This window comes from Tauraco erythrolophus, chromosome 7 (assembly GCF_009769465.1).
Source record: "Tauraco erythrolophus isolate bTauEry1 chromosome 7, bTauEry1.pri, whole genome shotgun sequence".
NCBI classification, from domain to species: Eukaryota; Metazoa; Chordata; class Aves; order Musophagiformes; family Musophagidae; genus Tauraco; species Tauraco erythrolophus.
The window spans coordinates 24,287,776-24,352,030 of record NC_141471.1 but is presented as its reverse complement, the minus strand read 5'-3'; the positions used below and the strand labels follow the sequence as shown (position 1 = coordinate 24,352,030).

The 64,255-nt window shown below is 36.7% G+C and overlaps 1 protein-coding gene across 1 annotated transcript; it reads left to right on the top strand.

The window, feature by feature from the left end:
* The first annotated feature begins 22,255 nt into the window (after positions 1–22,255).
* Positions 22,256–63,946, top strand: LOC104380355 (ATP-dependent translocase ABCB1-like). Its single transcript, XM_086614784.1, has 27 exons — positions 22,256–22,350; positions 23,132–23,186; positions 24,493–24,640; positions 25,951–26,014; positions 29,493–29,684; positions 30,369–30,540; positions 31,550–31,674; positions 32,434–32,605; positions 34,283–34,396; positions 35,393–35,503; positions 37,417–37,542; positions 37,720–37,923; positions 38,315–38,485; positions 41,593–41,754; positions 43,324–43,506; positions 44,094–44,240; positions 44,575–44,679; positions 46,639–46,716; positions 48,176–48,259; positions 49,178–49,381; positions 54,574–54,674; positions 55,076–55,216; positions 57,370–57,526; positions 57,981–58,178; positions 60,444–60,650; positions 62,211–62,357; positions 63,740–63,946. The coding sequence occupies exons 1-27, from the start codon at positions 22,256–22,258 to the stop codon at positions 63,944–63,946; spliced, it is 3,870 nt and encodes a 1,289-aa protein (XP_086470910.1).
* The last annotated feature ends 309 nt before the right edge of the window (positions 63,947–64,255 follow it).

Sequence of the window (64,255 nt, the reverse complement as noted above, 5' to 3'; positions counted from 1 at the left end):
AGAAGGAGAATAAAAACAAGAGTTCTACAAAATGACGTCATCAGAGTGGAATTGGCCAAGAAAAAGTAGACACTGAAATATGAAGCATGCTTGTGATTTAGGACAGGAAGGATGTAAATTTCAATCTGTGAGTTTTAAAACTTGTTGCAAGTCACTTTAAGGTTGCTTGCCTGACATGAGTAGGAAAGCAGTATTTGAAGGCATCATGACATAAGCACTGGAAGACAGCTTTTGAAAGCTATGCTTGCGAACGACAAATGAGATTACTGCTTTATGTCAGGGCACATAAAATAAAGTTTAGCCCGTGTTCATTTATCTTGATTATTATTTTTGCATATTCTAACGTTGTTATGTTATTAGAAGGTATTACACTTTCCTTTTGTGACTTTAAATATTTACATTGCCACTTGGTGGCCTCATTTGATCAGGTAATAAATAGATGATAAAGATCTACGTTAAGATCCTTTTTCATCATCAATGTGCAATTCAGTAAGTTTGCAGACAACACCGAGTTGACCAGGAGTGTGGATCTGCTTGAGGATAGGAAGGCTCTACAGAGGGATCTGGACAGGCTGGATCACTGGGCCAAGGCCAATTGTATGAGGTTCAACAAAGCTGAGTGTTAGGTCCTGCACTTGTGTCACAACAACCCCATGCAACACTACAGGCTTGGAGGAAAGTGGCTGGAAAGCTGCCTGGCGGAAAAGGACCTGAGGGTGTTGGTCTACAGCTGACTGAATATGAGCCAGCAGTGTGCCCAGGTGGCCAAGAAGGCCAATAGCATCCTGGCTTCTATCAGAAACAGTGTGGCCATCAGGACTAGGGAGGTGATCATCTTCCTGTCCTCAGCACTGATGAGGCTGCACCTCAACTACTGTGTTCAGTTTTGGGCCCCTCACTACAAGAAAGACATTGAAGTGCTGGAGCGTGTCACAAGAAGAACAATGAGGCTGGTGAAAGGTCACAAGTCTTATGAGGAGCGGCTTAGGGAACTGGGATTGTTTAGGCTAGAGAAAAGGAGGCTGAAGGGAGACCTTATCACTCTCTGCAACTGCCTGAAAGGAAATTGTAGTGAGGTGGGTGTTGGCGTTTTTTCCCAAGTGACAAGCGATAGGACAAGAGGAAATGGCCTCAAGTTGCACCAGGGGAGGTTTAGATTGGATATTAGGAAAACTTTCTTCACCAAAAGGGTTGTCAAGCATTGGAACAGACTGCCCGGGGAAGTGGTTGAGTTACAATCCCTGGAGATATTTAAAAGATGTGTAGATGCGGTGCTTAAGGACATGGTTTAGTGGTGGACTTGACAGTGTTAGGTTAACAGTTGGACTTGAAGATCTTAAAGGTCTTTTCCAACCTAAATGATTCTATGATTCAAACCTTGATATAAAATCTTCCTATACATCCAGGAACAGTATATCTCTTTTTGTAGATGAGTATGTGTAAGCTGTGTTGATTGCTGTTGTTCTTGAGGGCCTGAATCACTGATGTGGAGGAGGTCAAACTTGAGAGCTTTTCAGTAAGGGTAGAACTGAAGTGGATTACTTTTCTCCCCATTTTCCTTGCTAATCCTTGATATTTTAATGTTCCTTGTCCCTTCCTATTCAAAACAAGCAGAGGATCTCATTTGCTACCAATATAGTTTAACTTTGTTTAGGACTAAACTTGTTCTGAATTTTCCAGGCTTCTTTCTTGCTTAATCTGCATCCTTAGTTTTTATTTTCCAGATATTATCCATTGCAGATGGTTTTCTGTATCCCTTTTGTCATACTGTATCCTGAGTCTCTGTTCCTTCCGCATTACTTGTATAATTAGTTGTGTTACAAAATGCTCGTATGTTGTTGCTGGGTGTGCTGTTTTAGTGTGCTTATGTCTGGGTTTCAGGCAAGCAAATATTGATTAGATCGTGCTTAGCGTACTGCTACTCGTAGAAGTCTTCTTCCTTGGTATACTTCCTGTCAATGATGGGATGGAAACTCGGTTCCCTGTGCCTTAATTCTGAACCCACAGTGTCAGGCTGTGCTGGCTCAAGGCTAGTTACTGCCTCAGAGCAAGAAAGTGGAGTGTCACCCTGCTCCAGTCTTGTCTCATAGTTTTCTTGCAAAATCCATGTAGATCTTTTGCAGTTGTATAGTTCCAGATAGCTCCAGGATCTTCTGTCACACACTACAAGACATACTGCAAGCTGTAACAAAGAGACAACTAGTTAATACATAGGTAATGATTAATGGTTAAAATAACACGATTCTTGTACCAGTACTTGACTGTCCTCTAAAAATATCATAGTAAAATCAGGGTCTCTGCATCCATTTCTGATATTAGTGGCTGTTGATTCTCTGAAGTAGTATGTCCTGTCACTGCTTGATGCTGTCACTGCCATTCATTAATATTTTTAGCTACTTGCTCTATTTGCTATGATTCCTTCATGTTTTGTTTTTGGGTTTGTGTTTGTTTTTGTTTTTGTTTTTTTTTAAATAAAGATTCCAGATTAGTCCTAGGTTGGTGAGTTTCTGGGTACTATAATTCTGGTGATATGGGTGAACTTTGCAACTGTTTAAACTAGATAGATGAGAAATGTTGCACACTTGTTTGTCTACACAGAGCACAGTTTTCTGTCAATTCCTAGTGATACAGATGCAGAGAAACAATGACATGTATCCATATGTGGTGTATAGATCCTAGAATCATTAACTGCTAATTGACTCCGCATACAAGTAGTTACTGCTGTTGTAGGAGCATGTCCTGATTTTGACTGGACAGAGTTAGTTCTTCTTTTAGCAGCCAGAGAGCTCCATGTTTTGGTTTTAGTCTGGGATTCACTGTGAGAAGAATGCTGGCAGTGCACTGATGCTTGTAGTTGGCACTGAGGTCTCAAGGACTTTTCAGCTTCCTGTGTTCTTGCCAGTGTGCAGAAGCACAACAGGCTGGGAGGGGAGCATGGCTGGGACAAAGGGTCCATGACTGTCCTTATAATTTGAATTTAGATTTAGGGTTGAGGGCCAAATTGGCCAATGGAGTATTTCACAGATGAGGAGTAGCCAGTATATAGATGAGGGCTGGCCAGAAAGAAGGACCTTTGCTTTTCCAAAAGCTCTCACTCTAGGACTCTTGGAGTGCTCTCTCTGTCTCTCTCTGGGCCTCTCGCTCGTCTGAGGTTATGCTGTCAGGACTTACCTGTTTCAGAATCCTTTACTGGGATGGGACAGGCATTGGTCACCAGGTGGTAAGCAATTATACTGTGCATCGCTTGTTTGTATATATTATTATCATTGTACATATATATATAATTATTATTATCATTATTAACTTTAATTTTATATTACTGTTATTATTAAATTGTTATTATCTCAATCCTCAAGTCTCTTTCCCTTTTCCTCTCTAATTCTCTTCCCCATTCCTTGGAGGTGGGGGCAGAAGAGCAAGTGACTCTGTTGCTGGCTAGGTTAAACCACGACAGAGCAATATTGTTTTTACATTGTGGAGGCTTCTTCAGACTCCGTTCCAGTAGGACAGGCCCCAGTGGCCATAACCTCATTTCTTACAGTGCCTTTCCAAATCTGTCAATGCACCGTCAGTGATGCTACTTAGCTTCTGTGCCGTGACTGACAGATTTCTTCAGGCAATAGCAATGCAGGTTGTGCATGTGCTGTTTTGCAATCATCTCTATACCTCCTGTATTGTATCTTGACCTTCATTTCTCCAAAAATTACAGTTCTATCCCATTTCAGTGGTTGCAACTTAGGCCATCTCACACACTGACACTCCCATAACTTGTGTGTTGGTGATTCTTGCTCATAGAATGGACTATGCTATTAGTAGTTCAACAATGTTAATGCCACTTTTCAGTTCCAGTACTTTTCTTTCTATAAAACTAATATTTTTGCTACTTCTATTCACATTTTGATTCCCGTATGACATTGCTAAATCGTAGGTAAATAACATTCAAAGGCATATTTATATATATTTACTTCCTGGGTTTTGAATGTTGCATATAATATGCCTCAGTTTTGGTAAGTTACTAGTCAAAGTTTCTACACCAAGATGTCCAAAATTCCAGTTGCGACTTCCGCTTAGTCTAAAATGGTATCCCTAAACCCTCTTGGTATGTTGTACTCAATCATATGGAATCCATTTCTGGTCAATGCTACAAATGTCTCTAATAAAAGGAGTATATCTGTTCTGCCTTGGAAAGAAAAGTGGAAGTGAATGCTTTGTTCAGAGTAATATGCACTCTATTGATTTGCTGCTACTGAGCAGTACCTTGTATTCCCAAGATGTGAATTGTTTCTCAACTGGAATCTTTGGTTTAGAAAGTTAAACAACAGCAACAAAAACCTCTGTGAACTAAACATGTTTGACCTTTTTTTGTTTGTTTCAGTTTCTGTTTTGCTTCTGGCTTTTACTTGGTTTAGCTGTCTCTGGTGTTTTCCGCTCCTGTTTCAGTTGGTGTGGTTGTTCAGGTTCCATCACAATTGTTGTAGGCTATTTTGGTTTCTATCCAAGCAAGTAGAAATATAAAATATCCAAGTTAAATTTGTATGCTGCTTTAAGCCCCTGTTATACATTCCCTTAAAATGAGAGGCAAGTGTTAAAATCATAAGATTATTTCTGGCATCATGGAACATAGATGCTATTGTTTAGCCTTCACACTTGTCTCCCGTAATTTTAAAGCAGTGGATACGTATAGCCAATGTTTTTTTTGATCTTTGGTACAAAAGCGCTTTATTATCAACAAAAAGCAAGGAGCTTGCTACCTTGTAACACAAACAAATATTAACAGTTTTGAACCTAACATGATTATTAATACACAATTGTTAAGAAAATTTAAAAAAATGTGAACTTCATTTAGACAAAGCCTAACAATTAATTTATGCTGCTTCTTTTAATGCTTTCGTGGAAAATATGGAACATTACTTTCCATCCTCTTTGCCATTCTGGAAAGGAGTGGTTTTGTTCTTGTTTGTTTATCCATGCATTGAGCATTCCTTCCCAATTGAGTTGCTATAACAACATTAATCTCTTTCCAGTGTTTATATAGGGTCTGTATTCATTCTTCAGTTAAAACATTAGGCAGTCTTTTTCCTCACAGGCATAGCTCTAAGTCACGTGAACCTGTGAGAAGCTGTTGTGGCTCATAGGTCATTAAAATGGCAAGATGATGTGATATCCAAAATTTTCTGAAATTTTTCACCATGTTGGCTAGGGCTATCTCTATAGTCCCATTGGGTCATTCAATTTACCTTGAACTGGGAGTTCCCTGCAATGTGGAGCCTTTATTTTCTTCCCAGGCCTCCACATAATTCCTTGATGATTTGCCCTGGAAAATATGTTCCATGCTCCAAATCAGTTTATTGGTTTAAATCCCATCTGGAAAATACCACGTTAAATGCCTGCCTGCCCAGTAGTAGACTTGTCTATAACTTTCTTTACTGGAACTGCCTCAACCCATTTTGTCAGTGGATCTAGTATTAGCAAACAATACTTAATCTAACTTTGCATGGTAGGTGGGATTATGGTGGGACCTCATGTGGTCTACTGTAGTCTGTATCCTAACCTGTGATTCAAGAATTCTCTAGTGTTTTAACATTATTTTTCTCTTAGTGAGGGTATTCACCATAACATAAGTTAAGCAATTATGTACCCATTCATCTTTACATTCGGCCAACTAGGTGTCTTCTAACACTCCCTTTTGCTTTCAAGCAACCCTTACATGATCTTGTTCATGCACCTATTGAAATAAATCTACCTGAAGGGTATATAGTGCTCTCCATCTACAAGTGTTTATTATCTGGCCACATTCCGCTCGCTGCTTCACCTGCCTGCTAGCTTCTATAGTAATTGCCCCTCAATTTCCTCTTTTCCATGTTGTAAAGTGGCTAGGTCTTTGATACCTTGCTTGGTATGATTTTGTTTGCTTTGTTTTCAAAATGGATGTTTCTTCAAGTGTTAAGTCTATTGGGACCACCACAAACTTGGCAAGGGTGTCTGCTTGACTATTCCAATACTGCTGCTTCTGTATTTTTCATTTTATTATGCTTTTACATGACCTGCATATTTTTTCCTCTCTGCTTTTTTTAAACTGTGCTCAGGATTTCCTTTCCGTGATTGACAGGCTACTAGATTTTCATTCTGTATTTGTAGGTCATCTTTATTTCTTGTTGGTAGCCAAATAGTTAAAGCTGGTTGTATCCGGTCTGAAACTATGTACAAAGTCTGATCATTTCCTTCAGGTTCCTCTTTTAACATTGTTAGCAGAGCTTGTAGCTCTGCTGCTTGTGCAGAGCGAAGGCAGGCAGCAGCTCTTTTTTTTCACAGGTTCTGCAGCATATCTGATAGAGAATTTTCCATCCTTTCGATAAAAATTGGACCCATCTCTGAACCTCACTGAATATCCTGTGGCACGAAGTCAGCAACGGAGCTTTTATCTGGTGAGAGACACATAAACAGGTAAAAGGCACTTATGTTCTGTTCCAGTCATTAAAAGCCATATAAGGCTGGTGATAAAATCTTGTCGTCTTCTACAGAAAGCTCTTAGTTTATAAAAGCCAGTGTACATCCAGCTAACCTAGGGTTTGATACATGTCCAGTTTGTACTTTTCCACTGATTATGTTCTTTAGTGGAGTATGTGTGACATGTACTACTGCAAAACAGCCTCCAGTGATGAATTCCCAAAGCTCTTGCCTATGCCAATGCTAAACCTGGTTTTTAATATGGAATAGAGTTCTTTCCTACTGATCTTAAGACTCTCAAAGCAAAGGCTGTAACTTGCATCTTATTTCTGTATTATTGAAATAGCACAATCCCAAGGTCTGGGTTGGTATGGCCAGCTGAATGTGAAACAGCTTACAAGAATCTGGGCATCTGATGACCAGGGTTTGAACTAGTGCAGTTCTTCTTCTTTCCATTATTTCCATTCTTGTTTGTGAGATTTCTTGACTAATTTGATTAGTGGTTTACCAGTTTCTGCAAATATAAGGATATTCTTACAAGAATGAAAACAATTCCAAAAATGAATCAAATAGGACTCTCATAGTTCATTCTACCCTTTGGTGATCCCACCATCACCCTCCCTTCCTGACCTAAAACTATTTCTGAATATTTCACTTCGGATTGTACCAACTGAGTTTTGTCATGATTAACTTTAAAGCCTGTGTTTTGAGTAATGCTGATTACTTCTTGGATATATTCCTGGACTTTCAGTTCAATTTTTCCATGTACTAACACATCATCCTTATATGATATGACATAAAACATTTTGATGGTAATTTCATCCACATTTGAAACATTTGATCTGAAAGTCTTGAAGTACATGGATAAAGCATGGATATTGTTTTTACAAGCTTTGCTCTGCTAGTGGAATTGCAAAGAAAGCATTGGCTAAGTCAATAACAAAAAATTAGTGAGATATTCTGCTTTGTGCTACAAGAACTTCAGGCATCTTTCCACCACAAACAACCTGAGAGGTGGGTACTTTATTTAAGTGTTAAAAAATAACTTTTAAGCTTTTTTCTTTGCTTTTAACCCTGGACAAAATGGGATGTTAAAATTATAAATCTCTGTACTAGGACCTTGCTTTCCAGTAAACTTACTGATGGTGGGTTGGAGTCCTTCCTCTGCTTCTTGCGGGTGTTGGTGGTTTTTGAGAAGGAGGATTTGGACCTTCAATTAATACACAACTTCTATTTTTCCACATTTTAACTTAGAGACATGCAAAACTTGAGGAAATTCTGTTACCCAAATATCCACTGTTTTGACTTCCTCCGGATTCTTAATAACAAAGCATCAATGACTTGCAGGAATCACTCCACCCTCACCTCCTACTGGTCAGCCCCAATTCCACAAACATCCGTAGCAAAATCTGCAGCTAATCCATTTTGTTTCAGCAAGGCTGTGCCAATAATTTCCTGCTGTTTCTAGGAGGGATCCTCCCATTCCTACACTCAAAAGGAGCTCCTGAACTTGGCAGATATTTAACTGCAGGCAGAAATCTTAATACAGGTGCTTGAACGTCCTTTCATGCATATAACACAACTTTTATCATTTTTCCACTTTCTTGAGCTCCCGCTGGAACAAATATTCATTGAAGAATGTTTATTGACACTATGGTATCAATTAAGATCATAGCAGTAGTGATAGTGTTCTTTCCCTGACTAACCAGCACTAATATTGCTATTGGCCATTTACCTTGGTTATGTTGTAATTTTATGGCTAGACGAGGGGCATGTAGACAGTGAGTGTCCCTAGTCTTTGCTATTGAGAGGGAAAGATGGTGCCTGAGGGCTTCACTGAAAGAGAACTGTTATGTTCTGCAGTTTTTGTTCCTCCTCATCTTTTTTCTTTAGCTTGACAAAAGAAGCCAGTAGGGAATTTATGGATTCTATCCCATTTTCACATATCTTTGCCTCTTTTTCTCGAATTTTACCATGTTGTGCTCCTGCAGTCCCATTGGTGTTCCCTAAAGGAAGTTTTTATCATGTTCTCCAAGGATCTTTTGCAGTTACTGTAACCACCTGTTTTTACACAGTGAGCAAAACCCACACCGGGGACTGCTTTGCTTTTTCTGTTCCTTTTGATCTTTATTTGTAAATGGAGGCTTTATGACCATATTTCTGAAAATTACAGTATGTGCTGCCCTTCTGTCAGATCCACATGACTGAGATTTCCTTGCATTCCTTCTTGCCTTCATTACCTTGCTCATTTGTTGAAGCTGAATTTGCAGCTCCTGCCGTTATATTTCTGCTTGACTCACAGGTCCCAGAATTCCTCTTGCTGGCTTAACCCTTGTACTGCTGCTACTTTAAAGGCACTGTTTCCCTTAACTCAAACGGATACTTCCCCGGATGCCAATCTCAACAGTTTTTCCAGGATTCATGTGATTTTACATTCTCATAGCATTCTTCTGGGTGGAATAACCTGCTAGCCAAATCTCCTTTCAGTGCTCAGATAACTGTTCTGAGACATCTACCTACTAATTTTCTTACAGGAAGTTCTTCCTGCAACATAGCTGATAATCATACTCCACTCTGAGTCTGTGTTTTTAAGGCCTAGGCAATCTTTACTAGTTAAGGAAAGCTAATCCTCAAGGCAGACCTGCAAGCTCCGTTTTACAGGTTTTGGAATTCAGTGGCCTCAAGCTTTAAGCAGTTACTCTTGCTTGCTCTGCAGTCAGGTCAGTTGCTTTTGTTATAATCTCCCAAGTTTTAGGAGCAACACAACCAAGCAGGAGTAGCCAGCATTGTGATTTCTGTTTTTACCACTGTTTTCGATGTAGCTGTGTAACTGGATCATAGATGCCTATATTGCTCTCACATTAACATGAATTTTCAGGATAGTCGAGGACTGAGTTTCCTATATATCCCTGTTTTATTCCGGATAGAAAAATGTTAACAAATTCATTACGTATAGTTGACGATTGGGTCCTCGATGACTGCTATTGAAGTAAAAGAGCTCTCTGAGTGTGCAGAAATCCATCTGTACAGAATAGCATTCAGGATCTGTATTCAGGATAGTAAACTGGAAAAGCTGTAAGGTAAACCTAGCTACCAGAAACTAAGGACCTAACCTGAAACACCATTAGACTAATATTATATACCCAGATTAAAAGAGAGACAAAAGTCTGACTTTTTATCATCATCTAGATCAAAGTTGATGCACAACAGAGGGTTTTGGTAACACTTGCTATTATTTGTACTCATATTTTGCTGATATAGAAGAAATATATACATATTTATTTTTTCTGTTGTTCACTCCTTCCTTTTTCCATATATATACATATAAGTATATGTGAAGAAGAAAGGATTTTCATAGGTGAACAATGTCGTTAATGTTTTCCTCTATTTCCTATCATAGTTTAACACTAATATATGATTCATCTGATACGGCATGTCAATTGAGTCCTTATCTGTATCCATGTGGTCCGTTGGGAGGTGATCAGTTCACTCGGTTTACCATTATCAGAATAAGCCGCTATTGTTGATATTGTGCTAGCACAAAGGATGTTTCAGTGGTGGCACATAAAAAGAAACAGGATAGTAACTTCTCTCCATTCTTGGGGTTAAAATGTGTATGGGGAACATCTTACTATGAAATCTTGGAGTATGCATAGTTCTGCCTGTCTTCACCCTCTTGTGAACCAGAGGAAATAGTCAGTGTTCACTGGAACAAGATGATCTCTGTAAAAAATTAAGGTGATCGCTCAATCTAACCCCCAGTATCTGAAAAGACCATACATGCATTCATGATGCTATAGACTCATATTTATTTTTAGGCCTTACAGAAGCAAGTACATATACTTTCCTTGAGAGACCTACCACTTTTAAATAGTTCAGTCTACTGGAAATATGAATATAGATGGAAATCAATTAGGAAAGTAGGTGGTAATTCTGTCCTGTGAAGTGACCCACCACACCAGTATTCAGAAAGAGTATTTGTCACAGATATATTTGGGACAAGATGGAGAACCACACTTCAAATAACTTTTTCTCTTGTAAACATACAGTTTCATATGCACATTAGATTTGTACTATCCAATTGGTGTATGAGAAATTCTTTCTGCTCTTGTCACAAACAGTAATAGGCATCTTTCTTTGCTAATGTGTTGCCAAGATGGTTCATAAATAACCTAGGCAGATATGTTCTCCTCCCTCATGGGCACCATACCATGGAATCAATTTTAGGTATAGAGCTGGGCCTTGTTCTGGTCACACCTGCTTATAACTGCCAACTCAGTGGACCTCTTCATGAACTGATTGCCAGCTATGAGTGAGCACTGGAGAAATCTGTCTGCTTTAGGATGTGTAGTAACCTAGCAAAATATCCATCCTCAGACACCATGGAAAATGCTGCAATGTCTTCTGCAAAGGGCCCATGACTTGGAGTCACTACCAGATCATTTCCTCTAGTGGTCAGCTGGAAGGCTTTGTTTGTATGCCACTAAGTTGCAAGATACTCACTAGGAGTGATTTAAAACAGATCCATTTTCTAAATTCAGTTCTGCTTCATATGAACTCCAGAGGATGCTCCCATCAAGGAATCTCTGTAGTATTTAATAAGCATACTCTGCCCACAGGGGGAACCTGCGGATCCTTAGGATGTGGGCGTTAGGATCTCTAATTTATACTGGAACAGCATTCCTAGTGTGCCAGGTGCAGACACTGAATATAAGGAATATAGGCCTTTTCTACAGTAGCAGCTATCTCCGTTTGACTAAGTGCTCAAATGAGCTTATGAGAGTTGCTTCCTTGAACGTTGTCCCATACTGACAAAATAATTTGCTCTCAGTGAATGATGACATGGAAAACAGGGCTGCACTGAACACTTTATTGAGTCAGGATTAGCTGTTAATCATTCCTTATTTGTTGCTGGCTATAGAAAGAAATCAAGAAATTACATTTAGTGTCAGGAACCTGGCATGTGCTATTGCGTGACCAACACAGGGTCATGTGCTATTGCGTGCCAGCAGACCATAAACTGGGCAGAGGTAGTGACTAAGGGTTGAGTCAGAAAGGAGGAAATCTAGAGTGCAAAAGGTGAGGAAATTGGAATATGAGCAGAGATCACCGCATTCCTTCAGTTATCTTCAGTGCTGGAATACTGTTCTAAGCCTTGTGGTTCAATGGTCCCTGTGATTGTCACCTTTTTGTGGAGCCACCTCTCAGTCCTTCTGGCTCTGACCTACAGTCTTTATCTCCCATTCTCTCTGGGAACTAGACAAGAAATCATGTTGTGGTTTCACAGTGCACGCAGGGAAGGGGTGAAAGTGTTGGGGAAGACCCCTGAGGCTTGCTGATTAGTTAAATACATCGTATTGGTTCTTTCTGCTGTTTATTGGGCTGGAAGGTCTCTGTTTACTAATATTACTCTGTTTGTTCATGATTAGTCCTTCTTAAATTTCATTGATTGTGCTGCTGTTTAATATGGTATGTCACTTTTATACAAAGTTTATGCTTAGAGATGAATAAGAAATAAATAAGAAAAAAGATGAAATTTGGATTTGCAAGGCAGAAGTCTAATAAATTCAAGTTTCAGTGGGAAACGTATGGGAAAAGGTTGTGTTGACCTTGATAATGGATAATATCTGGGAGTAGAGCAATAAACCTTGTTGGAATCAGAATACATTTAAATGATCTTATGATATGCCAGCTTGTCAGAACTGGAGTGATTTTCAACTTAAAAGAAAGAACAGAGAAAAATGATATTTTGAATAGGTGAGAAATTAGTTTTAGTTTAGAATATTGGTGTAAAGTTAAGTAAAATAATATTATTGTAGTATATATACTAATGACATTATACCAAGCACTGTAATACTGTGCCCAACGGTGGCTGCTTAGTAAATATATGAAGAAGTTGCTGTGAAGGTAAGATAGTTAAGAAATGTTTTTTAGGAGGTTTTATAGGGTTGGCACTCATTTAGATTGTTGCATAGCTGAGTTATCAATGCGATAGAATATTTTACTGCCTTGGGAAAACAGCTTTTCCGTCCTTTAAAAAGCATGAAATGTATAGGATAAAGCAGATCAGCTATCAAAAGCTGACATCTAAATGCTGTGCAGCTGTCCCTCTCTGAGTGAAGTTTGGCCAATGCGAAGGCCACTTGAATTGTGATCATTAGTGACTTGAGAGCCTGTGGCTTGTAAAAGAGTTGATCTGTGTGGTAGTGTGAGAATAGATTTATCATCATTCCTGCAGATTAGAAACCAGAATAACTTATGAGTCTTTGGCATTTCTGGGTTTCTGTGAAGAAAACTTTTTTGTGTGTCAAATATAAGCCACACTCCATGTTTATTTTTTTTTCTAAAAGAAATCAAGCAAATTATTCTAACAGAGGGAAAATTCCGTTATTCCTAAGAAACATTAGCTAGTGTGTATTTATCAGTAGCTGATTAACACTTTGCATAAACATATCTTGTACCCAGGAAATGGAAGCAGAAAATGGAAATGATACCTGGTGAACAACCAGTCCACCGGAAGACTAACAGTTGTGATGAGTAAGCTTAGAAGTATCTTGCTTGAGATCAATGTAAATGCACTTACTTTTTCCTGATCTCTTTTTCCATCCTCCCTGCCACCACCAGCTTCAGCTGTTGACAGCCCCTGGACTAAAGATGGCTCAAAACTGCAAGCAAACCAGGAGCTTATACCTGGAAGTGTTGGGAAAGATTAGCCATTGGATAGGACTTGAGGAAATGAATTTGTGGAAATTAAGATTAATGAACCCCTATGGAATGAGGGAAATTGGGAGTTAAGAGAAGATACAGATAGATTAAAGAGGCAATAGAGCATCTAGTCTGGGTCAATAGAATGACTACAGGTAATGGCCTCTTCAGTAACTGTAGCCGTAATATAGCTGGCCACATCATAAAGAAATCTGATGAGCTAATCAAGGATGTCCTGCATGGTGAGAGAGTTAATTCTTCTAGTCTCTTTAGAACTATTTCTTGCAAAGTGATCGCATGCAGGCACACCTTGATATCATACCTGGAATATTCCTGGTGGATCTACCCGGATTGTTGTCAGGGATGCATTGGTGTTGTGACATGTAAAGCAGACAGAGCTGTGGCGTGTGGCAGTATGTTCTGGAAGCAGAAATGGTTGGTAAGAGGAAGCATTACCTCTAGTGTCTATGGGTATGTCTATTAAAAATGTTTGGAGAATGTGAACAAGTGTGTATCTGTATCTGCACTGAATACAATTGCCCATAGAACCACATTTACTTTACAGTATACAATCATTTGTTTTACAGTAAATATCAAAAGGAAACAAAGCGTTTTGACTTTAGTCAAAAGCTAATGTGCAGAACGTGGTCATAGTGATAGGGGGACAACTATCCCCCTATCAACAGTACTATAATCAATCTCTTCTGAGATGAACTGAATTAAGTGGTTATTTTTAGTCATTTCACTAGAGTAGCAAAATCCAATATACAAGATGAAGTAAAAGAAGTAATTATACTTCCATACTGCTACAGCACAAAAGAGTCAAATTAGTTATAGAAATTAAAAATATTTGCCTATTTTTGAAATAAACCGCAGTTTGGGGCTACTTTCCTCAAAAAAAGAAAGTAGTGAAACAGTTTGAGTCTAGAGAATAGCAACATCAAAGATCAACAGCACTAACTCTATTCAGAAGGGTTATAGGAACTGGAGGTTTTTTTTTTTTTTTAGAGAACAGACAACGCTTGTGAAAACAGTATTAAAATTTCAAAAGTACTGCAAACTAGAATGGAAGAAGTTGTTCTTCATATTTGCTGTGAATAGGAAAGAGGTAACAGGTCTCATCTATCTGACGGGCAATTCAGGTTAGACATCAGAAAAACTTCCTGACAGTTCAGATGATAGTCTGAAAGTCTCCATCTTTGTTTTTGGAAACTACCAATGGAGTTACAGAACTCAAACCTTCGTCAAGAATGACAGATGGAATAGCTGATCTGGTCTGGAGGACGGAGGATGGATGGCATGACATTCTGAGGTCTCTTTCACTCCCCATTTTTGTGATTTGTAAGGGATATGATGAACTGTAGCTGTAGAATAGAGAAATAAATACAACATTGGAATTCAGTATTAATAGGCAAAAGCTGAACAACAGGTTTTTATTCTCATAATTTCCTGGGTAATCTAGATATGTCACAAATTATATGGAATAGAATGCAAGTATTTATAAAATACAGTTTTAAATAGTATTGTAAAAGGGAATAAATCAATATGAATAGCTTTGATTTCTGTATAGGTTATAGTATTAATACTGTTATATATCTAATATGTAATTACTTGAGTTTATAAACTCCTTCCCTCCTCCTCAGGAGTTCAGCTGTCTGTGATCCAAGGCACAGCTGCATAACACTCTCTCAGACTTGTGAGGAAATTTGCCAAATTCTGAGCAAAGAACTCAAAAAAAAAAAAAAAAAAAAAAGATAAAGTGGACTTCCTGCAAGTTAAGAGAGGTAAAGTTGCAGACAGAGATAAGACTCTGGGATGGAGCTAGCAGCAGTTCGAGGATTCAAGAGGAAAAACAGCATCATGAAAAGGAAATAAATCCTAAGGGAGAAGCAAGGATTTGGAAGATGGCAATTCAGCCACACTGAGGATCCATTCCAGGGGCAGCAGAAACCAGCCCTACCCAACCTCACAGAAATTCCTGGCCAGCAAAGACATTTTATTTTATTTTTCTTTTAAGGGCACTGAGCATACTAACACTCCGTTTAGTATTTCATTAACTCAGGTTGTATTTATGTTGTAGTAACTGATCAGTAACTGCTGAATGCTTTTGAGTTGTGCGTGTTCAGCTCACAGAGGCTCTTTGTGCGTGGCAAAGGGTGCCCAATCAAAGGTGAGGGAAGGGTAAAAGTTCATTCAAGTTCCTTGATTACTTATTGTTCCAATGTCACCAGGCATATCAGTGGCTAGAAGAATGATCAGGAAAAATATGGAATGTGTCTGTAACAATATATGCTTTATTCAACTTCAATAGGGACAAATGTTTTCCACTTGCACAAAAAGTCACTTTTATTAGTCTTTTTGCATAATTTTTCATATATCATATTAAACACAGTAAAACTGTGAAGTAAAATCCTGACCCCCTTTTAAATCTCTAATGTTCTATACTATATTTGTTTGAATGAATGTATCTTGGTTTTCCAGATTCAAAAGGCATCTGTTTTTCTAGTTATGCTGAGGGTGATAACATCTTCTCATACTCTAGAAAGATGGAACTTTTTAATCCTGCTTTAAATAAGATAAATAAATTTATCTTATTTAAATAAGATAAATAAATTTCTTAAATAAATTAAGAAATCTTACTTAATCTAAGACAAATGTAAATACCACTCCAATTACATACATTTTTCTGTTATAACTATAGTAAGAATCCCATTTTAAATGCAACTATACTGCAAGCAATGATTATGAAAAATGTTATCTCCTCGTACATTAATGCATCATCAAGTAATATTTGGTAACTTCAGTGATAATTAAACACCAAGAGAGTTGTTTTCCTTATATAGGAAATATGTCTCAAAGTGAGCTGTAGATTTGTCTGGATTTTCTGTTGTTGGTTAAGTATAAGCCAAAAAAATTTGAAGCTTTCAGAAAGAAAACTGAGTTTGTAAAGTTGAAAATTGGCACATTGCTAATAGGCAGGCAGTCCTCCTTACTAGAATAAACAATTAATTCCAAATCAAATAACCAGACAGAAAAGTAGAGCTTTGTAATTCATTGAAACATTCTTTTCATAATATACTTTCTTTTTAAACACAAGTAAAAGACTGATGCTTACAATAACTTAATTTGGGCTCATGCTTAGTCCAGGACAAATAAAATGTCTAGCAATTCCTATAGGTGGTATCGTGTGGCTGAGCATATAAGTAGTTCAAGGAATACAAAATTGATGTTTTCTGACTGTATAGGAAAAGTACAAAATTGATGTTTTCTTCTTTTGTATAGAAACAATTCTTGTTGATAGAACAGTGGCCAAGTTGGCAAAATTCCTGTAAAAATAGTATTATTTTCCAGCACTGATTAACAGGAAAGAGGCTGCTAAAATGGAACAGGAGTTCCCCAAGTATCATAAATTCAAGCTTGTTCACAGTTGTTCTAATCGATGCTAGGGCTGAATCATTACAGGATTCCTGGGACCCTCTCCACCATTTCACCCACCTGGAGGTTATTGGATAATCCAACCTTCCATCTTTAAAGAAAAAAGAAAAAAGAGTCTGTGTCCTTTTCTGTCCTTTCTCTGGTTATAATACGTAAAGACTTAGAAGTATTTGCTTCAGTTTCTTGTCTTGTTTCCTATTTTATTGGTAAGCTTAAAAAATGGTTAGTTTTATTGATATTGTTTAAAAAAAATTGAAGGTATCTGCCATCGTTTCACAATGTTTGGCTCTGATGTCAAAGTTAGATTAAATTTGCTGTGTTAGTTGTTATTCTGATATCATGTGTCTATTGGTCAACCCTGTTGCTGGCCTGCGTCAGATAAAAAATTACATGGACCCAATGTGTAATTTGTGGGATGAGATTCTTTCAACATCAGTTGGCTAAATCAGTATCTTACCTCCAGCTTTAACCAATCTTTGATGTCATCAAGGGATATTTCTTTTTAATTCTGTAAGCTGAAGCCCTCAAGCATGAAATCTCATATAGATAGTCTGTATCAAATGGACATTGACTTAATGCAAAGTAAAGATGTTCTGAACATCTTGAAAGTGAAGTGTCTTGTTCACTCAAAAGTCCAAGAAGAAAGAATACTTTTCTTTTTCTCCTTCTACTTACTAGTCACAAAATTTCCCACAGGCAATGGATTTAAAAAGAGATGACCAATCTATGACCTTTGAGCTATTTAAGGCTTATGAACTATTCAAAATTCGTTCCCAAGCCAGTTTGTTATCCTATGATCAGAAGAAGCAGGGATCTGCTGATATGAAAACTGTTGGACAATTCAAATCCCTTGCTGTACAAGTGAGCAAAAAATGGTTGATAAGGCACATGCACCTGGATTATCCGAAACTCTACTACATGTCCATTTCAGCACTATCCCACAGTGGATCAGTGGAAGTCTATGAAGACAATGACAACTGCAGCTCAAAGAGCTATCTCTGTTGAGTTATGTGGTAAATGTTTTATGAGATTTTAGCCAGTTGAAAGTTCTGGAAAGTGACTCATAGGATCAGGAGAGTTGAGCTTGTCTAAATTAAAGCCTATACATGAGGAAAATGCCTAGTTTCACTTCAAAAATTGCGATTGCTCACAAGTTTCTTGACCCTATTGGCTAGCTGCTTCTGTACTCCATTTCTCTTCAAGGAAATCGTTTAGTTCAAGACAGAACAATACCTCTTGGATATTATTATTCCTATGAAGATCTTCATTGTCAGATATCTTTCTATGTGAAAACACTTATAAATATTCATAAGGTTTACTCAACCCTCTGTTTATTAAGGTAGTAGCCAATTTCCTTTTACCTGACAGTTTTACAGTTCCTGGACTATATTCACACATCTTTTTTAGAATTTTGAGCATAAGAACTTCTTGCATTTTAAAAGATGACCATTAGGTCCTATGAAATATTCTGGAGAGATTGTAATGCTGTGGACTAAGGCACAATTAATTCCCCTCTCTTACTTGATATAAATGCATGGTTTGAATCATCTCTCTTGGGCACTCTACTGCAACGAGATATTGTACTGTAACAATAAACTGTGGCAAACCTCAAATCCTTCTGTAGGTCTTTGCTCTTACAGACCATTCACCTGTCTTGTCAGTATCGCTCTGTTCTTCACAGAGTGTTGTATTTTGCATTATTATAACAAAATTTTTGGATTGCTGTTAAATTAGGTGTCGTGGGTTAGGCCGCTCCAGCAACCGAACCCACACAGCCAGTCACTCACCCTCCCCCACCCCCAGGAATGAGGGAGAGAATTAAAGGAGAAACGGGAAACCCGTGGGTTGAGATAAGAACAATTTAATACAGATAAGTAATACACAGTGTAGATGCTCACCACCCCCTCTTATCCGCAGCCCGTCTCGTCCCGAAGCTGCAATCCCGGACGAACGCGAGGCCCCGAAATAGAGAGGGGCAGAGAGAGAGAGAGATAGTACTCCGAGAGTGGGAGTGCTGGAAAAGAGAGGGAAAAAAAAAGCAATAGAGCAAAAGTGCAGCAAGCGCGAAAGAGCCAAAGCGCAAAAGCCCTTCTGTCCGGCTGACCCTCACTTTTATACTGGGCATGACGCTGCATGATATGGAATACTAATTGGCCAGTTTGGCCCTCAATCTTAAGTTCCACCACAAATCACACGGGGAATCGTGGCCTCCTTGTCCCGGTTATGCTTCCCCCTTATCCTGCCATGTTACTGTACTCCGACACACTGAAAAGTCCTTGGAGTCTCATGTCCAACCACAAACATCAGCTTGCTATCAACATTCTTCTCAGAGCGAGCCTCTGAGTAAAGCCAAAACACGGAGCTCTTCTAGCTGCTAAAAAGAAGATCTAACTCTGTCCCAGCTAAAACCAGGACATTAGGTAACACAGATAATTCTGTATTGTAAGTCACTGTTAATTACTGCAGACTACTTCCATGCGTTTATTTATCTAAATTTACTTATCCAACTCTCTCCTATAAGTGAAAAGGTCTCAATATTTTATGAACAAACTGATCATAAGTCAGCTTCTGGAATGGCAGAAAAAGGCATTTGAAAAATAGGACTCTCGTATTTTGTGGTGAAGTTTCAACTAGTTATGCTTCTAAAGCTGGGGGTAAGATATGATTTAACCAAATAACTGATCTGAGGGAAGACAGAAAGTATTTTTCAAACAATAGGTTTATGAATCCTGCTTATATATTTAAGGCAAAACTAGTTGCCAGACCTTGGATGAGAAAATATTTATCCTCAGATTAGATTGACTGTCACCAATAGCTGCCTTCCAATACCTGAAGGGAACCTACAGGAAGGCTGGGGAGGGACTTTTTACAAGAGTGTCCACTGATAGGACAAGGGGAAATGGGTTTAAGTTGAAGGAGAACAGATTTGGATTAGATTTTAGGAAGAAATTCTTCAGTACGAGGGTGGTAAGACTTTGGAATAAATTGCCCAGAGAAGTTGTGGATGCCCCCTCCCTGGAGGTGTTCAAGGCCAGGTTGGACGGAGCCTTGAGCAGCCTGGTCTACTTGAGAGGCGTCCCTGCCCATGACAGGGAGATTGGATTAGATGATCTCTAAGGTCCCTTCCAGCCTATGCCATTCTATGATTCTATGATTTTGTACATCAGCTACTATGTTCACCTACATGTTTTTTTTTATATTCTCAAGTGCAGGTGATGTGCAGTGGTGGTGACTCAGATTCTTCTGTTGTTGGTTTACGACACAAATTTAATCTCTTCAGATTGAAATTATATAGTCTAACTCAAATTATCTGTTTTAACATGGAAATATCTGAATGATTTATAACAAACTGTGAGATACAAGAGATTAGAAGAAAGATATAGTGATCTTTTTCCGGCCTCAAATTCTGTGCAAATGTGGAGCTATGTCACTGAAAAGTCAAAGTGCAGAAGCTATAGAGAAATAACAGAATTTCGTAGTTTACTAAGTAGATGTAAAACACTGTACTGTCCCATTTTCCCCATGTTTTTAATATCAGTTTGGTTGGTTCAGCTACTAGTATGATAAGACCAGCTGTAAAAGTCTTTTACTTTCTTTGCAAGACTGTGTGCAGGGAATAGAAGCTCTGGTACAAATTCTGGTTTATTTCTATTTTACTTTCTTATTGTGATTGTACTGCAATAGCATTGAGACATTACAATGAGATAACAGAATATTGTGACAGATCTTGTAGTTTTGTCTATTTTCCCTTTACAGTAAAACAGTTGTGAAAGACCTGCATATACTGTTTCATTTGTTTAAATTAATTGACTTTTCTCTTGTGTCTGTCATTCAACTTTATTCAGTTTCCACTGAGATAAATTGACAAACAGACTTTACCTGAAATTGGGCCAGTCCGTTAAGATCAAGTCCAGCAAAGCACTTAGGCATACAAGTTAAAACGCAGAACTGTTCCCACTAACTACTGTGGATAGAATTCTATACAAATATCTCAGCTTGACTTTTCACAAACAGATAATACTTATATTTCCTTGTCCTTTCTATTTTGCTTGACTGACAATGGTAAACTACCCTTACTAAAGTAATCCTTACTCTGATAAGACTCTGTGTTCCAAAACATTGTAAAAGTCCTCAGTTTTATCAAAATTTTGAGATTACAGGTAAGCATGACTAAAAGGAACAAAAAATATTTCTTCTGGTTAATTAACAGATTAAGTAAGTTTTGTTTGAGGAAAGTGATAGGAGACCTACGCAGAAATTCATATAGATCTAGTCGCTTTCTAGGACAGGGATTTTTATTTAACTTTTCATAAATTTTAATTCTGTAAATTTCATAAATTTTACTTCAAAGGTATTGAATGTATCTAGTTTACTATATACGTTGAAATAAAAGTTAACAAGTGCAATTTATTTCTTTTAAATGTTTTAAATATTTGTTATTATATTCATTGAAGTAATGCCTACAGATACTGATAAAAAGAATGCATTTCACAATAAAATCAATGATCAATTTCAAACAGTTTAGAATCCGAACAAATATTCAAAAATCTGAAGGATACTAATTAAGGAAATTTCTGCTGACCATATATATTTCCAAACAATTTCTAAACTGAGTCTGAAACTCATCTTGCTGTTCTGCAGTTACTCAAATGAGAAATGATATGCACTGTAGTAAAATCCTATTTTCTTTCAGGCTAGATGGGTCGTGTTTTTCTGGATTAGACTTAGAAAAAGGCAAAAGAAGCAGAAGAGTAAAACACTCCTTTTATGTTATTTGGTTTCATTCTCAATGTGTATTCAAGAATGGATTAATCCTTAAGTGTAACAGTTACTTGGAACATTCTGCACTGTATCTCCTAACAAGGTGAAGAGGAGTTTTAAGGGGCATAATTAATCCAACAGTAGGTAAGAGGAACTATTCCTGGTAGAAGAATAGACTATTCAGGCTTGGTTTCCCAGGTGACAATGAAATAAGCATTTATTTAAGGACTTTGTTTGCTAAATATTCTCTTTAGGAAAAGGGTGGCAGAGTCCAAAGTGCATGGACTTTATTCTCCAAAGTAGGCGAGGCTTTGGGAGTGAGAAAAAAAAAAAAAAAGAGAAAGTTATTAATCATCTCTGTTTTCCATAAGAGCAAAGGCCAATCATGCTGCATGTCCTTAACTACATTAACTCTGCTGATTTTTGAATAATCTTTCAGAGAACTAGACACGAACGAAGAACAACTTTGACGGTAAGTCAATAATTTTTTTTTTAAATCAGAGATACTTTATAAAATTCACTGAATGACTAGAATTGAGACAATTCCGAATAACTGCGTATTCTTTTAAAGAAACATCTACCTTCTCATTTATTTTGTATATCTGTGCTGAATTGCAGAAAAAATAATGGAATTAAATGAAGGACTGACACTTATCAAACAGGTATAAATACAAAATGTAGATGTCTAAGCAAGCTCCAAACATCTGGTCTTGTTTCAACATGTTTATACTTGCCCATTATGAGAATTCACTTGCAATGTATGACATGAATAACTTTACTGATTTTAATAAGTATCTATATTTTTCTTTCAAACAAATGGTCATTGAGGTTACTGTCATTGGCTTAATGATTCTATGTTTCTCAGTCAAATACTATTTTACAGGGAGCTATCTTAAATAAATTTAGAATGCATTCTGAAGATGATAAGAAGCAGAAGCGTGCTGCAGATGGAAATAGTCATGACACTGCATCCAGCCAGGGTCGTGAATCTGAAGACAAACAGTAAATATTCTTAAACATGTTCTGTATTGAAGTTTATATGGTTATATTATTTTATTTTATATTTTATTTTATATTTTATTTAATTTCATTTTTTACTTCATTTTACTTTATTTTATCAGGAAAGCCTAATAACAGAAAGCTTTGTATCAACTTGAAAGTGGCACTAATTGACACATTCATTTGGTGCAGAAGGGCCTTTTATCTTTTTCTTTTAAGGACTAGGTGTACATAGTATTGACTAAAGTTTACTGAAAAACAATTCTGAAATATAACAGAAATGATGTCAAAATGGACATCTTGGATACAATTATGCCATCAGCTGAAAATTATGTAAAAAAATTTTAGTATGGCAAGGAATCAATATTTTACATACCTTGAACATTTTATTTATTCCTTGTCCCCCATGTGCAAAAGTTTGATTTTATAAGTCATCTTCCTTTTTCCCGTTTTGAAAGCTATATACTGCGTCAGTCCACATCTTCCCTGATCAGATAGTGGAATCACCAGACCTTGTTGGTGTTGTTGCACCCTTGAGAGAGGTGAACTGGGAAGAGCTGGATTAAATTTATAGCAGTCAGGAGCTGATGATATTTATATACCTGAAGGTTTAAAAAAACCATCCCAAGAATGCTCAATAAATCATACTGAGTTTACACACAATTGCTTCCCATAAAATTATTTCATAGCTATATTTTAATTGAACTTCATTAATACATTGCATTAGTGTTTCTGTGAAATGTTGTTGCTTTTTAAATGCATTAAAACTATCATACCTTTTAAGCAAGGAAAAGAAGAAGAAAGCAGAAAAGGCTAAGGTGGTCAGCCCGCTTACGCTGGTAAGATTTATTCTCTCTCTCTATGTGTACATATACGTACATGCACGCACATTTCAAAGTGTACACAAAAAATGGTTAAGATTATGTTAGAATGCTGCACATATGGTCTTGTCTCTACCAAATAATTTGATACTACAGAATATCAGATATAGTATAGCAATCAAGCAGTCCTGTTTGTGGGTGTAGTATTATTGAAGAAACTGTCATATTACAGATATGGATTCTTAAGTATCTTCCCTTAGTAAGTTATTATGCTAAACGCACCCATACTAGATTTTTGTTTGTGAAAGGTAGGGATTTCCATGTTTAGTCATTTCTTCTGACACAATGAAAAGGGCATCCGTATACCTAAGATTATTTGCGGTCTTGACCTCTAAATTACCTGAGACAGGTACTAATCACACTAATTAACTCCATTAATCATTATTCAGTCAACGAGTCAGCAGTAAATGGCAGCTCCATGGCACTGATGAAATTTAAAATTAAAAATGTTGTACTAGAAAGTACTTTGAATTCCAGAAATGTTTAATTTATTGTATATTTTAAAATAAGGAAATCTGTTAATATTTAATCAAAGTAAATTCTAGGTCCTCTTTTAGTAATACTGAAATGGTTTATATTTTCTAAGTTTAGTCTGCATAATGCACAGCAATGATATGGCAAATAACAGAAATAAAACTACGGCCTATGATGCTGACCAATGCCCAATTTTTCTGCTGTGCTATACCAGCTTGCACTTGCACAATTACATCATAACACTGTAATGCACAAGAGTAAACTTATTCTACAGTACAGAATAAAGCCAATGATTTTGTAACAGATGAGCTCAAACTTTAAGTTCCATGGAAAGAGGTATTTAGGATTTCAGTAAGTTTTGATAATATCTATGGTACATTAGAAACAGTATTTCTGACTGCATAATAATGAATTTACAGTAAAAGTATAGCCTTAATTATCACTATGCTATTAACATTTCTTATAAATTGAACTTTAAATAACAAACTTTAAAAAGGCAAATTTCTAATGCCTTGTTTTCATGTGGCCTATCTTACCCAGGTGCAGTTATTGATGCATTAAAATAGTACACTTCTCTGGTTTTGAGAATTTATCGTATAGAAGTGTTTGCATTAGAATGACATTTCTGTACATTCAAATTCTTTTGTAAACTAAAGTTCTAATCAGATGAAGTTGTAGTTTTGTGACAGTAGTACAATTGATAGCTCTTGACTTTCTTGCCTTTGTAGACGTAACATTGTGTTAACATTTGAATATCACAGTTAGAAGGAATTTCTCTTCTCACTCACAGTTTCGATACTCCAGTTGGTCAGATAAATTACTAATGATACTAGGCACTCTTCTGGCAATAGTCCATGGAAGCAGTCTACCTATTGCGATGATAATTTTTGGTGATATGACTGATAGCTTTGTTACTTCTGGAAACACCAGTTTTCCAGGTAAGAATATACCTGCTACGAAGAGAACAATGGCTCATATTCGGAAGATAGTCAGGGAGATTGAAGCATCTTGATGTAAGATATTGATGTCAGAAACCCCAACTTGCTACTATACTATGATGCAAACTCTCATGTTTGCTGTAATGGTGGTGCACTATGGGGTTTTTTTTGATCCTAATTCTTAGTTTCTGCATTAGCAGATTTTGGTTTTAATTTTTCAAATTATCTACTACAATGCACATTCAACAAATCATGTTTAACTGTGACTGTGATTAGAAAGAGACTTGTTTTCTATCTCCTCAGCATGAGCTCCTGTTGATTCCCTTGCATTAAGTCTGACAATTATAGATCACAAGGTGAATCAGATCAGTAACTACATCAAACAGAAACTTTGCTACCAAAAATAAAAGTACTTATTTTCCCTTGGATCAATTTATTGAATAGCCTCATTTGCTGAAGCAGAAGTATGAAATCAAATACAAAGGAGGTCCAGCACTACTGGACACAAGAGGCAAGAGTGATACTATCACCTTGATATCAACTCACAGTTAGAACAGGTTACGTTGTTCTCTGAACTCACACATTAGATGTTAAACTTGTGAACAGGTTTGTTGCCTGAAATATTATTTAATAAAATTCTGTTAAACATTTTAATAAATATCTATGGTGATACAGAAAAAATAACGAATGTGACTATCTTCTGTCCTACATCCATTTTTTCTCTTATGCTGCTGTAAGACAGAAACATGGGAATACTGACTTTATCAGAACAAGTAATTTATGATTAAGTATAATAAATTGATCAAATTTTTATGGTTCAAATGCAAAATGCTGTAGCCGTAGTCCCCTCAAAACATTTGTCACTAAGTTCTCATGTGGGGAAGTAAAATTTTACGGCCAACACCAACATTATAGCCAATGTTTTCATAATGTATTAAGCTATCTACAGTTACTGATTTGATGTCAATGTCTAGGTCTGTATTTTTAATGGATTTTGACATTATACAAATGCCCTATGTTTTCAGAAAGAAAAAAATAACAGCGTTTAATAAATTCTCAGGAAAACCTTTTAATCTCAAGTTATGCTGATGTAGTTTTGTAGTCAGTGGAGTTATCACTAATCTAATATTAGTATGATCATGGTTTTTGAATAGGTAGAAGCCTGAGATTGTCACCCATCTCCTTTCATTAAAATCAACTAGATTCAAAAGAAGATGTAACAACTCAAAATTTGCTCATCAGCATGCAGGAAAACAAATTTGTTAAAACTTGCACTATTAAAAGAATTTACTCTTTTTTTCCTTTATAAGGAAACTTTTCTGCAGTGAATTCCTCTTTAAATGTTCTTGTCAAGCTGGAAGAAGATATGACAAGGTAATTAGAAATTGATGTTTCCTGTTTTTTTTTAATGTAGACATACATTTCTAGTAAAGCCGTTCTTCTCCCACAGATGTTTTGTCTACTTTAAGCAATATAAAAGCAATGGTTGATTGAATAATATATGTAACTAAAGATTTGCATATGAGATTATTGAAGGCAGTGGGAGGATTCTTGAACAGCCCCCGCCATCCTCAACAATTTCTCTGGAATCTCTTGCTCTCACCTATCCCGCCCCCTTTTCAGGGGTGCTCTGTGTCCCAGTGCCATCTGCATTTCCTTCCTTCTTCCTTCTCTTCCTCTGAATTTACAAACAGTAGTTGTTATGCTAAAAAATTATGTTGATTATCATCCATCAATTCCTTGAGTTATGATGATTCACTGATAAAAAACAGAATTAAAATTGCCAAATAGTACCCAATTCGCTGCCAAAGCATCAAGTTCAGCTAAATTATCTGGATTATAGAAAATACAGAGTTAGTTAATTTAAACAACCTTAAATTTAGCATTCTAGACCTGGCAGTAGCAGAACACAATAGTCAGTAAGTGCTTTTGCTGCAAAGCTTCGTAAGGAAAAGGGCAGATAAGCTGAAATATCAGCTGTCAATAGATGTGTTTTGTTAAGGGGCTTCATTAACCACTGTCCATGGATTTGCTTCATGTGGATGTCTAAAGTTCATGTGCATGGCTTCAGCTTCTTTTCTTCAGGTTGAAGTCTATTCCTTACTAGGTATTGAAAAATATCTGGCATCTCAGCAATGCTGATGTGACTTTTCTGAAGAGGAGATAAGGCATTTGCTCTAGTAACTCTTGCTGTTTGATATTGAAGTGCATTATCATTTCTGATGAGTGATATGTAAGCTTATAGATCACAGATTAAGTACTTAAGTTTCTAATTTAAAAAGTTCTATTTACACCAAAAAAAGTTCTTTACCCTAAAATAAGTGAGCAAGAGCTACATAGGAAAGGGCTGTTACTTAGAAATGAAGAACTCATATGTAATGAGAATGAACTGGCAGAGAATTTGCGGTTATGTTTTGTAAGAGAGTGTGGACGCACAGAGTTTCCTGCTCCCGCAACATTTCTGTCAGTCTCTGACATGAATGCAAGTAATGCATACACACCTTCAGCGGTATATACTTGTGCTCAGTAATTTGAAAGCAAATTTGAAGGCAAAATTGAGGAACAAAATAATTTGTGCATAGGTGAACTTACACAGCTTTAAAATCAACATTTTTTTTTTTAACTCAAGCATATCTAACCTGTATTTTAAGAGCAGGATGTACTAGAATTACACAAGGTATTACTGACCCTTATAACATAAGAGTAGTGTGTAAATCAAAGTGTTATTTATAAGTCTTTTAGACCAACAACCAATCAGAACTATTTTTGATTAATGGTTTGGGGTGTTTTTAATCTCTGAACTCATATCACATCATCTCAACTAAAAACAATAGGAATCCTCTCATTGTCCTCTGTGGGCTATGTCCAGGAGTCAGTACTACCTGAAGAACAAAGAGTACGGGAAAACAGGGAAGCTGACACAGAGAAAGTGTAAATATGAATATAGGTCTACATCACCATCTAAATGTTGAGAACTGCCTGTTCTCATGACCCTAAGAGATGGTCTGTTCGAGGGTGATCTTTTATTAACAACTTGCATGCCACCTTCTCTTTCAGAGATTAACTCTAATGTACAAGTATGAATAAAGAGCAGCTTGAGTTTCTCTTAAAAAAAAAATTGTTGAATGAAGAATGTATTCCTTATTAGCACCACAGGACTAGGTCCCCGTTTCCAAAGTTTCTAGATAGAGCCTTGAGTTAGTGTGTTCAATGGTTTGAAGAAGCAGCTGTTTGTACCCACCACCTGTTTCTCTAAGAACACCTGCCAGCAGGTCAATAATAATAAAAACTGTTTACAAGGGCAATGTTCTCACACAGGTATGTTCAAGTACTGAATTATATGTATGGACTTGGTTGTGTTTGTTACTCAAACAAAAGTTTACCTACACCCCAACTATTTCTCAAAAGAAAAAGAACCATTATTTTACAATGCAGTGAGCATTTACTCTCTGTTGAATTTCAGCAGTGAATTTACAGATTATATTTCATCAGCATAGAATCTGGCAAAGATATCAATCCCTTTTAATGCAATTTGTCATGAAACAAAGTCCAAGCATAAAACAATTACTTGAAATGATATAACATCATAAAGTAATTGTCTAAAGTAAATATTGCTCAGTTTTGAAGCAGTGTTCTAGGTTTTAGTTTGGTAGTTTCTATGTAGAGTTTTAATGGAGCTGAAGATGATCAAGGTCAATGTTCAACTAACCAGCACTCAGTTAGGCATTACCTCGTTTTTATTAAGCAGTTTAGATAAAATTTATTTCATGATGAGTATTGTTCCAAAGTCCCGGATCAAACTGTATGGTATCTTAGCCACATAAAAGACTGGTTTAAACTTTGAAAATTTCATCTATAAAGCCATTCTCTCCTTTCTTTGAGCAGAGCATTTGCACATAGATTCTGCAACTTGCTTCTGCCAAGTTTCATGCTACAGTTCTAAAGAGTCAGTACACATAACAACACATGTGAGTGGAAGTCCTAATAGTTTTAAAGCTTTTGTCTAATTATTTACTTTTATATAGATGCAGTAGTCTTACAGTTACATGTAATATGCACCATAAATATTTATCCATTGGTTTTGGTCCTGTTTTACAAACAGGGAATCTGTCCAGTTACATTTTTCTGGTTTAGTTCTAGTTTAAGTTCACCTGTAACTGATTCTGATGTTAATTCTGAATCAAATGAAATCTGATTTGATTCTGTTTGAATAGTTTTGAGAAATATAGTGGTTCACACACTCCTTGGTTTTGATTTGACACCCTGCTCATGGGACAGAGCTGAATTAATTTAAAAGTAAAATATCAGTTATGAATTAAATAGAGCAAAAGAATTTTTGATCTAATGGCATTTGCTTGCAATAGATGTATGTATAGTAATGCTGCATTCTCAAAATGGGAAATATTTATAGCATGCATGCACATACATATATTTATAAAGACAGGCATGTTGTATGATGAGTGTGTGTGAATATAGGGATATGTGAGTAGGTCTGTCTGTATATGTTAAACCAAAAAATGTTATGAAGTTTTTGGAAACAACACATTTAAGTGAAAATGATATTTATCTAAAACATAGTTCTAAAATAACCTTATGAGAAAATAAAAATTATATTGACAAAAAGTAATTCCTATCTAACAATAGCTTCATTTGGTTTATTGCATATCTGAAAACTGATATTAAATAATACTCATAGAAAACTTGACAAGTTTTACAGAGAAGTATAAACTCTAGTATAATCATGCAAACTCTAATTCAGATCTGAAACAGAAGAAGCGTCAAGCTAAATACAGACTAGCAAGGTGATTAAAACTAATTTCAGAGAATCCTGTTTGCTTTTTTTTTCTTTCAGATATGCATACTACTATTCTGCAATAGCAGCTGCTGTTCTTCTTGCTGCTTATATCCAAACTTCATTTTGGACCCTAGCAGCTGGCCGGCAAATAAAAAAAATTAGAGAAAAATTTTTTCATGCAATTATGAGACAGGAAATTGGATGGTTTGATGTGAATGATGTGGGAGAACTTAACACTCGTCTTCTAGAGTAAGTATACTTTACCTTTCCCAATGTTATTTTATCTTATTAAGCATGTATGGGTTACAATTTTTAAAATTTTTCTTTTTTAAATTGAATTATTTCATTGCGAAAAGAAATTTTCAAGTTTTCTCATGGAAGGTCTCAGGGACTGAACTTCTGATACTGGACTATCACAAGGATATCAGAAAACCATTTTGATAAGTTCCCTTGAACTCTGAGGATGACTAAAGCCCAGCCTATGAGATAACCCCCATAAGACAAAATATAGTTAGTTTCTGTGCACACCTGGGGACTGAACGGGTGCCGACTGACCCCAGCAGTGTAAACAGCTTTAACAGCATGACCAGCTATTCCTTTCTCTTTGCCTACATGAAAGGCTTTATCTTTTCTTTCCAGATATCCTACAGTTTTCAAACAGATAAAAAAATTGAAATTAAGAAAGTGAGAGTAACTTTGCACTGTAGGCAGAATGTCAACCTTCTCAGACAAGAAGAGGTATATAGTATTACATTTTCACAAGAAATATGGAATTTTCCTTGACTGCACTGTGTAGTGCTCTATCTTGAAGCAAACTGTTGTTTGGAAGTGATTCGGTAATAAAGATTGTCCTCTACACAGATGCCCATGTAACTAAACTGAAAAGCTTTCTTGTGCATTTTCCTTCCTGTCTGGGTGTAATTTGTTTTTCAGTGATGTCTCCAAGATTAGTGATGGAATAGGTGACAAAATTGGGTTGCTTGTTCAATCAGTGACAGCATTTGTAACAGGATTTGTTGTTGGTCTCATAAGAGGATGGAAATTAACCCTTGTAATACTAGCAGTCAGTCCTGTCCTGGGACTTTCAGCAGCCCTCTGGGCAAAGGTAGGTTAACTTACATTCAGTGTCGGGTTTTACATCAATGAGAGATAAAGGAATAAATCTGCATATCTGTAATTCTTACTGTTAGAATATGTTGCTTAGAACATTTATCGTTTTAGGCAAAGTCTACGTACATAATCTCTCAGATGAACTGTGTATAAGTATCCTCATGTAGTTTGAATATTATAATTCCTGTAGATTAGACAGACTTGTTTGATTTGAAGCTATATCTGCCAATATAGCATATTTTAATACAGAAAAGGAAGCAAGATGTACGAGTAGAATCCACATCTGTAACTGTTAAACTTCATCCACATGAGTACTTGTTCTGTTGAAAAGAATAATGGCACATCCTGAAAAACAAGTGAATAAATTAGATCAAGCCTTGGTCTCAGACACAGAGTTTCTTTTCAGAGTTGTTAACAGCTTTGGTAAGAATTTTAGACAGACTTAGGTGAAAGTAATGCTAAATTGCCATGGGACTAGAGAGACTTACATTTGTAGTTTGGAAACCTTCAGATTTTTGTAGTATTTCCTTTCCCTTACATTTCAAAGATTATATAAGCCTTCTCTGTCTTGAGTGAGTATTTTGCGGAAGAGGTAGAAGTAGAGAAGCATGTGCTACGTATGTCTGCTGGCTGAGTCTTCATGGACTGTGGCTAATTAATGTAAGATATAGAGCCTTCTGGCTAAGGTAGCCAGAGATGAGAATGAGCTGAGGAGATCTGCCTGATGAGAACCACACCAGCTCAGTATAAGTAGTCATCTAATTGCCTGCACTGGGTGAAAGCAGAGGGGAAAATCCAACCCTTAGTTGTTGAGAATGGGTAATGTTGAATTATTTGACTGAATTCGTAATGTGCTTAAGGATTTTGATATTAAACATTCTGCACTGATACATAATATAGTCAAAAGGCTTCATAATGGAAGAAAGTAACTGTGATAAAAGCCATTAGGAAGTACTTGAGCTCATTTTGGTTTTCTTAAGTAAAAATATTTCATCGTGTATTAGGTTCTCTCTGCTTTCACTGACAAAGAACAAGCTGCATATGCAAAAGCAGGTGCTGTTGCAGAGGAAGTTCTGGCAGCAGTCCGTACTGTAATAGCTTTTGGAGGACAGGAAAAAGAAATTAAAAGGTAAGAACAACATTTGCTTTCATTGACTGATTTTAAAGTACTTACTTCAGATGGTTTGAAATTTTCTTGTATCTTTGCCATCAAAAGTCTATCAAAACAAGTAAGCCTTGTGCTTCCCGAGTTTTTGGGTAATGGGAAATTGTCTGTTACATGCTATTATAAGTTTTGCTGCATGTTGAAAGACAATTAGTTATTTTTCTAGAAAATGACAAAATAAGTCAATATTATTGTCTCTAGAAAGTGTGCAAACTACTTTAAACATCACTCAGTGAGAAATTTAGACAAAAAAAGGCCCTGCCATAAGAAGAGATGATGATAGTCTCAGTGATCTGATTACTCACAGTTGTTTTGAGGGTACTAATGAAGAGTACTCTACTTCCTGCTATACTGTAAAATCATTCTTGTGATATATTTTAACCTTTTATCTTCGGCTAATAATTATCATCTCAAAACCTGTCACGAATGGTTCACAATCAAAGTTCACTGACTTGCAGGTTATTTAAGGCACAATGCCAATCCCTGAACTGCAATGCTCTTTGCAACCTATGTACCAGGTTGACTGATGTTGGCCTTTTTAGGAGTTACCTTAAAGTCTATGCCTGACTACCAGGCTTACCTTTGTACAGTCTTAGGGTTATATATTTTACGTATCTTGTTGTGCTTTGTGAGTATTCTTTTTCTAATTCGCCCACAGAGTTTTTGGTGCTGTGTGCCATGGTACAAGTCTGAGTCTATTTTGAACTTCTATCTTTCTTCTAGATACCGTAAAAATTTAGAAGATGCTAAACGGGTTGGAATAAAAAAGGCTATTACAGCTAATATTTCTATGGGTGCTGCTTTCTTACTGATATACGCATCATATGCACTGGCCTTCTGGTATGGAACTACCTTGGTCTTAGCTGATGATTACACTATTGGCAATGTTCTCACAGTAAGTATTAATGAGTAAATTCCCAATAATAGCGAGAAATACTAAAGAAAATACATTGAAGTGTATATGGGAACTTACTTGAGTTTACTAAGGATTACGTGCCAAAATCAGCAAAATAGCATCCCTTCTTCTTAACGAAAAGATTCTCACCACAAAAGTCTACATACTGTGTCTGTAGGATCTCAAAATCTACACCAAACCAAATAAAACATATCTTATTTTCAATTGTTTCTACATCTTTTCTGACTGCCATAAGAGCAAACTGATATAGAAACAGTTCAATCAAAACCTGAAGTACATTACTCTTCCTAGTTGCTATTTATTTTCAGATTTGTGGGGCTGAATATGTTTTCAGGATGCAGAAGCAAGTACTTTTTTTTTAACTTGTGTGTGATCTAAGTAGATTGTATTATTGTTGCTTTTCTTATATTTTGCTCTGTAAGAGCTTGGAATCACTTCTTGATATTTTTAGAAATCGAGAGGAGAAAAATATAGTTGTGACTAGGAAGTATGTCACCATCTAACCAAAGGAAGAAAACTATAACTCATAAATCATAATGTGAATTCTTCTCTTGATGTGGCAACCATTCTAATTTCACATGAGATATCAAACAAATATGGTAAGAAAAATAACTTTATGGACTATGCTGAAACCCAGCCAGGAGACCATATGTGTATGTGTATATCTTTTCTAAACTACCTTTTTTGATTTATTTATGAATCACTCAAATTTGTGAAAAACGGCTCTGATATGTGTTGTTTGCTCTTTTGAACTTGCTTTTTTTTAAGTTTTTTTTTTGAAGGCGGACTGGCATACAGAACATTTCAGTAAAGTTCATGCCCTTGTGTGTAATTTTTTCACTTCCGAGTATTTGCAATTTCTGTTGTCTATGTTGTAGCTCATTGGAATGGTATTTTGTAACATGAGGGTGTTGCCTTATTAGGTATCACATCTGTGAATGACCACTATTGGAGAGAAGATGATGGGTGTGATGGACCTTTGCTCTGATGTACTATGGCGGTTATTATTTCTGTTTGAACAGTGTGGTTTTATTACTTTTGTTTTGGTACTAGCTGAAAGCAGTAAACTATGCTTCTCTGAGAAAATTATATATTTTTCTTTTTTTGTTTTTTCATATTTCTTGAACTCACTCTCTTTCATTCCAGCAGAGGGACCGTTTATTACTTTACGATGAAGAAGTTGGATTTGTATACTTCTATTTCACTGTCACTTTGAAAGCAGAGTGGTAGTGCTTTGCATATCTGTCTTCGCTCCATTGGAAGACATGCAATATACTTTCTGGTCTTTAGAACATCTTTTGCCAAAGAATGAAGTAATACAATAAATCCTGAGACATCGAGTGTAATTTTACATATTTGGCATAGATTTTGCAGGTTTCAGTCACTTTTTCACTTCTTATCGATATGTTTTCAACATTCATATTCTACAAGAACTCAGTTCTCAGCTGAATCTTAAAAAGCCCTTTTCTTAATGTTACTCTTTGTTTAAGAGAGACCCTTTCATTTTTTCTTTAATTCCAGATTCCTTAAACTTCCGTTAACAGGCCTGTTAACAGGAGTCTCCTGATCCAAAGATATCTAATGTAAATAAATAAATAAATGTAATTCTCTGCTTAAAAAAGAATTTATATGTGTCACCATAAATATTTCTTTCAGGTCTTTTTCTCTGTATTGATTGGAGCTTTCAGTATTGGACAGACTGCTCCAAGCATAGAGGCATTTGCTAGTGCAAGAGGAGCTGCATACACAATCTTTAGTATCATAGACAATGTGAGTACCTTTGCCCTCACTTCATTTCAAAATAGAGAGACCCTTCTTTTTAAAGTACAGACACTATTTATGGATATGAAATTAGTACGAGTAAATAACAGTGTGTATAAGCAGAAATATAAACATAAAAGCAGATAGAAGGTGTAATTATTAGTCAGTTCCTCTCTGTCTTCTAGAGTTATCAGTTCTTGCTTCAAAGGTAGAAGTACTGGATCCCTGAATCACTTGGTGTGGTAAATATCCTGTAATGTTTTTATCATGAAGGGCACATCTATGGTGCTATGTAGGTATGAGATTACAGCCGATGTAGTTATATGATCAAAGGTTTCAAGGTATCAGTGGCACCACGAGTAGCATGAGTGTTGGCAAATCACTAAAACACAACCTGGTAACCTGGATATACTTCAGTTGCCAGGAGAGTCTGAACTCAGAGAAGCTGTGATTTTAGTAGCTGTTGAAGCTCTATGAAATGTGATTACATGTTTTGGATGATTGTTAAGACACGCTTCAAGTTCTAGACCTACCCTGGATGGAAACAAAACCAGTAATAATTAAGAACTCTGTTTCTGCTTAATGGTCAGTGGATTGGTTCTTTCTCACACAAATTGTTTCAGCAGAAAGGGAAAAGCTATAAATGAACAGAGTATGAACTGCTCATCAGAGATAATCTATTCAGGTTATTTATTAAGTAATGAAATTAATCTCAAATTATGGCTAGCTGTGGCTACAGTCTTAAAGACAGTGCACTAAACTCACATAAAAGCTAAAATGGAGGGATTGTAAATATATTCATGCATGAGCAGATCATCAATGTAGTAATGAGGCAGCAAAACATGCAATTTACATCTTTCAGAAATCTCATGTAAATTACTTTAAAATACATTTAATATCTCTGCAGAATAATGATGCACACTAGGATTTCTTTATGAAAAAAATCATTAGGAAATAAGTTTTTGGTTTGTGGTGGTTTTTTTTTTTGTATTTTATTTTGCACAGGAACCTCAAATCGACAGTTATTCAGAGACAGGTTACAAACCAGACCACGTTAAGGGAAACTTGGAATTCCAAAATGTTTACTTCAATTATCCATCCAGACCAGATGTCGAGGTACTGTAAATGAAAGTTTATACATATTGCATTAAACACACGGATCATTTGTTAGAAAATAAAAGTCACATAAATAAAATTTTGTTGAAAATATAACAATTCAAAGTTGATTCTCTAATTTATATAAAACTACCTTGCCATCACAGTGATTTTAGCTAGAATTGTTTACACCTTAGCTAAACATGTTAGTTTTCTGTCTAAAGCTGTAGTCAGTGTGGCTATGCATAAAGATTTGTTGCTATCAGAATCTTAATTTATGCATCTAACCAAGTGTGTGTAGAGTAGTAATAACGAGATAGTGGGTTTCAAAAGTACCTGCTATGCCGTTCTGTTAAGACTGTATCTTTACCAGTTAAAGAAAGCAGATCCAGAAATGACTTATTATATACGGAATAGAGATCAGAATCCATATTCGTCTGTCTAAACAGAGAGAAAGATCGCTATTTAAAGCACTGTTACAAATCCAGAGTCTTAATGCAGTGGAGGTGGAATACATTTGATTTCTGAAAATATTTTCATGAAGAGTGTCTTTGCACCATAGATTCACAGATTCATAGATTTCTAGGTTGGAAAAGACTTTTGTTGGACTTCTTCATCTAAAAATATTATAGCAAAATAAGACATACTAAAAGTTATGGTTTGTCCATGCCTCTTGTTCCTAAACAGTGAGATGTATTTCACTTGTAAAGCACACAAATATTGGTACTAAGGGCAGAGAGGCAGCGGTAGTGCTGAGAATAAAAATTTAGGAAGACAGAGACGGTGACAAGGACACAAGGCTGCAAGGTATCGGGAAGTACATTGAGAGACTATTGGAAGGTATTGGTCCATGGCTGTACATTTAAAATGGAAAAATACGCTTAGGCATGATACAAATGCTGACATTCAGGTATGCCTAGTCCATTGTAGCCTGGTCCTTCTAGAAGACTAATTAGCAAAAAATGTGCTTTTCTCCATTTCAATATACATTTCCAACCACAGAAGCTGTACAAAGTAATGAAAGCTATAGGGACTCCTGAAAACTTCTGTCTGTGTCAAGTGGAAAGAAAACCACTTTATTTCTTTTTCCTGTTGTATCTTCTTACTAATCAGGTGAGCGGGTTAAGCACAACGGTGGGCAAAATTAAATATACATGGCATGGATATGTTAACTGTGTGTCTGTTCTCCAGCCCCACTACACAGCCCAATACAGGTTATATTCTTGAAAATAAAAAGTGATTACATGGCACCAATGAGCTACATTTACCCTTTGTAAGAGTCCCAAGGATGGCAAAACTTCGTATCTTCTGTGGTTGTGAAATGCTGTATTTTATGCTGACTAGCACTAAAAGGTTATGTATTGTGCAATGAAACATCACCTTTATAAAGAAACCCCACCAGCAATTTCAATCAAAGGGCAAAAAATTAAGGCTACTTTGAGGTTACTAAAATAAAATTAAGGATACTTAGAGGTTACTAAAATTACTTTCCCTCCAAAACAATGTAGAGTATGTTCAGTCACTTTTAACCGTGACTTTTACTGTACAGTAGTTTTCCTGCAGTTTGCATGGTGCATTAAATAAAAAGGCAAGTCAACACAATACAGAAATATTGCATCATATTATTTCTACATTCTATTTTAGTTATGGTAGTAATCATACTATTGTTATTTTGTTATGGTTCATGATATGGGTAATTGTGAAATGTGTTGTATAATACATTGATACTGGACCAATTGTGATGGAAATATGAAGAAAATTAAGCTAAATTAATTAGTTACCCAAAATTTAAACTGACGTTTATTAATTTTATTTTGTACCAGATTCTCCTGTAAATATGAAGAACATTTTATTGTTGTCTTTAGAATTTGTTCAGATTTACAATGACATTTTTACTTACTGTTATATTTTTGTTACCTTTCTTATATGAACAGATACTGAAGGGCTTGAATCTCAAGATTAGTTGTGGCCAGACAGTGGCCCTGGTTGGTGGCAGTGGCAGTGGGAAAAGTACAACTGTTCAGCTCATCCAAAGATTTTATGATCCTAAAGAAGGCACGGTAAGACACCTCAAGTGAGATGACTGCTCTCTGTGTCACAGTTGTTATAAGTCTAGTTCTGGCCTCACCACCCTGGTTTTAATCACATGGTAAAGTTTCCCCTAAAAAGCCAACCTAGGGAGAGGGGTTCCTTGACCAAAACACTTAGTTAATTTTCATCTGCTTCCTTTCGCTTAGGTTACCATTGACGGGCAGGATATTAAGACCTTAAATGTAAGATATCTGCGGGAGATCATTGGTGTGGTGAATCAGGAGCCCGTGCTCTTTGCTACTACTATTGCAGAAAATATTCGTTATGGCCGTGAGGATGTCACCATGGAAGAGATTGAAACAGCTACCAAGGAAGCAAATGCTTATGACTTCATCATGAAGCTACCCAACGTAAGCAAACCTGCTGTCCTGCTGACATAATTTCTTCTAAACTTTCTGGTGCCAAGTAGTTCCTTAGAAGGGATTCTCGTAAACAGAGGAAGCTGTCCCTGGAGCTGTGAATAAGCAGAGCTATGCAGAGCTTCCTCATAACTTTTGAGAGTACTGTTAATTTTCAATCTTTAGGTCATGACTTGGTGAGCATTTGAAGAACTATTGGAATACCAGGGACACAAACGATTAGGCAGGTATATCCAAGTGGGTGTTTATCCTGTAGTGTTTTAGAGGAAGGAGAAAACGCTGCCAAGGTTGCTGACACTGATGTGCCTTTTCTTTATGCCGCCTTTGTTTGGTGAAAGAACTGTGTGGCTGAGTCTTTTGGAAACATGTGGTTGTCTTGTAGAAGTTTGAAACCGTGGTTGGAGAAAGAGGGGCACAGCTGAGTGGAGGCCAGAAGCAAAGAATAGCAATTGCCCGAGCTCTGGTTCGCAATCCTAAAATTCTTCTGCTTGATGAGGCAACGTCAGCTTTGGATACTGAGAGTGAATCAGTCGTGCAGGCAGCACTGGACAAGGTCAGTAGTGCTCTAAAATGAAGCAGGTAAGCAGGAGCCTAATATTTGCTTTTCCCCAGTCATTTGTTGAAAGACCTGGAAGAAATAGACACCCTTAAAACACGGAATGTAAATTTGGATTTGGCAAATATTTTCTGTATAGAGAATTTTTGAGATCCTACAGGTATTAGAGAATTTTGTTTCAAGACAGAAGATGGAATTGTATTTTCTGCATTGTTTAGCTTAAATCAATGTTTTCTTGGTGTGAATACCATCCCCTGCAATCATCTGTCTTACAGGCATGCATATTGTTGTCAGTCAGCTGCTTATTTAATTCGTATTGAAGCCTGACAGACAAGGTGAGTGCTACCAGCATGTTGTAAGTGATTGTAGCAGTGACTTGGGAGGAAACACTCCAAGGAAACATTTGCTTCAGTTAACATGAATACTTCTAGGTGCTTGTTTTTCCCTTAGTGTAGAACTGTGTCACTAAGGGACAGCTGATCCCTGGTGCCACTGAGGATTCTCTGGACTCAAACTGGAGTTTTACCCCCAAATGATTCTGCTGGAGTACTGTAATGCTGTGTTGTGGGTTAGGCCGCTCTGGCAACACAACCGCTCCTGCACAGTCGCTCACTCACCCTCTCCCCCAGCCCCAGGGATGAGGGAGAGAATTAAAGGATAAATTGGAGACCCGTGGGTTGAGATAAGAGCAATTTAATACAGATGATTTAATACACAGTGTAGATGCTCACCACCCCCTCGTATGCGAAGCCCGTCTCGTCCCGAAGCTGCAATCCCGGACGAACGCAAGGCCCCGAAATAGAGAGGGGCAGAGAGAGAGAGAGAGAGATAGTACTCCGAGAGTGGGAGTACTGGGAGAGAGAGAGAAAAAAAAAACAATAGAGCAACAGAGCAGCAAGCACAAAAGAGCAGAAGCGGCGAAAGAGCCAAAGCGCAAAAGCCCTTCTTCCCGGCTGACCCTCACTTTTATACTGGGCATGACGCTGCATGATATGGAATGCTAATTGGCCAGTTTGACCCTCAATCTTAAGTTCCACCACAAATCACACGGGGAATTGTGTCCCCCTTGTCCCAGCTATGCTCCCCCCTTATCCCGCCGTGCTTCTGCACTCCGGCACACTGAAAAGTCCTTGGAGTTTCACGTCCAACCACAAGCATCTGCTTGCTATCAACATTCTTCTCAGAGCGAGCCTCTGAGTAAAACCAAAACACGGAGCTCTTCTAGCTGCTAAAAAGAAGAGCTAACGCGGTCCCAGCTAAAACCAGGACATGCTTCTTGCTGCTCTTAGATAGAGAAAGACAGTTTGAGGAGAATTATTAAGAAAACGCATTTAACACAGAGGTCATTTGTCTAGCTTTTCTTGGTGACATTATCTTATAAATTTGGGTCCTCATAAATCTTTGCAGAAGATCTAGGGAATCACAGAATCATAGAATGGTTTGGGTTGGAAGGGACCTTTAAAGATCATCTAGTTGAACCCCTCTGCCATGAGCAGGGACATCTTCAACTAGATCAGTTTGCTCAAAGCCTTGTCTAACCTGGCCTTGGACACTTCCAGGGATAAGGCTTCCACAAGTTCTCTGGGCAACCTGTTGCAATGTCTCACCACTCTCAGAGTGAAGAATTTATTCCTCATATCCAATATAAATCTACCCTCTTTCAGTTTAAAACCATTGACCCTTGTCCTGTCACTACAGGCTCTGGTAAAAAGTCTCTCTCTAACTATTTTATAAGCCCCCTTTACACACTGAAAGGCCACAATAAGGTCTGCCTGGAGCCTTCACCACTCCAGGCTGAACAACCCCAACTCTCTCAAGTGTTCTTCATGGGAGAGGTCTTTTAGTCCTCTGACCATTTTTGTGGCCCTCCTCTGGACACGATTTAAAAAGTCCATGTCTTTCTTGTACTAGGGATTCCAGAGCTGAATGCAGTATTCCAGGTGGGGTCTCACAAGAGCAGTGCAAAGGGGCAGAATCACCTCCCTCGACCTGCTGGCCACAGTTCTTTGGATGCAGCCCAGGATACATTTGGCTTTCTGGGCAACAAGTGCACATTGCCAGCTCATGTCCAATTTTTCATCTACCAGTATTCCCAAGTCCTCTGCAGGGCTGCTCTCAATACATTCACCCCACAGTCTGTATTGGTACTGAGGATTGCCCCAACCCATGTGTAGGACCTTGCACTTGGCCTTGTTGAACTTCATGAGGTTTGCATGTGCCCACTTTTCAAGCCTGTCAAGGTCCCTCTGGATGGCATCCCTTCCCTCAAAGCCAATCGACTGCACCACACAGCTTGGTGTCATCCACAGACTTGCTGAGGTTGCACTCAATCCTGTTTATCCATGTCAACAATGAAGATATTAAATAGTATACATGCCAGTATGGACCCTTGAGGGACATCACTGAAGATGATCTCCATCCAGGTTCCATCAAAATTCCACTGCTTGGGATCATTACTTTGATTATTTGAACTAAATGTTGCTTGATCTTTTTAATACAGCCTGGTAATTAAAACAGCAAACTGTGACATTTGATACATTATGTGCAATAGGTTTATAAGCATATCCAATGTTAGGTCAGTAGCTGAAATGCTTTTCACATGAAGATGTAAAGAATTTTATTTTCAGTGAAATTACTTCAGTCAGCAATGGCTTAGAGCTTAAAACATTGGAATTTTTTAAATGTCAGTGTGTAATATTTTCTAATGCTTCTGAGTATAAGCTATTCTTCACAGATTTTAAGGTTTATATGAACAATTATAAGTTTAAATATAAAAACTTTTAGCATTTTTAGAATTTTAAAGTTCATAAAATTGTAACATTCTGAAATCTTTAATACTGATAATTTTTTTAGATATTTGGAATCAAAATTTGATATTTTTATGTGCCAAAGTGAAAGATTGTCTCTAATATTAATTTTCCAGCTAAAGATTATATTTCTGTTTTAAGGTACTCATCAAAACATCTTTTTAAAATTTTTTTTGAAAGTTATATTTTTCTGTGAACAATGTAATATTTTCCTTAGGTCTTATTCAACTCTAATATGAAGATGAATAATCTTTGAATATACTTAGAAATAGCCATATTAAATGTTGTTATTTCTAGGCAAGAGAAGGACGCACCACGGTTGTTGTAGCTCATCGACTGTCAACAGTCCGAAATGCAGATCTTATAGCTGTGTTTGCAGGTGGAGTTATCACAGAACAAGGGAATCATTTTGAATTGCTTGAGAGAAAGGGAATCTACTACAAACTCGTTAACATGCAGGTACATTTTCTCGCTAGCTGCTGCCTCATTTTCTTTTTCATGTTCCACACCCATCGTTATTGCATGCTATCAGAAGTATGGGGATTTCTGCAACTTATTTTGTTAACAGCAAGAAAAATATGTAGTTTGAAAGGAGAGCAGTTATTTAAGAGAGAAGATCAGTAGTTTTGATATCAGACCTATTTAAACCCAGGAGAGTACATTTTTAATCCTCTAGGGATTTAAATTTAAAAGATTATTTTATATTTTCCTTTTACACAGTTAATGTAGAGCATCTGACTACAGTAGTTTGCTATTCCATTTCTTGTTCTTAGCCTATGACAAAAGGTAAAATACCGTAGCTGATACTGGAGGAACAGAGAATGCATATTTTAAGCTGTTTAATTACAGTCCTTCATACTAAATTTCTTTCTAAAGAAAAAATAAGTGCTGGAATAGGAGAAAAAGAAAAGTAGTTGAGGTGTGCTGAGTACAAAAATATGTACGCTTTTAAAGTTATGTAGCCAGAAACAGAGAGACTGGAAATTAATATAAATATCAGAAACGTATTAGCTACTAATTGAAGAAAAAAATACTTTGGTACATCCCAATGTCTCGTCTAATAGTTAGGTTATAGCTGAGCTTCACTGTAGCCTTCTGTGTCGCTGGTGTTTTACCGCATTAAAGAAACTGAAACTGCCATCTCAGTATGTCAGACTGAAAAGAGTAAACTGGGCCAATTAAAACATTTCTTCATAAAATAAGTATGAGAATGCATTTGGTCACCTTAGATTCAAAGTAACTTTGTATTCAAGCAAATATGATAATGGGGAAAATAAGGAAATGTAAAATGGAAAGAAAATAAAATATAACATAAAATAACAAAAAAAAAGGAAAGAAAGCAAAAAAAGTTCTTTTTATTAGTAGTACAAGTAGCACTAAGAAAAAAAAACTTTCTGGAAAAAAAAAAAGTAGAAGTTGAATGCAACCTTGAATCCAGTTACTATTAAATACCTCAGTGGTGGGTAAACATTTATTTATTCTGTCAAAGAGACTGGCCAAACTACCACGCAAAGTAGGGCTCTTTTCCAGACTGTTCAGATTTGTCAGTTAAAATCTCTTTTTGACTTGTTTCATCCTGAACTTCCTTATCACATTTGTAGTCAAGAATTGTTAAGTGTTCTGCACTAAAGATGGGTAATTTTTTCTCACCTCATGAATAAACAGTGTATTTACAGAGAACTCATTCAAAAAGATCCCAAGATGAGTACAAATGGTTTACACTCAGTTTAAAACTGTTGATTCATAAGAAAAAGAGCAGCTACTTCCACTTCCCTGCCTTCCACTTAGTATAAGTATTTTCCTGAGGAGTGGGATACTCTTATATATGAATTGAGCTCTGAAGATAGAGATCTACTCAAATACAATGCTGATTTTCATGTCTGCTTTATAGCATTATGGATTGTTTTCCCCATATCTCTTTCTGCTGAAACAATCGAAGTTACTTTTACTTTGATTACCTCATAATTTTGAAAGTCCAAAGTAATATATGCATAATTAATCTTAGCATAGTGTTCTTCCCTCTTTTAGGCAATAGAAACTGAAGTTCCAACATCAGAAAAAGATGGGAATGCACTTAGTGTCAAAAAAAGTGAATCTGAACCAGAATTTGAAGAATCCTTAACAAAAGGATTGAGAAGACGATCAATTCGGAGAAGCATGAAAAAGCCAGGAGCACAAAACTATGATCCTGATGAGAAAACTAGTACACCTGTAAGTATCTTTGCAGAGCTGTTTGTTAATGCACTATGATTCTTTTCAACAAAGTATGTTAAAATTAAATTCATCTTCCTGCTCTAGAAAGGTACAAGAAGGAGGCATTTGATGGGGGGGGGGGGGTGTGTAGAAGAGAATTTTCTAATTCTAAGTAGCCTTTGACTGATAATATTAATAACTTGTTTTGTTATGATTACATTCCTATTTATGGAAAATGCTTTGCTGTTATAAATTGCTTAATGAAAAATTGCTTGAATTAATCTAGTCATGGATTACGCTCAACAATATGCCCAGAATTAATAGTTCAGTCACCATTGACCAATAACAAGACTATTGTTCAGTGAAAATTATATAGATAAACTAACATATGCTGACAAGAGCTGTAGATATATTCTAACAGCTCTTTCTTCCTTGTATTAAAATAATAAAAAGAAATGTGCAATCAGTTAATTGTTATTAAAAAGTGTGCATTTTGACTTCCCTTGGGTAGATTCTGGGAGTAGGAAATTGACTATTCATCTCTCTCTTTCTCCATATTTCTCCAAATGCATACATATTTGTCCTAACACAATTACCATTTTTAGGATGAAGAATTACCTCCAGCTCCATTTCTGAAAATTATGAAGTTGAACAAAACTGAATGGCCATACTTTGTAGCTGGAACTTTATGTGCAATTATCAATGGAGCTTTGCAACCTGCATTTGCAATCATATTTTCAGAAATTATAGGGGTAAGTTTGAATAAAATATGCACAAAATTTATTTCTAATAAAACCAGGTCTCAAACAATCACTGCATAATGAAGCTGAGGAGTGGATGAAGCACTACTACAAAAATCCAAAGAATTATATGAGATCCAAAATCCTAAAATATACAAAAGATACAAAATCCTAAAAATCTTGCCACACCCTGAAATTTGCTTGTTTTACCTATAATCATATGTAACATATGTTCAGATTTTATATGAATGCAAATGACTACCAAACATAGTTATTGAGAAATATGGGAGTATTTTAGATTATTAGCTGATGTAAAAAATTCTTGTTTTAAATATTTATTTTATAGATTTTTACAGAAACTAACAAGACCGTTTTAAGACAAAAGAGCAACTTATATTCAGCGCTGTTTTTAGTACTCGGGATCATTTCCTTTTTTACTTTCTTTTTTCAGGTAAGTTTTATTATTTTAGCTTTATTGTAATTGTTCATCATGTTTTAAAAAACAGATCTGAAATATACTAAAAATTTGTATCTTCTTAATACATGTTTTTAACTCAAACTAGACCCTGCATTCATGGTTCTAGATGTGCCTTCTCCTCAGTTGAATCTTTTTTGACTTAGAGCTTCTCATGTGTTAGAGACCTTCCAACTTATTCTGACCTCTTAAGTTCCGAACTTCCCCTCTTCTTCAGCAGTCAAACATATCTCAGCATGAAACTCTGGATTCTCTCACTATTTTTTCCATTGCCACCTAACGGCCAACCCCTCCAGCCTTTACACTATACCACTCCCTTCTCACTCTCAAGCCCTCCTATTTGAATCAGTTAGTAACTGCAAATCTACTCATCTCCTGCCTTAGCTCTCCAATTTTTTAGTCCCCTAACCTCTTCCCCATTCAAGTCTCATCTTATGTGACCACCTCAAAGATTCTCAGGCCCAGTTCATCAAGTAACACCATCATACTGATATTCAGCTCCTGCTGCTTAAATACTAATGATTGAACAGTAACACCCTATTCTCTGCTCTCACTGTTCTCTGTAGCCATCTCAGCTTGTACAAAAAAAGTATTGTAACTTTACCCTAATTCTTACATGTATCTCACCGATACAACAGTTCCACACTAAAAAAAAAAAAAAAAAAAAGCTAGTAATCATACAGGTGGAAACTCTGGCGTTTAAATATTTTCATGTATAGTCTGGTTTATAATTTCTCAATATATTTGTTTAGTATTATGCATTAAAGGAGCCTACACAGTGAAATAATAAAATACACTTGGGACAGCAGCATAAAGAGTCTCTTACAAAAAACTCCTGGTTTATTTATGGAGTTGTCTTGTTGCATATGCATGCAAGGCCTTGAGTATAGAGCACTGAGTTGTAGATGGCTATGACAGGTTTGCTCAATTTATAAATGTTCAGATAATGTTTTAAATATGAGTGGGAAGAGTTCACTGAGATGTAACACCCTCAAGTTAGTGAGGATGAAAAAAATTTAAAATGTTCTTATAATCTCTTTATATAGTGCCCAATCTCTGATGTTCAGTTGTGATTTTTTCTAAGTCACATACTTATGCAAATTTACTGACAGTATAGGAGCACAGCAAAGATACTGATCAAAGTTAACTGAGAAATATTTGCTGATTGGAATATGCTATAATAATTTTTCTTTGTATCACATAGTACAGTTGCATCTGTCATTTGTATTTGAAGAGTATTCAATTTCACAAGTGTCGATTTGAAACAATTAGTATTTGGAATCACGTAAAAGTGGTAGTGAGCTAAATAAAGCTAATTATAAACACTGATGTCATACTAGAATGTAGAAAGAGTGTATCTTCCCAAAATTTTAACCAGTGGATTCCTTTTTGTATCTTGTTAAATTGATTCATATATCTGGCTAAAATTATGTTCAATTCATTATAAAACATCACTTGTGTATTACTGCTGATAGCTATGTCAGTTTGTGTTAGGATCCTGGGGAAGAAATCTTAACTCCATCAGTCAATGGGAAGTTTGTGTTTGACTTGAATGAACTCAGATTGCCTTATAAAGTCTTTAACCTAAAACAAGCGGCCTAGAAGCCACTTGTTTAAATTTGACTTAGGTAGACTCGGATAACAATGAAGTCAAAGGGTGGATTTGTGATCTTTTGCCTGAAGCATGCTGGTGAAGTAGTGCTGGGAGATATTGCTATGCTCTATATATTTTTTTTTGAGAAATAATATTTGAATGTCTATACTGTGAACCTACTAGAATTTATTAATATTAAACCTTTTTTTACATTTGCTTTGTGCAATCAGGACAGCAATATTTTGTACTTTGACATTGTAGAGACAATGTGTCTAAAATATTTATTGAATTAACGCAAAAAATATAACAGTATGCTAAGCATTGTACCTTTTCTCAAATAGGGTTTCACATTTGGCAAAGCTGGAGAAATTCTTACAATGAGGCTTCGATTCATTGCATTTAAAGCAATGCTTAGACAGGTAAAGATAATAAATATTTTTATTTCCATGTTTTTAAAAATACCTAATTGTATTAAGTATAGATAATACTAGGTTGATTATATAGATAATAAAACAGATATAATAAAATAACTGTATTCTGCATTATTCCATCATATGATGACTTGCCTACAGAGAAGACTCTTTAAAAATCAGCCTAGAAACCAGCTTGGTTAGTTACATGTGGTTAAGCAAAGTATCCTTAGAGGAAGAGTCTCAAATCAATACAAGTACAAGAGCTTTTTGTATACTCCTTGCAAGGACTGAGATTTACATCCAAGTTACTGTGGCCTTGACAAGTGGATGTGCACCAGCAGTACCCCATTACGTGCTCTTTGCCTGCTTTGCTTTCTTGGTGCCCTTTCTTCCCTAAAGAATTGCAATGCAGCTTACATTGTAACTCTTACTTCAAATGTCTGATTTAAATTGTAACATGTACTTCAAAGAGTTTCCAGATCTGTAATTGTTGTTTGTTAATAGAGCAGTGAGATTGTATACTTAAATGTAAAGCCACTTTCAGAGAATTAAAATATAAAGTTTTTAAGTAATTCATGTAGTTATCTAAATTGACCTTAATCTTGCATGATTTCGGGATCAGTATTTTAGATTTTCAAACACACAATATAATATTTCTGGGTTTTTTGTCTTGCACATAGAGCTACACTTACACACAGAGTTTGATTCATGTGAATATGAATATTTGCAACACAGACAGAAAGCTGTTGTAGTCTGAAAAACTATGATTTATAGATCAGCCTCACTCAAAACCTAATGAAAGAACAATCTTACAATTGAGTCTTGAGGTCACAAATGTCTATACTATGTCATCACCAGGTCTTCATTCGATGCATATTGTACAAAAAAGTTTAAATCAAATATTTGGTCACATGGTGAATAAATTATCAACTATGTACCTGACCCCAACAACTGAATTTGATCAGATAGACCACTTCCATTTGTTTTGGTTTTTTTTTTGGTTTGGTTTTTTTTCTCATACCTTTCAAATAAACCGCTTCAATCTGGGGAGAAACAAAGCAATGAGTTGGGAGTTTTTACCTTGGAAATGCTTTACACTTAACTCATCCCCAAACAGCTTTGCAATTGTGAAGGAGCGTGACTTAAGAGTCATCTCTTCTAAGGAGATGCAGACTCAGCAGTGATGGAGGAGGGTAGATTTTGGTTTGGGGAATAGGCTAGTCTCCTTCCTTCTTAGCAGTAACAATGTACACATCAGATCATCCACAAGCATACACTTTTTTCTAAAAATATTCATTGTGCAATGAAGGAATTAGACTTAGTTAAATATGCAGAATTGATACACTGACACATGTACAATCTTCTTGACCCTGAACTCAGTTTTATTAGGTAGACCTCAGTTTTACGTTGTGATTTACATGAAATGTTCAAAAACTGGTCCTAAGAAAAATTATTTTTATTGTAGGAGATGGGCTGGTTTGATAACTCCAAAAATAGCACTGGGGCATTGACTACAAGACTTGCTAATGATGCCTCACAAGTGAAAGGAGTAAGTAAAATTTTGATTTGGAATTTTTCATATTTGGTTTAGCATGTAGTAAAGTATGCAGCTTGGATTTGACTGGTTTGACAACTGACATACTATAAAACAATACCTGGTATAGAATGCACTTATGTGTTTTATAACAATGATGGTAATATATGATTACGAAATCATTTCCAATTAAACCTTTTTTTAAGTGTACTACTATGCTGTATTATGATTTTCATTGTCAACTGGGAATCTCTTTGTCTAAAAAGTCTGTTCAGAGAGATCTTATTTATCTAAAGATATGCATCTAAATTTGTTCAGTTTATGACCTCCTACTAGTTTGATTGTACAAATTCCTTATATGAAAAAAATTAGACATGATACCAATAAACTTCCTTTTCCTTGTTACTTCTTGGAGATCCTTTAGAAGTAATAATGGACTTACAGGAGTCTGTAACATTAGGCTAAAGAGCACTGAGTGTAGTTATCTGTGTATGCTTAAATAAATTTTTACTGCTCCATGAAGTTAGGCACATTTTTCCTGACCTGAGGAATTCTGTAGAATCTTTGGCTTTGTAAGTTAAACATTTATTTTTCTTCTTCATTGGGCTCTGTGTGATGACTTATAATGCTAGCTGCATGAGCTACAAAATGTGACAGATTTTAGTTTTTAGCTGTAAATGTAAATATGTGATATGCTTAAAGTCTGTCCAGCTTCAAGAGCAGAATTTAAAAATTGCAGTGCAAATTTAAGTAATCAGAATATGGGGAGAGAAGAATTAAATGTGACCTAGATAATTTTTTACAAGTAATTCAAGAAACTCACATTTTGAAAAGCAGCAAAACTGTGTGTTTTGAGAATCAGGAATATTACAGGTGAAAATGCTTTCCTTATTTAAGTTAGTTTAGCAAGAAATGTCTTTTTTCTTCCTGCAGGCAACTGGTGTCAGACTAGCATTAATTGCCCAAAACATAGCTAACCTGGGGACTGGAATTATTATATCATTAGTTTATGGCTGGCAGCTGACCCTGCTACTTTTAGCTGTTGTGCCAATCATTGCAGTGGCAGGAATGATTGAAATGAAGATGTTGGCCGGGCATGCTAGAAAAGATAAAGAAGAACTGGAAGCTGCAGGAAAGGTGGGTCTAGAGAAGTTTATTTCCGTCTAATGTATAAAGTCATGTTTACCAAAGTATTGTTGATAGATGTATTACTTCCAAATACAGAACATATAATAATATTTAACTTCCAGATGAGACAGACTCTATTTAGTTACATTAGTAGACCTACAGAGCATAACACCTCTTCAATAATAATCGATTATCAACTGATACTTATTTTGACTAAGAGTGTCATCCAGATGCTCCTTGAACTCTGAGTCTTGGTGTCGTGACCACTTCCCTGAGGACCCTGTTCCAGTGACTGACCACTCTCTCAGTGAAGAACCTTTACCTAATGTCCTGTCTGATGTTCCCCTGATAGAGCTTCATACCATTTCCTCATGTCCTATTCTATCACTGATCACCAGAGAGAGGAAATCAGCAGCTCTCCCTCTGCTACCCACCTTGACGGAGTTGTAGACTGTGATGGGGTCACCCCTCAGCCTCCTCTTCTCCAAGCTGAACAAAAGAAGTGACTTTAGCCACTCCTCATAAATCCTGCCCTCAAGATCGTTCAGCATCTTGGTTGTCCTCCTCTGGACACACTCTAATAGTTTGGTGTCATCCTTATATTGAAGCACCCAAAACTGCACTCAGTAATAAGGTGGGTCAACACCATTGCAGTGTGGAGTGGGACAATCACCTTCGTCGACTGCCTAGCTATGCTGTGCTTGATGCCCCCCAGAACACGGTTGGCCCTTTTGGTTGCAAGGGCACGCTGTTGACTCAGATACAACTTGCCATCAACCCAAACCTCCAGATCTCTTTCTGTGAGGCTGTTCTCCAGTCTCTCATCCCCTAAATTGTACAACCAGGCTTACTCTGTCACAGACACAGAATCTGGCATTTGCTCTTGTTAAATTTCACAGAATCATAGAATGGTTTGGATTGGAAGGGACCTCAAAGATCATCTAGTTCCAACCCTCCTGTCATGGGAAGGGACACCTTCCACGTGACCAGGTTGCTTAAAGCCTCATCCAACCTGGCCTTGAACACCTCAAGGGATGGGGCAGCCACAACTTCTCGGAGCAACCTGTTCCAGTGTTTTGCCATCCTCATTGTAAAAAATGTCTTCCTTATATCTAATCGAAATCTCCCCTCTTCCTGTTTAAAACCATTGCCCCTTGTCCTATCAGTACATACCCTTGTAAAAAGTCCCTCTCCAGCTTTCCTGCAGGCCCCTTTAGGTACTAGAAGACTGCTGTAAGATCTCCCTGGACGCTTCTCCAGGCTGAACGACCCCAACTCTCCCATAGCAGAGGTGCTCCAGCCCTCTGAGCATTTTTGTGGCCCTCCTTTGGACTTGCTCCAACAGCTCCATGACCTTTTCGTGTTGGGGACCCCAGAGCTGAACGCAGTACTCCAGGTGGGGTTTCATGAGAGCGGAGTAGAGGGGCAGAATCACCTCCCTCGACCTGCTGGCCACGCTTCTTTGGATGCAGCCCAAGATATGGTTGGCTTTCTGGGCTGCAAGAGCACATTGCTAGCTCATGTGGAGCTTCTCATCAACCAGCACTCCCAAGTCCTTCTCCTCTGGGCTGCTCTCAATTTGTTCTCTGCCTGGCCTGTACTTGTGCTTGGAATTGCCCCAATCCATGTGCAGGACCTTGCACTTTGCCTTGTTGAACTTCATGAGGTTCTCACAAGCCCACGTCTCCAGCCTGTCAAGGTCCCTCTGGATGGCATCCCTTCCCTCCAGCGTGTTCACCACACCACACAACTTGGTGTCATCTGCAAACTTGCTGAGGATGCACTCAATCCCACTGTCCGTGTCACTGACAAAGATGTTAAACAGCACCAGCCCCAATACCGACCCCTGAGGAACACCACTCATCATTGGCCTCCACTTGGACATCGAGCCGTTGACTGCAGCTCTTTGAGTGCGACCATCCAGCCAATTCCTTATCCACCGAGTGGTCCATCCATCAAATTGTTATCTCTCCAATTTAGAAACAAGGATGTCGTGCAAGGCAGTGTCAAATGCTTTGGACAAGTCCAGGTAGATGACATCTGTTACTCTTCCCTTATCCACCAATGCTGTAACCCCATCATAGAAGGCCACCAAATTTGTCAGGCACGATATGCCCATAGTGAAACCATGTTGGCTGTCACCAATCACTTCCTTTTTTTTCCATGTACCTTAACATGTTTCCAGGATGATCTGCTCCATGATCTTGCCGGGCACAGAGGTGAGACTGACTGGTCTGTAGTTCCCTGAGTCTTCCTTTCCCTTTTTAAAAATGGGGGCTGTTCCCCCTTTTCCAGTCAGTGGGAACTTCACTGAACTGCCACAACTTCTCAGATACGATGGATAACGGCTTAGCTTCATCTGCCAGTTCCCTCAGGTCCCATGGCCACATCTCATCAGGTCCCATGGCCTTGTGCACGTTCAGGTTCCTTAGATGGTCTCAAACCTGATCTTCTCCTACAGTGGGTGGTTCTTCATTCTCCCAGTCCCTGCCTTTGCCTTCTGTGACTCGGGCAGTGTGGCTAGAGCTCTTGCCAGTGAAGACTGAGACAAAAATGTCCTTAAGTACTTCAGCCTTCTCCATATCCTCGGTAACCAGGTCTCCTGTTTCCTTCCGGAGAGGACCCATATTTTCTCTAGTTCTCCCTTTATCACTGAGACAACTATAGAAGCTTTTTCTTCTTTTTTTAATAGAAGCGAAATTGATTGCCCAGCTCTCTAGTCTATCGACATCTCACTGTACAGCCTCTTTACCCTTGAGGGAGCCCACAGCTCCTTCTAATTTAGTACAATCAACAAACTTACTTGGTGCACATTCGCCTCCTGCATCTACATCATTTATAACAACATTAAAGAGCACTGGCCCTTAAATTGAGCCCTAGTGATCCCCACTAGTGGCTGGCTGCCAGCCTGATGTAGCCCCATTTACTACAACTCTTTGAGCCTGACCCGTCAGCTAATTGCTCACCCAACATATTATAAACTTGTCTAGCTGTATGCTGGACATTTTATCCAGAAGGATAGTGTGAGAAACAGCATCAAAATATTTGCTAAAATAAAAAAAACCACACATCTACTGGCTTCCTTTGGTCAACTAGATGAGTAACCTTGTCATAAAAGAAAATTAAGTTAGTTAAACAGGACTTCCCCTCGTGAACCCATGCTGGCTATGACCAATGACTGTATTGTCTCTCAAGTGTTTTTCAATAAGTCCAAGATTAACCTTCTCCATAATTTTACCAGGCACTGGAGTGAGACTGACAGACCTGTTGTAGTACAATAACTTATTAAAAGTGCTTCTGCTTCTCCTTGAACCTTCTCTCCTGCTTTTTTTGTAAGTGCTCAGTTCAGAAAGCTTTGTGCAGAACAAGGACTTTGCTGCCTTCTAGGCGTGCACTGGAAACAGAGAGAGTTCAAGGAACTAGGTCCAGAGAAGCACAATGTTCCAAAGCACTGGTTCTCAAAGAGCTTTATGGAAAATATAAGCCATGTAATATACCAAATGCAGTAACAATATGTAAAATAAATGTGTATCTATTTTATGCTTCCTAAAATTCAAATATAAAATAATGTTAAGATTGAACTTTTATAAGTTTTAGGATGTTGAAAAACATTGTCAGTCTCTTGGGGAAAAATAACTCTCCCAAGCTTCAAATGTTTAGGTGCAAAGAATTATTGGACTCACCACACCTTCAGGGAAAACCCAAGCACAAATAAGAATTCAGTGCTGAAAAACACCATCGTTATATAAAGCCCTTCTTTTACAACCTGAGTTTACATGAATATAAATATACAAGCAGATGCACCTGATTTCTCACCTTTTTCTGGGCTGATGCCGTTTAATGGTTAGCTGCAGATTTATGCCTTGAGTCATCTACAGCACTGTGATCTTGTGGCCAGTTCTGGTTATTAAGATGCAAAGTTCACGTTCTTTTGTCTAGATATGCTTTCCTCTGTTTATATTTTCCCTTGACCTTAGTTTATGGTCTTTCTTAGACTAAAAGTACAAAGCATGAAATATGTATTTCAGCAAAATATCTTAAAACCTTGGGGTTCTTTTGTAGACGAGATCTACAAAAGTCTAGCTACGTTACTGTTGGCATTGTCCATATTAATTTCCTGCTAATGTATACTTTCTTGTACATACAGTTCTCTGAGTAATAAACAGTTATTACTGTGCATTTGTAGAGTACCTATGCTCATAAGTGAGCTCTTCTGCTAAATACCCATCCTTAGAAATGAGACTAGTTAGCAACTGAATAGAGCCTAGATATAGTTGTTTAATACTATTTGAGATGCATCAGGAAGTTGAAAACATCCATCGCTATGGGATTGTCAGGTGTAATGCAGTACATGTGGGAATCCCCACCCTCCCAGAGCAACAGCAGTTGAGGCCAACTGAAATACCCAGCACGCCACATATTGCACCAGACGTGGGTCACGGACTCAAGCCCAGTGTTTCAACCAGAGAAGAATGAACAGATGTAGCACTAGTTCCAGTGTCTAAAGAAATGTGATTGATTGTTCCAGGTGTTTTCTGTTGGCAATTTCTAAGCATCATCCTCTTCTACACGCATATGGACTGAATTGACCATACAGACTCCTAGCTTCACTGTGTGGTCATTGAGGAAGTCTTCGTGGACACCTACATAGACTTAACAGACTACAAGAAAGCCTTGAATCAGTTGCTCCCACACAGTCATGCTTCCACTACCCTCAAATATTACTAGGTACCTTTGTGCATGCAAATGACCCAAGTCTAAAGAATCTGCAAGCTTAAAGAAGGTAGTATTGTTCAGATCAAATATTTACTGCCGAGATCTAAGTCAGGCTCTAGGCACATAAGTAAGCTGGACATTCTGATTATAGCCCAAACTCAGTGGACTGGAAGTTGAATGCTAAATTGCCATTTCTCTTATAGAATATCTTCTCCATATTTGTCACTGTTGTCTACTGGTTTTTCACTACTTATTTGGAGGACGTTCAAGAGGTCTTACCAGAAAATTCTGAGCATCATCAGAAAATCTCACTGTCATAAAAAGAAAAATGTAAAATGATTACTTTTGATATCAAAGGTCCATGATTTCAATAACAATTGTAAAAAAATATAAAATTATATTCCAGCAGATTTTTTATTAGTTTAGAATAAAAAATTGCAACATAATCTTAACTTTTGATGAAAGCATTTGTGTTTCTATTGCAGATTGCCACAGAAGCCATAGAAAATATCAGAACTGTTGTTAGTTTGACCCGAGAAAAAAAATTTGAGTTGATGTATGGAGAACATTTGCGTGTACCATACAGGTATAATAAAAATAACTAAGCTAAAAAAAAATAATCTGTATTTACATTATAGAATAAATTACAAACATTTCATTGAACTAACATTGCGAATTTTTTTGTTAGTGTGAATGATTTAATGTATGATTTAATTATCTCAACATTATTGTAAATATTTTGCATATTTTTATTAGCAAATGCAACCACCAGCCGACATATCTGTTCGTTGATTTAATTAATTTTCTATGACAATATTGTTATCTTCTATTGCAATGTCTAATAGGAGTTAAGGGATTGTGTTGTTTAAGCATGAATACACTTCCCATTCATAACAGAATCATCTGAAGTCAATTAATTGTTTTTTGCATACTAAGACTTATAGTATGATTGCACATTTTTATGAAAATACGCATTATTTCTTACAGAAATTCCGTGAAGAAAGCACATATATTTGGAATTTGTTTTTCTCTTTCACAAGCAATGATGTTCTTTACTTACGCTGCCTGTTTCCGATTTGGTGCCTATCTAGTGGTAAATGGACACATGGAGTATAAAAGTGTGTTTTTGTAAGTATTTCATTTGCAATCTTTTTTCTATCAGTCCAGACAAAAGTCTCTGTTTTCTGCTAGAGATATCCTGAATCTATTGGGTAATCTATGAGAAAACATGCAAATTCTTCTGTACTTAAATATAATGAAAGCATATTACAAAGTGGATGCTCTAGGTGACAACAGAGTGTGAGCTGTTCAAGTAGGCCTGATTTTGGTTTTCCTTTTCTGTATTTGCTGTATTTGTTTGGGATTATTATGTTTTCCAGAGGTTGAAACAGTATCCTACTTATGTCACTTTGTTTATTCTCACCAATATTATTGTTCATGTAGCTGTGAGGTCCTCCATATATTTTACAAAAAATATAGTAGCACATGTGTATAAAAATGTAATAATATTGTAAAAATCTTTATAAGAATAGGTCATCATCATCTTTGTTATTTCTGTATCAGGTTTCTTCATTGAAATTTGAAATCTTCTCTGAAATAAATGTTAAATAATTGGAGGACAGGATTTCATAAGGTAGATGCTGTTCACTATAAGAGAAGGATAACTAAATTATTTTAGATGACGTTTTGATAAGAAGCATGTTCACTGAAATAAACCAATTTCATGGGGGAAACAAAAGTATGAACCATGAATGTAAGAATGGTATGTAGAGTACTGTATATACTCATAGCCAGGTGAAGCATTTTATTTTTAATTCAGACAGGTACTGCAAATAAAATATGATTCTAATTTGCCTAATTTGCAAGGTGTATCCATTGCAATCTGAAATCATACAAGGAATAGTACAATTATTTGTCTCTAAGGTCACTTTTTAGGCTTTTAAGGGCAGAAACTGCACAAAAATTAAAGGAATTATTTTGAAATTGTAGCGTATCCTTAGCTTTTTACCTTTATATTTTGGGTTTTTAATAACTTTTTATCCAATTGTTTACCATAATACCTAAAAGCCCTATCATAACCAAAGTCCCATTCTTGTAGAACACATATAAACTCTGAAAAAATATCATTTGCAATTTAAGAGGCAATAGCTCAATACAGGCCTATGGAAATAAGTATGAAAAGAATAAGATTCTACCAGTATGGATATCAGTGACCTCAATACCTAAGAAAGGCCAATTACATCAATTTTTGTTGGCAACCTGGTTAAAGATAGTTAACACAGCTCATTTTGACTAGAAGATTGGAAAGTATATACATCCCATCTGCTAGCTGAACATCTCTAGCCCGCTGAGGCAGTGAACTTCCAGTGGCTCTGTTAGATTTGGAAGGGATTGTCTGACCTAAAACAGTATAAACCTGTCTAGGCTGTTCAAATGCAGTATAAAAGAGATTAGTTTATGTAGCTCTGAAGATAAAATATAAAAATTCATATAAATTAATTTATTTTACTTTGCCTTCAAACAGGCTAAGAGGTCTCGTATCAATTACCATTTCTTGGTAATGAGTAATCCTACGTTGTGTGGCAGTAGTTAATAGATGAGGACAGCAAGTTCTTAAACCCTTCTAATGTAGCCTGTAAAGAGACATCTATATTCACCATAAAGCAGTAATAGTGTAGTTTTCAAACTTTTTTTGGTGTTGTGATCACTTCACGTTTTTCCAGCAAATCCACGTTTTCCAAATTTCCACATTTTGTGATAGCAAATTAAATCTTTATTGTCACCTTGTTAGAGGGTAGGTTTCTTATTTTCATTGATGCCTTAAAAAGGAATCACAAACTCCCAAACGTTGAACCATAGAGAGTTCTACTACAGCAATAGTAGAACACTATTAGAGTGATATTTTATCATCCATCGACCACTTTCCTCCTAGCCTCAGTTGAAACTTAATACAGTTAACCAATATTAATAATTAAAGAAATTAGTGATAATAAGTAACATTGAATAACATTGAATCAAGTTCATAATAAGTAACATAATAAGAAAACATTGAATTTGGAATGGAGGCTTGTTTATCTCACTTCATTAAAAGAGGATAAAAACAAATTTCTGGAACTAAGTGAGTAATTAAAGCAATAATATTTGGTTGCTGCTTTATTCTTTTAAAATTTAGTCTCCTTTTTTCTCTGAGTAAAAGAAAAAGTTGACTGCAGCCCCATTTCCATTGTCCTTTTCTTCATTGTCCATTTATTTATTTATTTTTTTCCTAATTTCTTTTACAGAGTGTTTTCAGCTGTTGTATTTGGTGCAATGGCGTTAGGACAGACCAGCTCTTTTGCTCCAGACTATGCTAAAGCCAAGATATCAGCAGCCCACTTGTTTCTGCTGTTTGAAAGAGTACCCTCGATAGATAGTTACAGCGAGGAAGGAGAGAAGCCTGTAAGTAAGCCATATGTAATGGGCAATATTACTTGTCGACAATATGGACAATAGTCTTCTCACTTCCTTCAAACTGATTTTTCCTGTCCTTCTAATTACTTCTTCATCTCAATGTATTCTCGACACCTTATCCAAACACAACATAGACCAAGTTCTCTATTGTGAGTCCAGCTTTTGCCCACACTATTTACAGGTTATTCGTTTTGAAAATCTGGTTAAGGTACATCTTGTGTGGAATTCACCCAGCAGAATTATGAGTATTTTCAAAACAGTTCAGTGCTGTACTTTGATTTTATATAGCTTCACAAAGTTTCAGACCACAGAGTTAAAGTCAGCATTCCAGCAAATGCAAAACTTTATTGATCAGTGGGGAAAATCAAGACTTCTGCAACTCTATTTGAATCATCTGTGAAATTGTCTCAAAGTTGTAACAATGATACTATTTCAATTATAGGAAACATTTGGGGGAAACATAACCATCAAAAATGTGGCATTTAACTACCCAAACCGACCACAGATCAAAATCCTGCAAGGCTTGAATCTAGAAGTAGAAAAAGGACAAACCCTGGCACTTGTTGGCAGCAGTGGCTGTGGAAAGAGCACTGTTGTTCAGCTGCTTGAGAGATTTTATGATCCACTTGATGGCGAAATTGTAAGTATTTTTGTAAAACCATGTTAACATGTTAAGTGAGGGTGTGCTTATTTGGTTTTATGTGATATGATGAAGTATAATAGATATTTCTAGTTTTATTTTAAAAATGTTTTTAATGTTAAAGACAAGCAGTGAGTGACTTATCAGGGTTCCTTATTTAAATGTGAAGAAATAATATAATGGAAAAAGTCCCAATTTCCCACATTATAATGACTTAATGAAACAAGATCTGTGTGGTAAAAATATGCCTGATCCACAGCCTAATGATGGCTTTAAATTCAGAGCAAGTTTCCTGAGGTTTTTGTGTTAAGAACACTTTAAAATTTATTAAATATACGTATCTACTTCTGTGTAACATAGTAATAAAATTTGCCATCTATGTTCTTTCCTAAAACGCTGAACATTGACAAAAATCATTTTAATCATAATTTTTACTTCACAGAAACATGTTTCAGAGTATGCTCACTTATCAAGTGATAGATTGTAAATACTTTCAGTAGTTTGGTTTAAAATAAATTTAGGGTTTCCCACACTACATATTCAGCAACTTTCCTTACTTTTTTCATGTGATGGTATTGTTTATTACTATCTCCTCTTTGATTTAAATGTGCTCAGAGATTTTGTTTGAAAAATAACCCACACATTTTGGGTTGGATGAGGTGAGAATAAGAAGAATTTCAGAACTTGTCTCTGCAGAGATACTCACAAAAGATAAAGCAATATTTAAATAAGGCCTAGATGAAATGGACAAGATCTCTTTGAGATTGGAAATGCTTATACAGGTCCAGTGTAGCAAACTGATGTGTAGAAACAAGCAGCATAAGTGCTTCAAAAGTATATTTAACCAAGTGCAACTTCATCACCAATGTTTTTGACCTTGTATCCATAAATGGCCGACAATTTACTGAAGGGAAAAGCACTCTGACATGGAAACCACAAAAGCGGTGGAATTAATTCACAAGCTCCGTTGGACTGTGAACTGAGTGAAAGGAGTGTACGCTTAAAAGCACTGTCAGAAGAACAGCTGTTCACAACAGTGTGCGCTGTGCTAGTCTGGTAAAGAGAGTAACTATGCCTAAAAGTTGTGCTATTTGGTGTGGTGGATCCAAAATGCATACCAACTGAGCTCTCTAGTTTCATCAGTGATTTTTCACATCAAATGAAGAACAGGAAGCAGACCTTAGCAGCCTGCAAATCCATTGGAACTCTAAGGAAAAGAGATGGCAAATATCTATGTAGTTGAAAGCAATTTCTCCTTTCTACCTTTTTTCCGCCCTTTACATCTGCAGATGTAGAAAAACTGCCACTGATTTCAGTGGATTTTGAATCAGGTTCATCTGATCTCATCCCTTTGAAAAACAATTCTATTGGCTGCAAATTGGTTGTTCTAGCACAACTATGGAATTAGTAGATTAATCACTTCCAATAACCATGCTATGAAGGGGTCAGTTCATCAGTTACCCAGCTGATCATGTCACTCAACATAGAGCCTTAGCATTGCACTGGGTAATTCTAGTGGAGAAGTAACAGCCCCTCTTAATGTCCTGCTATATTTGTGTCTGAGTTTACATGACTTGCATAATTATGAAACTGATCTTTCAAAAAAAAAAATTCTGTTGTTATTTATCTAATAGACAATGATAGCAACTCAGTAGCCAAATTTATCAGAAGTGTGACACAGTTGCCAATAAAGAAAACTGGCTGCAAATGATGTCTTAAGGAATCCAGAAGTAAATTTGTCCATTGTCAGGCATTACATCACAATTAAATTTAAGATTGGATGCTTGGCTTAGAAGTGTGTGAATGAATGAACCCAACTCTTCCTCTTTTTTTTTAATGGAATTTTTAATGGATTTTATGTAATTTTATTTTAATGGAATACTACTGCCAATCTGTTCTTTCAGTGAGAATATATATGCAAAATAGAGGAAAATTTTCCCACTGGAGAAAGAAATGAGAGAACTTTACCCAAAGTTCTTTGAAGGTGCCTCAGCATATCCTATCTTCCACTCTCTTCAAAAACCTGATTAAATCTTGAAGCAAAGAAAAGGTCTGAGGCAGCAGAAGGCATTATCATCACTTTTATGTAATAGCCCTTAGAAAATTTTGGAACATAGAGGAGAAGGAGGTGTAGGGATTATGTGATAGGAAGAGGAAAAAAAAAGGAAAGAGCTGCAATTGCACAACTTCTGTGTATGAATTTACAGTAAGTCTCAAGCACACATATAGCCACGGGACTGAAATTTAAAATGTTTGGTTTCTCAGCTTTTTGATGGCAAAAATGCAAAGACACTAAATATCCAGTGGCTGAGAGCTCAGATTGGTATTGTCTCACAAGAACCGATCCTGTTTGACTGCACTATTGCTGAGAACATCGCATATGGAGATAACAGTCGGCAAGTGTCACATGAGGAGATTGTTAATGCAGCAAAAGAAGCCAACATTCATTCCTTCATTGACTCTCTGCCAGATGTAAGTTATTGCTTTTCTTTCCTTGTCAGATCTGGAGATGATCTACTGAAGTAGGGAAAAAATGTGTCCATTTATGATTCCCTGAAATACAAACAGATCTGACACTGATTTTTCAATCTTATCCTTTCTTAATTGTGTTTGCTATACTTGTTTTTACTCTGGAAGACCCTGTTGTTAGGTGCAGAGCTGAACATTTAAGATTTCAGGGAAGAAAATCCACAGTTATATCTAATTGAGAGCTGGAAGTGTGAGGTGGGTTTTTTAAAATGAGATAAACATTTCTTTTTAAGCTCCTATTAATCTCAAGCACATGTAGAAGACTCTGCTAGGCTGACAGTTTTCTTATGCATTTCTTCCAGTTATACCTAGTCAGAATTTAAACTTATAGTGTTCCTACAGTTCAAAAATTACCAGGAAAGTCTTTTATACATACAGCTGACCAACATGTAATAATGTAAGAATGAACGTCTTGGGTCAGATGAAAGGTCTGCCACACACAAAATGTTGTCCCAGGCAGTGACCTGCAAGACATATTTACAAATAAGTATTCACAAACGCTAAACATTTAAACAAATTTCCTCTGAATTCTCATCTAACTTTGCATAATTTGTGACTCAGGAACTTCCTATGGTAGGAATCGTGTTTTATTATTTCATAGTTCTGGATGGATTTTTGTTCTGTGGGTTTGGCAAATCAATTTCTAACCTATGTCAACTTGTATCCAAAAATTCCTGAAGCAAGGAGGTTGCCAGCTTAGTTTTATGTTGTATGTATTCAGCTTAATTTCAGGCTGTTAAGCTGCTTTTTTCATTTATTGAAAAAATAGAAAGGCCAAATCCCATGATTTTTGCAGATCATGTTTAGTTTCTAGTGACTTATCAAGATCTGCTCTTCCCGCAACTTCTTAGAGAAATCTTGTGGTATATAATGATGTCTTATAAAACTTTGGTGCTTCTTGCAACCGCATATATATAATATCTCAAAGACTGCTGTGACCTACATATGAGTTTGCCCAGAGACCTGACTGGTCTGCCTTAACTGACATAACTAAATTGAAAGCATAACTGTTCAAAACTGTAGTATAGATATAGATAAAGTGTATAAATGTCTATGTCTATATATAGATATAGCATATAATTTGGCCTGAAACTGATACATCGTATACATTGCTTTTTTTTTTCTTCAGAATGGATGACTGTGGGTTAGAGTAACTGTTTAGGATGCCAGTTTGGAGTGTTTAAGGTCAGGGTTTGACCCCCAGCATTGTCATAGACTTTCGCTGAGCTTTGATGTTCTATCTCCTGTTTGAGAATAATGTTGCCTTCCAACCTTAGCAGAGTTGTTGCTTTGAATTTATGAAATGCTTGATGCTACAAAGAAGTGTCCTAGTGAAAGATCATAGATTTGTGGCAGACAGCAATTCCAGTTATCTGTTTTCGGAGAGCTATTGTCATAGAATATGTAGTTTATGGATGGCCGGCTGGTGTCAGGGTCAATATGCTTAAATATACTTCAGAATCGATTTTCATTCATAATCTGAACTTAATATACTGTTTCTAGAAATACAATACCTGTGTAGGAGACAAGGGAACTCAGCTTTCTGGTGGTCAGAAACAACGCATCGCTATTGCCCGAGCCCTTGTACGTCAGCCCCAAGTTCTGCTACTGGATGAAGCTACGTCAGCCTTAGATACAGAAAGTGAAAAGGTAACTCGATTGTGAGCCAGGAGTCTGGAATCCAAATCCATGTTGTTTGTATAATGATTATTGTTTTCACTCCCACAGATTAAAGCCTACAGCTGGAAATATGGTGTTTTATGCAACTTACATATTTATGCTAATAGTAAACAAATATAAAAGTCTTACTCCTCCTTGTCAAGAAAAGTTTTTGTTTGTTTGTTTTTTTGCATTTGTATGGCAGTAGGCAAATTGAAGTAGCAATGAAGAAGACATTTCTTTCCCTGAAAGTCTTCAGGCTTCAATTGGAAAAGTATTATCAAAATTAAATCAGGAGGCACGAACTTCAGAACCTGAAAAGACTGAGGATGCTGCCAGAGAAGCTTTTTTCTGGGAAATGGCCAAATCTTGCTTTCATAATTTTTCTTGCTTCTCCCATTGCTCTCCATTCCTTGTTATATGTTCATGGCTAATGTGCAAACTTCCAGTGAAAAATTTACTAGAACAGATTTCTTTTTTAAGCTCAAAGCTTAAAATCTTGGCATAAGAGAAGTACACTCTAGCTGTAGAAAATCAACACACTCTACAAAAGTACTTACTATTAATGAGGCAAATGTAACAAATATTATAATCTGAAAAGCTCAAATGCTGCGGACTAAGTTTTGATCAATTCTAGGCATAAATGCATAAGTTTTGAGGGGAAAAGGCCATTAAATAATTCAAGATTATTTTCTTAATTATGTGCCATTTTGGTGCAGAAATTTCATCTCTTATTTATTCTGCATTAATGAACATACAGAATAGAGAAAAGAAAGCAGAGATTCTTATTGGTATTTTGCTGCCAGTACTAGCTTTAAGAAAAATGTGATTCATGGGACTTCCTGTGAAATCATGAGAACTAGTATGATAGTAATTGACCCAAGATTACTGACTTAACTCCCTTATATAATTCATCGGTCATAGAAGGGACATCTGGAGGTCTCTAATCAAGGCTCCTTTTCAAACGAGGGCCAATACTGAATTCAAACTAGGTTGCTTAGTGCTGTGTCCAGCAGGGTCATTGAAAGTCCCCAAGGAGATTCAACAAGCTCTCTTCTGTCCCTGTTCCAATGTTTAATTATCCTTGCAGTAAATATTTTTCCTATATCCAGTCAGAACCTCCTCAGTTACAATTTATGACCATTTTCTCCTGTTCTCCTACCATGCATCTCAGTAATGAGCCTGGTTCCATCTCATCCTCAGCTATCATGGCATCATCTGCTGTGACAGTTTTGACTCCTTGCCAACACAGCCTAATTCTAAAATGGAAGCTAAGGCCACTGTTACATTGCAGTTTACTTCATTGATGGCAATTGAGGGATATCCATGACAGCTGCCAGAATAGTTCACCTTTTGGTTTGTTTGTTGGGCAGATTGTCCAGGAAGCGCTGGATAAAGCCAGAGAAGGTCGCACCTGCATTGTGATAGCTCACCGCCTTTCTACCATCCAAAATGCTGACAAGATTGCCGTGGTCCAGAATGGCAAGGTTGTAGAGCAAGGGACCCATCAGCAGCTCCTGGCTGAAAAAGGCATCTACTATTCTCTGGTCAATGTTCAAAGTGGGTCATGCAACATGTAAATTAAAGGCAGTACTTATCTCTGAATTGTCACTGTAATTATTTCAATACTGCTGGTTTTGTCACTGTTGTTATTTCAATATCAATATCAATATTGTTTTGGCTTTCCTCCTTCCTTTCATAAGTCCTCCAAAACCAAGAAATACTAAGTAAATATGTACCAATTTCCCACTACTAATTTTCATTATTCAAACAACTCTACTATCTGACCAAAGCAGAGGCCTGTTGCATTCATAAAGTAAAAGCATCTTAAACCAAATGTAATTAATATTAGCTTGCTTTGGACTCTGTCAAACTCACACTAATCAGGC

Excerpts from the sequence above, each read along its gene's own strand:
- LOC104380355 (XM_086614784.1), top strand. The coding sequence starts at position 22,256 with ATGCATTCTGAAGATGATAAGAAGCAGAAGCGTGCTGCAGATGGAAAT. Across the intron at positions 30,541-31,549 it reads CAGCAGCCCTCTGGGCAAAG|GTTCTCTCTGCTTTCACTGA; the intron begins GTAGGTTAACTT and ends ATCGTGTATTAG. Across the intron at positions 32,606-34,282 it reads CTATTGGCAATGTTCTCACA|GTCTTTTTCTCTGTATTGAT; the intron begins GTAAGTATTAAT and ends TATTTCTTTCAG.